The sequence below is a fragment of the Tamandua tetradactyla genome, chromosome 17, assembly GCF_023851605.1.
Source record: "Tamandua tetradactyla isolate mTamTet1 chromosome 17, mTamTet1.pri, whole genome shotgun sequence".
Classification (NCBI taxonomy): domain Eukaryota; kingdom Metazoa; phylum Chordata; class Mammalia; order Pilosa; family Myrmecophagidae; genus Tamandua; species Tamandua tetradactyla.
Genome location: NC_135343.1, coordinates 2,277,113 through 2,334,167, shown reverse-complemented (window position 1 = coordinate 2,334,167; position 57,055 = coordinate 2,277,113). Strand labels below are relative to the sequence as shown.

The 57,055-nt window shown below is 53.4% G+C and overlaps 2 protein-coding genes across 2 annotated transcripts; both read left to right on the top strand.

Annotated features, from left to right (window-relative positions):
• The first annotated feature begins 23,764 nt into the window (after positions 1-23,764).
• On the top strand, positions 23,765-44,468 carry ASTL (astacin like metalloendopeptidase). Its single transcript, XM_077134718.1, has 11 exons — positions 23,765-23,939; positions 33,567-33,853; positions 34,199-34,289; positions 34,861-34,983; positions 36,392-36,453; positions 37,460-37,550; positions 38,406-38,523; positions 38,988-39,169; positions 40,727-40,808; positions 41,469-41,608; positions 43,804-44,468. Exons 1-11 carry the CDS (start codon positions 23,765-23,767, stop codon positions 44,220-44,222), a joined length of 1,770 nt encoding a protein of 589 aa, XP_076990833.1. The 3' UTR covers positions 44,223-44,468.
• Positions 44,469-48,415: 3,947 nt separating this feature from the next.
• ADRA2B (adrenoceptor alpha 2B) lies at positions 48,416-49,768 on the top strand. Its single transcript, XM_077135071.1, has one exon. It carries the CDS (start codon positions 48,416-48,418, stop codon positions 49,766-49,768), a length of 1,353 nt encoding a protein of 450 aa, XP_076991186.1.
• The last annotated feature ends 7,287 nt before the right edge of the window (positions 49,769-57,055 follow it).

Sequence of the window (57,055 nt, the reverse complement as noted above, 5' to 3'; positions counted from 1 at the left end):
CAAGGAAAGGGCATTATGTGGTGGCACCAGCTCGGGTTTCTTGAGGACCCATGTGCTAGACAACTCAACGTCAACCTCAATGATGAAGACGCTGACGGACTGGACAGACATCCAGGTGCTGTGGGGAGGACAGGCAGACAGGGGCGCGTGCTGGCCAGCCTACCCGCGGCCTCGGACGTGGCATCAGGTCCCCCTCAGCCATCGCAGAGAACCTTCTCGACACAGTTCGCATTTTGTCTTTGTGCTCTTTTGTCTTTCAAAGTAATGATTATGTGATTAAAAAGGTAATGCGTCTATGCATTTACTCTGTTCATGAAAGTAGAAACTCTGAGAACCGAGAGAACGGTATGGGCCAGTTCATCTTCTTTCTGCTCTTAGGTCAGCATATACCATTTTTCTTTTCAGTTGTATGGAAGTATTTTATGCCAGTAATTTTTAAAGTTAGGTGGTTCTCTCAGGGGTTTGGTTGAGTTGGTCTTTACCTCTAGGCCTCCGAATAACACGGTTACATTGCCCCAACTGTATTTCTCACTGTGGGCTTTATATGGAAAGCCCTCTCTTCCTTGGCATCCCCTCTTCTGCCCCGGAGGTCTGAGGTCGCTTGCATCATTATTTTTGGCTTTCTGGCATTAATACTTTGGTTTTCATTTGCCTAGTCTTGTGTCCTTGTCACTGACTCAACCGCCTGCTGTGATCCCCCCGTGGATATTCCGAGGTAGCCTCCTCGGGGTGGGCTGGGCGGGAGGGGCCCCACTTGCTGCCCAGCTGCCCCCCACCCCACGTCCCTGTCCCCACCCACCTGCGATTCCTTCCACCCGTGCCTGAGTCCTCTGCACCCCACGTCTTCCTCCTGGTTTATTTCCTTATTGATTACCAAAGGAGAAAGGGCACGCAGCAGGTAAAATTTCTGAGACCCCCACCTGTTGGATAATCCAGCTGAGCCTAGAAATATCCATTGGAAGTGATTTTCCTTGGAATTTTGGTGACACCTGAGGACGTTCTAGTGGCCGGCCTCTGGGTCAGACCCCACGCCTGTGAAGTCTCTCTCTGCTCCAGGTGTCCCGAGCCTGGTTCTGTCCGGGTCATGTGCCAATTCACCTGCCATCCTGAGGAGCTTGCTTGAGTTATTTCACTTTCCCTCCTCTCCTTTAGCACTTCTGTTGTTCATGGGTTCAATCACCTGAACTTGTCCTCTCACTTTCTTACCTGTTTTCAACCCTTTGTGTTTTTGCTCTACTTTCTGAAAGATTCCTTCATCTTCATCTTCCAACCCTGGTATCAAGCGTTTTGTTTGTTTGTTTGTTTGTTTTTTGGCTTTTAGAAAGAGGAATTTAATAAAAAGAGTTCTAAGGTCAAGAATATGTCCCAATTAAAACAAGTCCATAGAAATGTCCAATCTAAGTCATCCAGAGAAAGATACCTTGGTTCAAGAAGGCCAGTGAAGTTCAGGGTTTCTCTCTCAAATTAGAAGGCATGTGGTGAACACAGTCAGGGTCTCTCTCTCATCTGGAAAGGCACGTGGCAAACACAGCATAATCTGCTAGCTTTCTGTCCTGCTTTTCTGCTTCATGAAGCTCCCCAGGAGGCATTTTCTGTCTTCATCTCCAAAGGTCACTGGCCGGTGGCTTTGCTTCTCTTGTCTGCACCATTCAGCTCTGTTAGAATCTCCTGCTTTCTCTCTTCTTGTTCTGTTTTATAGGATTTCAGTAAACGAATCAAGATCCACCCGAATGGGTGGAGACAAATCTCCATCTAATCCAGCTTAACAACCACTCTTGATTGAGTCACACATCTCCAGGGAGATGATCTAATTACAGTTTCAAACATACAGTGCTGAATAGGGATTAGAAGAAATGGCTGCCTTTACAAAATGGGATTAGGATTGAAACATGGTTTTTCTAGGGTATATCATCCTTCAAACCAGCACATGATCTTAATATTTTTTCTCTACTTTTCCTATTTTTAATAAGTTTTTATCTCTTAATGTTTGCCTTCTATCAGATTAATTTTATAAATTGTTCTGTTTTCCACATTTGTTAACTTGATAGATATACAACCTTTCATTATTATTTTGGTGGTTACCCTGGAGAATACAACTTGTATTCTCAATTTCCCAGAGTCTAATATAAATTGATCCTGTATCTCTTCCCAGAAAATGCAACTACCTTAGTACTCTTTTTTTTTTTTTTTTTTTACAAACAAACAAACAAAAAACTATATTTCAGGTGCAGCTTCATTCAGTGTTCCAACATAGTTACATTACACTTAGGTATTATTGTGCTGTCCATTTTTGAGTTTTTGTATCTAGTCCTGTTGCACAGTCTGTATGCCTTCAGCTCCAATTACCCATTATCTTACCCTGTTTCTAACTCCTGCTGGTCTCTGTTACCAATGATATATTCCAAGCTGATTCTCGAATGTCGGCTCACATCAGTGGGACCATACAGTATTTGTCCTTTAGTTTTTGGCTAGACTCACTCAGCATAATGTTCTCTAGGTCCATCCATGTTATTACATGCTTCATAAGTTTAGTCTGTCTTAAAGCTGCATAATATTCCATCGTAGGTATACGCCACAGTTTGTTTAGCCACTCGTCTGTTGATGGACATTTTGGCTGTTTCCATCTCTTTGCAATTGTAGATAGTGCTGCTATAAACACTGGTGTACAAATGTCCATCTGTGTCTTTGCCCTTAAGTCCTTTGAGTAGATACCTAGCAGTGGTATTGCTGGGTCGTAATCCATTCTGCCAGTCTATGTCTTTTGATTGGGAAATTCAGTCCATTAACTTTTAGTGTTATTACTGTTTGGATAATATTTTCCTCTACCATTTTGGCTTTTGTATTATATATATCATATCTGATTTTCCTTCTTTCTACACTTTACTCCATATCTCTCTCTTCTGTCTTTTCGTATCTGACTCTAGTGCTCCCTTTAGTATTTCTTGCAGAGCTGGTCTCTTGGTCACAAATTCTCTCAGTGACTTTTTGTCTATAAATGTTTTAATTTCTCCTTCATTTTTGAAGGACAATTTTGCTGGATATAGGAGTCTTGGTTGGCAGTTTTTCTCTTTTAGTAATTTAAATATATCATCCCACTGTCTTCTAGCTTCCATGGTTTCTGCTGAGAAATCTACACATAGTCTTATTGGGTTTCCCTTGTATGTGACGGATTGTTTTTCTCTTGCTGCTTTCAAGATCCTCTCTTTCTCTTTGACCTCTGACATTCTAACTAGTAAGTGTCTTGGAGAACGCCTATTTGGGTCTATTCTCTTTGGGGTGCGCTGCACTTCTTGGATCTGTAAATTTAGGTCTTTCATAAGAGTTTGGAAATTTTCAGTGATAATTTCTTCCATTAGTTTTTCTCCTCCTTTTCCCTTCTCTTCTCCTTCTGGGACACCCACAACACATATATTTGTGCGCTTCATATTGTCATTCAGTTCCCTGATCCCCTGCTCAAGTTTTTCCATTCTTTTCCCTATAGTTTCTGTTTCTTTTTGGAATTCAGATGTTCCATCCTCCAGTTCACTGATTGTAGCTTCTGTCTCTTTAGATCTACCATTGTAGGTATCCATTGTTTTTTCCAGCTTTTCTACTTTGTCCTTCACTCCCATAAGTTCTGTGATTTGTTTTTTCAGATTTTCTATTTCTTCTTTTTGTTCAGCCCATGTCTTCTTCATGTCCTCCCTCAATTTATTGATTTGGTTTTTGAAGAGTTTTTCCATTTCTGTTCGTATATTCAGCATTAGTTGTCTCAGCTCCTGTATCTCATTTGAACTATTGGTTTGTTCCTTTGACTGGGCCATATCTTCAATTTTCCGAGCGTCATCCATTATTTTCTGCTGGTGTCTGGGCATTTGATCAGATTTCCCTGGGTGTGGGACCCAGCTGGTTGAAAGGTTTTTCTGTGAAATCTCTGGGCTCTGTTTTTCTTTTCCTGCCCAGTAGGTGGCGCTCATGGTGCTCGTCTGTCTGCGGGTCCCGAATCTCACAGTCGGCCCGGGAAACTGCGCGCGTGGAGGGGGGTCGCCGGCCGCCGCGGCTTGGGGGAGTGCTGGTCCAAATTGCCCAGCTGGCCCGAGACACCAAGTGTGGCAGGATGGCCCCGCTATCCAACGTTCCCAGTCAGACCGGGAAGCCACGTGTGTGGAGGGGACCCCAGTCGCCAGCCACCCCGGCCGGGAAAACGCGCGCCCCTCGGGTATCTCACCGCAGCGGATTCTCCCTGCCCGTTCAGCCGTTCCAGAATGGGGTACGCTGTCTTTTTGGTCTCTGTCGTGGCTCCAGGAGCTGTTTCGTATTGTTTCTGTTTCTTTAGTTGCTTTTCTGGAGGAGGAATTAAGACCCGCGCGTCTTACTAAGCCGCCATCTTCTCCGGAAGACCTACCTTAGTACTCTTAATCTACATTTACCATTGCCTTACTTTGATACTATTAATGCCATGTATTTCAATCACACATTGACATATACAAAAAAAAATATGCATGGTTTTAAATGCGAAAGACATTATCATTGCCATCTCTATTAAAAAAGGCAATATCATTTAAATATAGCTACGGTTTATGTTTTGTGTTCCTCTTCATGAATCCCACATTTAAAAATTTTCTCAGGGGTCATTCTCCTTTTGCTTAAAGAATATTTCTAAGTATTTCCTTTAGCATGGATATTCTTATGAAACAGCATATGTTCTGTTTGTATAATATCTTTATTTCACCTTCATTTTCAAAATGTATATTTTTCAGGCTACAGAGTTTGTAGTTGCCAGTTATACCACATCAACACTATGAATGTTATTCCGTAGCCTTCTGCCTTCCTTGTGTACACTGAAAATTCACTTAATAGTTTCATTGTCCTCTTTTCAAGATTGCTTATTGGTTTTCTCTCCTTGCCTTGATGATTTTCTCTTTGATTTCCTGGGTGCTTACCAGACAGATGGGCAGTGCTCCCAGATACCTGCTTCCAGAAACTGTCTCAGATCCATCACCACTCCAGCAATGACAGGCGCCCCACCTGGGGAGGTTAGGAATGCAAGAGATGGGGGAGCGCCCTGCTGCTGGCACTGGATTCCATCTTTGGTTCGGTCTCCGCCTTATATCCTGGACAAGCCCCCAGAAATGTAGTGCAAAAGCCAGAACAAGGCCGCAGGCCCCCAGGAATGCTCTTGGGGTGAATGGCTTCAGTTCCTGTGCTGTAGCTGTGATTCTCCTTCACTGCACACACTGATCTTCCACACCTGATGCCATGTCTGTAGCTGAAGACTTACTCTGTGTTCCTCACATGGGGGACCATTTGTGGGCGACACCACCCACGGTAGTTATTCTTTGTCCCACAAAGAATCAGCGCAAGAAGAAAACACTTTGACACAAAGTCAGAAAGCAAGGAAGTCTCTGTCCCAAGAGACAGCCAGAGCCTCAAGTTTATTTTCTGCTAGCTATTTATTGGTATTGAGTTTTTGATTTCTGCTTTTTTTATTTTTAATATCCAAGAGATCTGTGCTGATTTGAAAGGATGTATGCCCCCTAGAAAAGCCATGTTTTAATCAAAATCCCATTTCATAAAAGTAGAATAATCCCTGTTTAATACTGTATGTTTGAAACTGTGATTGGATCGTCTCCCTGGATGGTGTGATTTAATCATGAGTGGTTGTTAAACTGGATTAGGTGACGACATGTCTCCACCCATTTGGGTGAGTCTCGATTGGTTTACTGGAGTCCTATAAAAGAGGACACATTTTGGAGAAAGGGAGATTCGGAGAGAGCAGAGAATGCTGCAGCACCACGAAGCAGAGTCCACCAGCCAGCGACCTTTGGAGATGAAGAAAGAAAACGCCTCCCAGGGAGCTTCATGAAACAGGAAGTCAGGAAAGAAAGTAGCAGATGACGCGGTGTTTGCCACGTGCCCTTCCAGCTGAGAGAGAAACTGTGACTGTGTTCGCCATGTGCCTTCTCACTAGAGAGAGAAACCCTGAACTTCATCAGCCTTCTTGAACCAAGGTATCTTTCCCTGGATGCCTTTGATTGAACATTTCTATTGACTTGTTTTAATTGGGACATTTTCTCAGCCTTGGAACTGCAGACTAGCAACTTATTAAATTCCCCATTTAAAACTGTTCTGTTTCTGGTATTTTGCATTCTGGCAGCTAGCAAACCAGAACAAGATCTTTTTTTTGTTTTCTGAGTGCTCCCTTCTTGCAATAAGTCTCGCCGTTTCCTAGGTGCGTATCTTCTCCTTCTCAGGACCTTAGTGGTTTTTGTTATGTTCTCTTCCCCTGCACGGTGGGTTTCCTCCATGTTGCTGTTTCCTGTTAAGTGGCCCTGCTATGTGAGTACCCCTCCCTGCCGGGCTGGGAGCCCCAAGAGGCCGGCTGGGTGCTCTGTGCACGGGGTGTCGCTGCTTGACTGTGGGAATGGGTCAGTGGGGGCCGCGGGCTTCACCCTCAGCCAGTCCTTCTCTCAGCCCTTTCCTCTTGTACTTGGTGCCCCACTTGCCCTGAGCCTTTTGGGGCTGCTTCTCTGTCGGGTGGATTGGCTCTCGGCTTTCCCCACTATGGGCTAGGAATTCAGTTGTTTTGTTTTGTCCTCCTAAGTTATTTACCATTTTGTCCATCTGCTTTCTTGTTTCCTTGTTTTTTTTTTTTTCTGTGTTCTTCTCCTTTTTCCTTGATCTTGTGTGTTTTTCCTTAAATTTGATTTCTTTTTCTGTTATTTTAAATGGAATTTCAGAAGGGAGCAAAAGCGAACGTGTATTTTCAATGTCATTTTATCTAGGGCCTCACATTTCTGTTTCTCTAGTAGTTTATTCTCCCATCTTTAGGGAACTGAAGTTCAGGAAACTGTGCATATTTAAAATGTGCAGTTGAATCATTTTTGACATGTGTTTACACTGTGACATCGTCATCACAGTCAAGATATTTCATTACCCACATCCTTGTGCCCTTTGAAATTCTCCCCTCCTTCCTCCCCACACAACCACTGATCTACTTTCTGTCATGTGGCTTATTTACTTTCTAGAATTTTATATAAATGAAATTGTACAATACATATTCTTTTTTTTAATGGCATCTTTCACTCGGCATAATGATACTGAGATTCGTCCATGTTGCATTTATTCCACCGAATGAGCTCACCACATTCACCTATTGAGCTCTTTCTAGTTTTCGACTGTTACGAATAGAGCAGATTTGAACATTTGTGTATAGTCTTTGTATAGACATAAGCTTTCGGTTTTTGTTTTTTTTTTTCAATTTTGCAGTTCACACACCACACAAATCAAGTACACAGTCACTGGCGCATGATATCATCACATTGTTGTGCATACAGCCCCATGAATCGACTTTAGAACATTTTCATTACTTCAGAACAGAAATAAAAATAAAAAAATAAAACCCCAAATCCTCCCCTACCCCATTTTCAGTCTTTTTATGTAAATACCTAAGAATGGAATGTCTGGGTCGTGTGGTGGTAGTATGTTTAAATATTTGTAAGTAACTGGTGAACTGTTTTCCAAAATGGTTGTCATTTTATATTTCTACTAGCAGTGTAGGAGAGTTCAATCGCTCTACCTCTGTGACAAACTTAGTTATGGCCAGTCTTGTTAATTTAGCCATTCTAATGGTTGTAGACAGTATCTCATTACGACTGTGATTTGCATTTCCCTAATGACTAAGGATGTTTAGCATCTTTTTTTGTGCTTCTGGCCATTCATAAATCTTTTGTGCAATGTCGTTTGGAATAGTTTCCCAAGTTGTATTGGGCTGTTTGTCTTTTTCTTATTACATTATAAAAATATTTATCTGTTTTCTCCTTTTAAAAAAATGGAGATAAAATTCACATACCAAAAAATTAACCCTAAATTTTAAAGTGTACAATTCGGTGGTTTTTAGTATACTCACAAAGTTGTGCAACCATCACTACTATCTAATTCTGGAACACTTTAATCCCGCCAGAAAGAATCCCCAGACCCACTGGCTGTCGCTCCCTATTCCGCTCTCCTCTGAGACCTTGTCAACCATGAATCTATTTTATAGATTTTTCTGTTCTGGGCCTTTGATGTCAGTGGGATCATACAATGTGTGGCCTTCTGACTGGCTTCTTTCACTGAGCATCATGTTCTCAAAGCTCATCCAAGTTGGAGCATGAATGAGTATTTCATTCCTTTTTTAAAAAAAACATTTTTTATTGTGAAATAGAGCATTTATACAAAAGCAACAATAAATTTCAAAGTACATTTTAACAAGTAGTTATACAGCAGATTTCAAAATTTGGTGTGGGTTACAGTTCCACTATTTCAGGAGATACCTTCCAGCTGCTTCAAGACACAGGAGACTAGAAAGAAATATTAGTATAATGATTCAGCAGTCATATTCATTTATTAAATCCTATCTTCTCTGTTATAATTCCTCCTTCTCCTTTGATCCTTCTCCCAATATTTAGGGCTATTTGGGCAATGACCATTCTAACTTCTTCATATTGAAAAGGGTTTTTGATATTATGGGGTCAGAGGATGTGACTGGTTGATGTTCTTGGAGAAGCTGGCCCCTGTGAGTTTCAGGTCTTATCTGGCCTAGAAACAATCTGGAGGTTTTAGGTTTCTGAAAATTAAACTTAGTGAGTGAGACTTTTATAGGGTCTCAGATAGAGTCCTCAGTGTTCATTAAGGTTTACAGGAATACTTAGCAAACCATGGCAATTAGCAATATCTAGAGGAAGCTTGTATAAGAATAGTCTCTCAACTCTATTTGAACTCTCTCAGCCACTGATTCCTTATTTTGTTACACTTCTTTCCCTGCTTTTGGTGAGGAAGGTGTTGTTGATCCCCTGATGTCAGGGGCAGGCTCATCCCTGGGAGTCATCTCCCACATTGTCAGGGAGGCTCACACCCCTGGATGGCATGTCCCACATATGGGGAGGGTAATGATTTCACTTTCAGAATTGGGCTTAGAGAAAGAAAGGCCACATCTGAGCAACAAAAGAGATTCTCTGAAAATAACTCTTAGGCGTAATTATAGATAGGCTTAGCTTCTCCTCTACAAAAATAAGTTTCAAAAGAGCAAGCCTCAAGATCAGGGGCTTGGGGTGGGCCACGGTGGCTCGGCAGGCAAGAATGCTCGCCTGCCATGCCAGAGGACCCGGGTTTGATTCCCGGTGCCTGCCCATGTTAAAAAAAAAAAAAAAAAAAGATCAGGGGCTTGGCCTGTTCACTTGGGAGATCCCAGTGTTTGAGAGAGTACCAGGGATTTCCCAGGTGGGAAGGTGTGCTGGTTTGAAAAGATGTATATACTCTAGAAAAGCCATGTTTTAATCTTAATCCCATTTTGTAAAAGGCAGCCATTTCTTCTAATCACTATTCAGTATGGTATGTTTGAAACCTTAATTAGATTCTCCCTGGAGATGTGACTCAATAAATAGTGGTTCTTAAGCTGGATTAGGTGGAGACGTGTCTCCACCCATTCTATGTGGGTCTTGATTAGTTTATCAGAATCCTATAAAAGAGGAAATATTTTGGATGAAGCTGGAGATTCAGAGACAGCAGGAGCAGAACAACATAGCCGTGAGAAGCAGAGTCCACCAGCAGGCAACCTTTAGAGATAAAGAAGGAAAATACTTCCTGTAGAGCTTCATGATACAGGAAGCCAGGAGAGAAGGCTAGCAGATGATGCCGTGTTCACCGTGTGCCTTTCCAGATGAGAGAGGAACCCTGACCGTGTTCACCATGTGCCTTCTCACTTGAGAGAGAAACCCTGAACTTCATCGGCCTTCTTGAACCAAGGTGTCTTTCCCTGGATGCCTTTGATTGGACATTTCTGTGGACTTGTTCTAATTAGGACATTTTCTCGGCCTTAGAACTGTAAAGTAGCAACTTATTAAAATCCCCCTTTTTATAAGCCATTCTGTTTCTGGCATATTGCATTCCAGCAGCTAGCAAACAAGAACACATTATAAATGTTACATCTTTATACAATCATCTTCAAGAATCAAGGCTACTAGAAACCAGCTCAGCAGTTTCAGGTACTTCCTCCAGCCATTCTAATACACCATTGTGTCAGTTAGATTCACTTGGCCAGGTGAGCATACCTAGTCTTGTTGTTGCGGACATAAGCCAACCGTACGTGAACCTCCTCTGTTGCCAATTACATCTGCAGTCAGCTAGGAGGCGTGTCTGCTGCAATGAGTGATGTTTGACTTAATTGGCTGGTGCTTAAATGAGAGATTGCAAGGTAGCACTGCTAGCAGCTCGGCATTCCTCATCTCAGCACTTGCAGCTCAGCCCAGGCCTTTGGAGAAGTCACCCCGGAGAAAGTTGTTGGAACCCAGGGGCCTGGAGAGAAGACCAGCAGAGACCATCCTGTGCCTTCCACGTAAGAAAAGAGCCTCAGTGGAAAGTTAGCTGCCTTTCCTCTGAAGAACCAACAAAATAAATCCCCTTTTATTAAAAGCCAATCCGTCTCTGGTGTGTTGCATTCCGGCAGCTAGCAAACTAGAACAACCATACACTAAAAAGGGATATCTATATAATGCATAAGAATAACCTCCAGTATAACCTCTTGACTCTGAAATCTCTCAGCTGCTGAAACTTTGCAAATACTCCCCAAGGGTACTTTGCAAATCCTTTTTAATTCACTGCCCAAATTACCTTGGGATATAACAGGCATCACACTAACCTGGACAAACTAACATCTCATGCTGTATTCAAGAGTCCATGTACTTATGGTGTTCAACTAAGCTGACCAAACAAGTTAAATTAGGAAATGTACTACCCAATGTATAAATTTTGCACTCAGTAAACATTTCTCCCTTTAGTCTCGCACAGAAGTTGAAGTTTTTAAAAAATGGACAATGTCATCCTTTACCCTGAATTCTGATATGCCTTTGTCCTGTCCAGATCAGCTCTACTGAAATTCTACTAGAAGCCTTATTTCTTCCTACTGCTGCATAATATTCCATTGTATATATATATACCACATTTTGTTTATCCACTCGTCTGCTGATGGATGCTTTGATTGTTTCCATCTTTTGGAAACTGAATAATTCCATTATGAATATTTGTGTACAAATGTCTGTTCATGTCACTGCTCTGAACTCTTCTGGGTATATTCTCAGAAGTGGCGTTTCCCGGTCATAAGGCAAAGTGATATTAAGTTTCCTGAGGAACTACCAAACTGTCTTCCACAGTGGCTGCACCATTTTACATTCTCCCCAGCAGTGAGTAAGTGTTCCAGTTTCTCCACATCCTCTCCAACACTGGTGGTTTCCTGTTTGTTTAACCATTCTTATAGGTGTGAGAAGATAGCTCATTGTGGTTTTGATTTGCATTTCCCTTATAGCTAATGAAGATGAACATCTTTTCATCTTGTTTGTATTTTGCATATCCTCTTCGGAAAAATGTCTATTTATATCTTTTGCCCATTTTATAACTGAGTTGTTCTTTTGTTGTTGAGTTATATGATTTCTTTATATATACTAGCTAGCAAACCCTTATCAGATATATGGTTTCCAAAGCTTTCTTCCATTGCATTGGCCGCCTCTTCACCTTTTTGACGAAGTCTTTTGAGGCACAGAAGCTTTCGATTTTGAAGAGTTCCATTTATCTATTTTTTCTTTTGTTACTTGTACTTTGGATGTAAAGTTTAAGAAGCTCCTACAACTAGGTCTTGAAGATGTTTCCCTATATTTTTTTCTAGAAGTTTTATGGTACTGGCTCTTATATTTAAGTCTTTAATAATACTCTGGGTTAATTTTTGTACAGCATGTGAAGCAGGAGTCCTCTTTCTTTCCTTTGGTAACGGATGTGCAGCTCTCCCAGCCCCATCTATTGAAAAGACTATTCTGTTCCAGATCAGCGAATTTGGGGACCTTGTCAAAGGTCAGTTGACCATAGATATGGGGTCTATTTCTGAACTCTCAATTCAGAAAACTCTGAATTCATCAATCAATATGTCTATCTTTGTGCCAATACCATGCTCTTTTGACCATTGTGGCTTTATAATAAGCTTTAAGATTAGGAAGTGTAAGTCCTCCCACTTCATTCTTTTTTGTACATTTTTGGCTAGTCAGGACCCCGTTCCCTTCCAAATAAATTTGATAACTAGCTTTCCAAGTCTGCAAAGTAGGTTATTGGAATTTTGATTGGTGTTGCATTGAATTTGTAGATCAATTTGGGTAGAATTGCCATTTTAACAGAGTTTAGTCTTCTGATATATAAACACAGAATGCCTTTCCACCTATTTAGATCTTTTTAAATTTCCTTTAGCAATGTTTTGTAGTTTTCTATGTATAGGTCCTTTACATTCCGGATGTGCCGGTTTGAAGCTATTATGTACCCCAGAAACGCTACATTTTAATCCCGATCCAATTTTGTGACAGCAGCTGTTTCTTTTAATCTTAACTCAATACCATGGGGTAGAAACTTTTGATTAGATTTTCTCCATGGAGATGTGACACACCCAATTGTATAGGTGACCTTTTGATTAGATGGAGATGTGACTCAACCCATTCCAGGCAGGTCTTGATTAGTTTACTGGAGTCCTTTAAAAGAGGAAACATTTTGGGGAGAGCAGAGCTGACAGATGCCAGCACCTGGAGAACAGAGACACGGATGTTTGGAGATGCTTGGAGCCCCGCAGATATCGCCATGAGATGTTAAGCAAGCCAGAACCTGGAGAGAGCCAAGGGAAGCAAAGAGAGAAAAGCCAGCCCCAAAGAAGCAAAGTGAGGAACCCCTAAAGGAACAAAGGTTAAAAGCTATACAGCCCAGAAGCAAGGGACCAGCAGACGCCAGCCACGTGCCTTCCCAGCTGGCAGAGGTGTTCCTGACCCATCCGCCTTCCTTGAAGGCCTTAGTTTAGACAATTTTATAGGCTTAAAACTGTAAACTCATAACCTATTCAATCCTCTTTATAAAAGACATTCCAATTCTGGTATATTGCATTTGGCAGCTTACAAACTAAAACTCCTGGTTAAGTTTATTCCTAGAAGGTTGATTTTTTAAGTTGCTATTGTGAATGGAACTTTTTTCTTAATTGTCTCCTCAGTTAGGTTATTACTGGTATACAGAAATATTACTGATTTTTACACATTAATCTTGTATCCCACCACTTTGCTGGTGTATTAGCTCATGTAGCTTTGTTGTAGATTTCTCAAGATTTTCTAAATATAGGATCATGTCGTCTGCAAATAATGAAAGTTTTATTACTTCCTTTCCAATATGGATGCCTTTTATTTCTTTTTCTTGTCTAATTGCTCTAGCTAGAATTTTTAGCACAATGTTGAATAACGGTGACAGGGCATTCTTGTCTTGTTACAGTTTTAAGGGGGAAGGCTTTCAGTCTCTCCCCATTGAAAATGATGCTGGTCTGTGGGTGTTTCATATATACCCTTTATCATACTGAGGAAATTTCCTTTGATTCCTGCCTTTTGAAGGGTTTTCATCAGAAGAGGATGCTAAATTTTGTCGAATGCTGTTTTAGTATCAATTGAGATGACCATGTGATTTTTTTTCCTTTTTCATTTGTTAACGTGCTGTATTGCACTGATTGATTTTCTTGTGTTGAACCACCCTAGTATGCCTGGAATAAACCCCACTTGGTCGTGGTACATAATTATTTTAATGTGCTGTTGGATTCTGATTTGTAAGTATTTTGTTGAGAATTTTTACATCTATATTCATTAGGGAGATTGGCCTGTAGTTTTCCTTTCTTAGAGTATCTTTATCCAGTTTTGGTATTAGAGTGATGTTACTTTCAAAAAATGACTTGGGCAATATTCCTTTTTCTTCAATTTTGGGGGAAGAGTTTGAGCAGAATTGGTGTTAGTTCTTTTTGGAATGTTTGGTAAAATTCCCCTGTGCAGCCATCTGGCTCTGAACTTTTCTTCAAAGGAAGATTTTTGATGACTGATTGAATCTCTTTACTTGTAATTGGTTTGGTACGGTCTATTTCTTCTCGAGTCAGTGTAGGTTGTTCATGTGTTGCTAGGAATTTGTCCATTTCATCTAAATTGTCTAGTTTGTAGGCTGTAGTTGCTCATAGTATCCATTTCTGTTTTTTTTATTTCTTTGGTCCATGGTAATGACCCCCCCATTTCTGATTTTATTTATTTACATCCTCTTTCTTTGTTATTTGTCACTCTAGCTAAAGGTCTATCAATTTTATTGATTTTCTGAAAGGACCATCTCTTGGTTTTATTGATTCTTTCTATTGTTTTTTTGTTCTCTGATTTATTTAGTTCTCCTTTAATCTTTATTATTTATCTTCTATTTGCTTTGGGATTAGTTCTGCCCCTGCTCCAACCTGCCCATTACAGCCCACTCCAGGTACAATCACAACTGGGCAAACTAACCCCATCCCTTCAATCTGAATTTCTCTGCTTTTTCATCCAGGACCTTCCTATTTAGTGTAGAAGACCCTCTCTGGTCACTCATACCCTGGAACGGCTGTCTCAGCCATTTTTCTATCACTTCTCTAATTGATCCATGAGACAGGGGTGAAGTCAGCCTGTCCTATTTCACCTTCTTCCTGGAAGTCTTATCATGGTCACGGGGCAGCTGGCAAGCAGGGACCCAGGGCTCATTGGCACCTGTCACCTCCCCCTGGCAGCTCTCCAGAATTTCTTCATTCCTTTTTATGGCATAATAAGATACCTTGGCATGGCTATACCATATTTTGGTTGCCCATTCATCAGGTGATGGGTTGTTTGGGTTGTTTCCACTTTTGTGCTGCTACAAACATTCATGGACAAGATTTTGTGTGAACGTTTTTTCAATTATCTTAGGAATATGGTAATTTTATGTTTAACTTTTTCAGGGCTTCCCAAACTGTCTTCCAAAACAGCTGCACCATTTTACATTTCCACCAGCAATGTGTGAGGGTTCCAGTTTCTCCACAACCACTCGAACAATTGATATTGTCTTTTTTATTCTAGACACCTAGTAGGTGTGACGTGATATCTTATGGTGATTTTGCATAGCTTATTTTTATTTGCATTTTCCTAATGACTAACGATGTTGAGCATCCTTTCAAGTGCTTATTGGCCATTTGCATATCTCCTTTGGAAGAATGTCTGTTTAAATTCTTTGCCCATTTAAAAATTAGAGTGTCTTTTTATTGTTCAGTTGTGCGTATAGTTTGGATTCAAGCCGTGTGTCTATACGTATATACACATAGACACACTGTCTGTGGCTTGCCTTTTTTTAAATGGTGTCTTTCGGAGAGCAAAAATTTTAACTTTAATACGATTTAGCAACTTTTTTCTTTCATGTTTTATGCTTTTTGTGTTCTGTCTGAGAAACTTTCATCTAAGCCAAGTGTGCTGGTTTGGAGGAATTATGTGCCCTAAAAAAGCCATGCTTAATCCTGAGCCGTCTCACGGAGGCGGCCATTTCTTTTACTCCCTATTCAGTACTGTAGGTCAGACACTTGATTATATTGCCTCCAATGTGACACACCCAGTGGGTATTAACCTTGGATTAGAGGGAGATGTGACTCCACCCATCCCAGGTGGGTCTTGATTAGTTTACTGGAGTCCTTTAAGAGAGGAAGCATTTTGGAGAAAGCTTCGGAACCACATGAGAGAACGAGACCCACATAAGCCCATGGCCGCCAGAGAGCTTTGGAGATGAAGAAGGAAAACGCCCCTGGGGGAGCTTCATGAAACAAGAAGCCTGGAGAGGAAGCTAGCAGACATCACCATGTTCGCCATGTGCCTTTCCAGTTGAGAGAGAAACCATGAATGTCATTCGCCTTCTTAAACCAAGGTATCTTCCCTGGATGCCTTAGATTGGACATTTCTATAGCTTAGCTTTATCCCTTCTCTCTTTTTTTTTTTTTTTAATTAACAGAAAAAAAGAAATTAACCCAACATTTAGAGATCATACCATTCTACACATGCAATCATTAATTCTTAACATCATCACATATATAGCTTAGCTTTAATTTGGACATTTTCATAGCCTAGAACTGTAAACATGCAACTTGATAAATTCCCCTTTTTAAAAGCTGTTCCGTTTCTGGTATATCGCATTCCAGTAGCTTGCAAACTAAGACACCGCCCTGCGTGGCATGCCTTGGCTCGTGACGGTTACTCAATCTCTGCCTCTGTCACGTGGCCATCTGCCGGTGTCTCTATCTCCCTGTGTCCAAACGTCCTCTCCCTAAAGGGACACCAGTCCTACTGGATTCAGGCCAACCCTAATCCATTTGTCTTCATCAAAACTAAGAACATTTTCAGAGATCCTGTTTACAAAGAAGTTCACATTCCCAGGACCCCTGGGTTTGAACATGGCTTTTTGGGGGGGACAGAATTCCAGCCACACCCTCGGGCTGCCCACCCCCAGGCTCTCTCAGAGGGGCCGTCAGTGAAGCCACTGCCCCTGCCAGCAGGAGCCCGTGGGGTGGCCGCAGCCCCTGTGGCGTCAGTGGCCTGGTTCAGGACACGGGACACCACCCCACTCATGACACAGTCCCTCCAGGCCCAGGGATCCCGGCCACCCGCTGACCTTTGTCCCTCCCTCCCCAGGGCACCGGTTGGCGTGGGGTCAGAAGAAGGAGGGAGGAAAATGCTCGGCCATCGTGGGGTGGGTGCTGTGGGGACAGGGGAGATGGGAACCCCAAAGGCAGGAGGGAATTGATGTTCATACACAGGCAGGATCATTTGTTACAGTTGGGTGTCATAGTGAGTCCCAAACTAACACAGCAGTGTCTGCCTGGAACGGCACAAAACGCAAAACCAACCCCCCAGAGAAACCTCTGAGCCTGGCACCCGCTCCTGCGTCCTCTCACATAGGGTGGCGGGCAGGCCCTGCCCACATGGCCCTCCAGCCAGGCGCCCAAGCCCCACGCCCTCTGCCATGGGTCCCGCTGTCAGCCCCGCCCAGCCTGGGGCAGGGCGAGGGGGTCCTTGAGGTGGCAGAGGAGGAAGGAGATGTCCCCCACCGTGACTCGGCCCCACGGGGGGACCCTCAGTCAGAGCCGAAGTGGGGGTGCGATGTGAGCTGGCATGTCTCTTCTCTGGGCCTTGGTCTCCCCCTGTTTATTGGGGTTGGGGGTTGCCCCAGTTTGGGAGTAGGGGAAGAGGACAAAGGGGGGCCCTCGGCCTCATAGGCCTGTGCTCCAGAGCAGGACAAGGGGGCTCCAAGGGGAGTGGCATTGAGGGTGGCACCTTTGCAACAGAGACCACTGGTCCCGGCCAGAGCGCACGGCAGGACCCAGGGCTTGTGCTGTTAGAGCAGACCAGGAAGAGGGGAGGGGGTTCAGGGCCCCCAAGTCTGCTGAGCAGATTCTCACCCCTGAATTAGGGCTTGGGACAGGCTGGCCTCCTTCTTCTCACCCCTTCCCACGGAGCTGAAGAGCCCAGCTACCAGCCAGGCCAGGGGTGCCGCCTCCTGCTCAGCAAAGCTGGGCCTGACGCCCCTTGGCCGCCACTGCCACCAGCCCCGCATCAGCACTGCTGTGGCCCCGCGTCCCCCGCTCTGCTGTGGCTTCGTCACAGTGGCCTTCAGAGGCCCCAGGATAAGGAAGGAGGGAGAGCAGGTGTCCAGTGCCCAGGACGGGGCTCAGCCTCCCGGCCCAGGACCAGCATGGGAGAGCAGCTGGGCTGATGTGTGCTCCATTTACAGGTGGGACAGGAAGGCCTGAGAGGCGATGTGGCCCCCAGGGAACTGGGGCTTCATCCTGAGGGTCAACCCTGCACCCCTCTCCCCCGTGGGTCCCCCATGCAGACTCCAAGCTCCACCACATAGTGGAACCACCTGCACTTCCTGCCCTGACACACCAGACCAGAGCCCCCACCCCATCGAGAGGAGTCCAGAGTTTATGAGTGAGGTCTGGGGGTCCACAAGGAAGGTCTGGGTGCAGGCCTGTGGGCAGCTGAAGGGCGTCCCAGGGGGCACTGAGGGGCTAGGTCAGGAGCTCCCACACGCTAGAGGGGGCCGCTCAAGATGCCGCCCCCACTGCCTCGGAGCTCTCCTACCAACATTTCTTGCCCCCCCCCCCCAGTCCCCCCACACACCTAATGCTCACCTCATCCAGCATCTGGCCTGGTGGCCGGGGTGGGGGTGGCCAGAGGGAGGGAAATGGCACCGCCCCTTTCCCACCCCTCGGACCTGCTCCCACCCCAGGCCTGGCCCCTGCTGATGGGGAGGGCCGGGGACCCCAAGGGCGGCTGCACAGTGCTGGGGCTGGAGGTGGGTGGGGAGGGGGGCAGGCTCTGTGAGCTCTTGGTGGGGCTCCCGGGGGCCCGCAGAACAGAGCTGCATCACAGAGCTCCCCCTCAGAGCTGGCTTGTGCTGTGGGGGAAGAAGCCTTCCCGGAGCAAGCTGTCCCCCCAAAGACCCCAGGACCCTCCTCATCTGACCCGCCCCAGTGTCCGGGGTGCTGGGGCCCAGGGAATTGTGTTCTGGTCTAGCCTGGCCCCAACCTGCAGAAAGACTGAGGGCTAGTCTCGTCTGGCAAGGAGGCCTTTCCTCAGCCCAGGCCTCTAAGCTGGTGAGAAAAAGCACATCTCCAACCCAGGTGGCCCTTGGTGGCCCCAGGCAGAAACCACAGGGCCTGCAGTCCTGTCAATCTTTGTTGTAACAAGTCCCCTGAGGGGGAGCCGGGACCTGGGAAGGAAAGGGAGGAGGGAAAGGGAGGCCGGAGAGGAAGGCCAGAGAGGAAGCAGGGGAGGGAGCTCTGAGACTTGGCAGGTGGGTGTGAGAAAGCTGGGTTCCCATGGGCCCAGGAAGCTTGGAGCAGGCAAGGGGATGGCGGCCATTCGGCCCACCCATGACAGCTGCCCCCGGGCTCCCCGCCCCACCCCCCACCCCCCCACACCCGCCTTCCTCCTCCACAGCCTTTCCTGGGCTCCAGGGGCCGACCCAGCCTGCGCCCCACGTGGGGCTGCGGGGACCAGCCCTTTCCCACGCTGCCCTGGTGGGGGGGTGCTGCTCCTACAGGCTGGGGCCATCGAGGATGGAGGCCCTGCCCAGGGCAGGGCCGCGGTGGGGTTGGAGGACGTTTGCAGGCGCAGAGCCGGGCGGGCCCTGGAGAGCGCTCCTGCGCTACCGCTGCGGCCCCTTGGCTGCTGGAGTACGGCGTGGGGCTGGACCTGGGTGGCTGCACAAGACTGGCGCTGGGGCCATCGCCAAGACGCCCCCGGCCGGGTCCCCTACTTTACCCAGCCCGGACTCCCCAGCCAGCCTTTCGCGGCTCATCCGGGCTCCCCGGGCGGGAGGCTGTGACGGCTCCCAGGCCTGCTGTCCTCAGTGCGCCCAGAGTGCCCCTCCTGGGGTTGTCCCAGCTGGGCGGAAGCGGGTGTCCCCACCCCAGGGCTCCTGTCTGTGGCAAGGACAGTTGAGGCCTGGGCTCTTGGTTACTACTGCCCCTTCTGCAGAGGGTCAGACCTCCACCTGTGGCCCAGAGCCTTTATGAGTGTGAGCACAGACGTGTGTGCATTGGCACACCTGGGGGCGGGGGGGGGGGTTGGGGGCACAGTGTCTCGGCCCCTGCACACCTGTGCACATGTCTGCTGTGTCCCGGGTCCTTCCCTGGGCAGGTGGCCGTGGCGTCCGGGCCGGCTGGGGATGCATCTGCCCTGGCCCTGCCCAAGCGCACTTGGTGGGCTGAGGGGTTCCACGCGGCTCCCCTACCACGTGGAGACCTTGTCCTTTCTGTCTCTGGGCAGCCGCCACTCCCCCGCAGGCCCAGCGGTAACCCTTCCAGGGCCTCTTGCACTGAGTGAGCCGCGGGGAGAAGAGGGGCGGGGAGGAGAGGGCGGGGAGAAGAGGGGCGGGGCCTCTGCGCCTGCTCCCTGGAGGCTCCGTGGGGAGGGGTGGCCTCAGCTCTGGGGGCAGCGCTCCCTCTGCGCGCCCCTCTGTATCTGACTGTCCCCCACCCCAGGCAGGCTCGGTGGGGAGCAGCGGGGGCTGAGGGCTGGGGCATGGCCCCATTATGCAGAGCCGCTGAAGTTCCAGACCCGGGGCTGTCATTGAGGGACCGCCCCCACCCCCAGGTGGCTGCCCCAGGCCTGGAAGAAGTCAGGACCGCAGGGCTCCCCTCTGACCCCACAGTCCCCCGGCCCGGGTGTGGATGCTGCGGCCTGGGGAAGTGCAGCCCGTTGTGGGAGGTCAACATCAATAAATCAGGCCCTAGCAAGAAGAAGGTATCTGGAGTCACAAGATCCAGGGCAGAAAGTTCCCAAGAGTTAAAAATTGGGCAATAATCACTGTTAAGAAACTTAAAGAAAGGGATGTATCGTGCAGGAGCTAACTGCATTTTCCTGCTTCTGTAGATAAGCTTGCTTGCTTACAGCTGCAAACCAAGATGTGGCTCTAAAAAGATAATTCTCCTTTCCTGCTTCTGTGGATAAGCTTGTGGTTTTTGCCTTTATAAGCCCCCCTTGAGGACCTCTCGGGGCTGCTCTCTGAATCTTCCTTCTTGGGGGTTTCTGAGGCAGTCACTGGCCGGCTAATAAAGACTCCAGATTGGCTTGCAGATTGTTTTTGAATTGTGTGGTTTCTCTTTTGGTGCACCCCACAACACCGTGTCCTCTGGGGACGTGTGCAGGGTGCAAGCGTGTGCCCGTGCCGGCACGGGAGGTTGTTTGTGTCCCCAGGGCGGTCAAGCCTCCTGCCCGTCCCCGCTTCCGCCAGCCTGGAGGGTGGCCCGGGAGCAGCACTGTATAAAGACCTTGGGGCTGTGTCCAGAAAACATTGTTTTGGACAAAACCCAGCAGAACCCCAGGCATCTGGGGTCAGCACGATGCGGGGAGGCCCCCAAAGTTGTTTCTTGATGTGCCCTCATCTGCCTTCTCTGACTGGGCGTGGGGGGGCCCCAAGCCCCGGTGTCCGCCCCGGGCTTCTGTCCCCCTGCAGGGCGGGCTCTCCGTGGGTCCCAACCTCATCCCGGGGCTGCCGGTCTGGGGGTACCCTCAGCTCGGAGCCAGGCCCCCTGCCCTGGGACCCCACTTCGCCCTCAGAGCATGTGTCTGTGCATGGGGCCTATGGGCAGCTCTTCTACAGGCGTGTGTCTGTGCCTGTGCAGTCCTATGGGTGTGTGTCCCGTGTGTGTCTCTGAGTCACATGTGTGGGTGTTCCTGTGTTTGTATCTGTGGCAAGTGTAGGTGTTACTGTGTGTGTTTGTGTCACATGTGTGTGTTCCTGTGTCACATGTGTGTGTCACATGTGGCTGCTCCTGTGTGTGTCTGTGTCACGTGTGGGTGTTCCTGTGTGTCTCTGTGTCACGTGTGGGTGTTCTGTCTGTGTCACATGTGGGTGTTCCTGTGTGTGTCACACATGTGTGTGTGTTCCTGTGTCATGTGTGGGTGTTCCTGTGTGTGTATCTGTGTGTCACCAAGACACCCGTGGGAGCCTGTGTGCCTGCATGCCTGCGCGTGTGTGCACGTGTGCCAGGCCAGGCCTCCACTTCCTCACAGAGGGCGGCCCAGCCCGCCACCGCTGCCCCACGTCCTCTGAGTGCCCGTCCATGCTGGTCCCGGGGCAGCCCCTGTTCCCAGGCTCCTCCTGTCCCCAGAAGGCGTGCCCCTGGAGTGGGGTGCCAAGGACACGTCACCACGATGGGTTTAGTGTCTCTTCCCCCCCACCCGACCTGCTCTCGGCCAGCACAGGGTGAGGGTGTTTGGGAGGCCCGAGACATGCTGCCACTAAGAAGCAAGGAGTGCTTCCCAGGCCACCAGGAAGGAAATGAGTGCTCCCCAAACCACCAGGAAGCAGAGGGTGCTCCCCGGGCCACCAGGAAGCAGAGGGTACTCTGCAGGCCACCAGGAAGCAGAGGGTGCTCCCCGGGCCACCAGGAAGCAGAGGGTGCTCTGCAGGCCACCAGGAAGCAGAAGGTGCTCCCCGGGCCACCAGGAAGCAGAGGGTGCTCCCCAGACCACGAATTGCGGACTGTGACCCGCCTGAGCGTGGGCTGGGCTGAGGTCCCAGGGCTGGTTGTGCAGGAGCCCCCGTGCTCCCCGATAGTCCCAGCTGCTTGGAGTGCATACAGCCACCTCCATTGTGTCCTTTCACACTCAGCTCAGGGCGTATCCCTGCTGGATGCCGTCCTGAGCACGTGGCATGGTGCACTTGACGAGGTGACGTAGTTCCGTGGTGGGGCTTGGTTTTTTATTAAAACTTTTTTATGGTATAGTGTAACGTATATACAGAGTGAAGAAATAAAAAAGCAATAGTTTTCAAAGCACTCTTCAACACGTAGTTACAGGACAGATCCCAGAGTTTGTCATGGGCTACCATACGATCCTCTCAGATTTTTCCTTCTAGCTGCTCCAGAATATAGGAGACTAGAGGGCTTAAATGCTTTTTTATCATCACAATCGATTTTTTTTCCTTCTCCTTTTTTTGTGAACAATAACATATAAACAAAAAGCTATAAATTTCCAAGCACAGCACCACAATTAGTTGTATAACGTATTTCAGAGTTTGACATGGGTTACAATTTCACAATTTTAGGTTTTTACTTCTAGCTGCACTTAAATACTGGAGACTAAAAGAGATATCAATTTAATGATTCAGCATTCATATTCATTTGCTCAGTCCTATCTTCTTTGTATAATTCCAGCATCAACTTTGATCTTTCCATACCTCTCTTTAGGGTTGTTTGGGCTATGGCAATTCCAAATTTTTTATATTGGAAGAGTCTGTCACTAATATGGGATAGGGAGATGGAACTATCTGATGTTCTGGAGAGGCTGGGCTAGGTTTCAGGACTTATCTGGACCAGGGACCCATCTGGAGGTTGTAGGTTTCTGGAAAGTTACTCTAGTGCCTGGAACCCTTGTGGAATCTTATATATTGCCCTAGGTGTTCTTTAGGATTGGCTGGAATGGTCCTGGTTGGGGGCTGGCAGGTTATGATAGGTAGCAAGGTCTACCTGAAGCTTGTGTAAGAGCAACCTCCAGAGTAGCCTCTTGAATCTATTTGATCTCTCTCTGCCACTGATGCTTTATTAATTACACTTCTTTTCCCCCATTTGGTCAGGATGGAATTGTTGATCCCATGGTGCCAGGGAGATTTTCACCCCATGTCCCACGTAGGGGGAGGGCAATGATTTCATTTGCAGAGTTGGGCTTAGAGAGAATGAGGCCACATCTGAGCAACAACAGAGGTCCTCCAGAAGTAACTCTTAGGCATGCCTATAGGTACCCTCAGCTTCTACGCTACCTACATAAGCTTCACAAGAGTAAGCCTCATGATCGAGGGCTTGGCCTATTGATTTGGGTGCCCCTAAAGTTTGACACAGTGTCAGGGGATTCCCTGATGGTAAGGTTTAATAGCTCCATATTCCTTCTCCCCTCCCTCAGGGGACTTTGCCAATACTTTTTGATTATCTGCTTAATATACTCTAAGATGTTTCCAGGCATTACAATGATCTATACAGGATTAAAGGACCTCTTTCTTTTTCTGTGCTCCCTGTGTTTCAGTTGTTCAAATGAGCTATACAGATAGGTTGAATTAGATTATGCACTACAGAAAATTTCAGTTCCAGATCAAACAAAATTTTCTTCCACTGGTTTCAAAGAATATGCGTGGTTCTAAAATATAGACACTGTCTTCCTTACCCCTATGTTCTGAATTACTTTAACCCCAACCTGTTCAGCTTTGTTCCTATCTCTAAATATCAAGCTATATATATAAAACAGCCTCTCAGAATCCAGAACAGCAATCACCACACCAAACTCGATTTGTCTGCCCTGGGGCTGGCTTTGCTCCACCCAGCTGAGTGTCAGTCTCCTTGTTTATAAAAAGGCTTTAGCATTAGCCCTTCCTCCAAGCGTGGATGACACAAGCCAGCCCCTGGTACACAGCAGATGCCCAGGAGATGAGGGTACCTGATGGGCCCCGGGGAAAAGGTTTCCAGGTGTGTGCAGGCATGCAGGTGTGTGCAGGCGTGCAGGTGTGTGGGTGTGTGGACGTGCAGGTATGTGCAGGCGTGCAGGTGTGTGGACGTGCAGGTATGTGCAGGCGTGCGTGTGTGCAGGCGTGCAGGTGTGTGGGTATGCTGGTGTGTGGACGTGCAGGTGTGTGCAGGTGTGCAGGTGTGTGGGTGTACAGATGTGTGGGTGTGCAGGTGTGTGGACATGCAGGTGTGTGCAGGTGTGTGGGTGTGCAGGTGTGTGGACGTGCAGGTGTGTGCAGGTGTGTGGGTGTGCAGGTGTGTGGACATGCAGGTGTGTGCAGGTGTGCAGGTGTGTGGACGTGCAGGTGTGTGGGTGTGCAGGTGTGTGGACGTGCAGGTGTGTAGGTGTGCAGGTGTGTGGATGTGCAGGTGTGTGCAGGTGTGCAGGTGTGTGGGTGCATCACGACCAGGCAAGCCATGCAAGGCCCGGGCCTCGCTCCCCGAGGCCAGATGAAGGATGACCCCCTCCCAGGCCACCGCGGCCCTCGTGCCCTCTGCTCTCCATGAAGACCGAGCAGAGCTGGGTGCCCTGAGGGGCTTCTGTGTGGATTGCCCACTCAGCGTGGAGGGGGGCAACTGGGGTCCTGGGCCATGAGCACCCCCATGCCTAATAGGCCTGTGGTTGAGGCCCCTGCCACCTGCCCCACACCTACCCCATCCCCCTAGCCTCACCCACCCCACCCATTCACTCCTACCCTTGTTTTTTTGTAGCTTATCTTCCAAACAGACAACTTTCTTAAGCATCTTGAGCTTCCCCAAGGTAAGAGCCACCTCATTTTTAATTTTATTTATTTATTTATTTTTAAATACAAAAAAAAAAACACCAAATAAATGCAAGCATTCCTATTTTGATCATTCCATTCTACATATATAATCAGTAATTCACAATATCATCACAGTTGCATGTTCATCCTCATGATCATTTCTTGGAACATTTGCGTCACTTCAGAAAAAGAAATAAAAAGACAATAGAAAAATAAAACGAAAACAGAAAAAAAATTCATACATACCATACCCTTTACCCCTCTTTTGCATTGATCACTAGCATCTCCAACTAAATTTATTTTAACATTTGTTCCCCCTATTATTTTTTTATTTTTTATTTTTATTAATTAAAAAAATTAACAAGCAAAACATTAAGATATCATTCATTCTACATATACAGTCAGTAATTCTTAATATCATCACATAGTTGCATATTCATCATTTCTTAGAACATTTGCATCGATTTAGAAAAAGAAATAAAAAGACAGCAGAAAAAGAAATAAAACAATAATAGAGAAAAAAAGATTGTACATACCATACCCCTTACCCCGCGCTTTCATTTACCACTAGCATTTCAAACTAAATGTATTTTAACATTTGTTCCCCCCTATTATTTATTTTTATTCCATATGTTCTACTCATCTGCTGACAAGGTACATAAAAGGAGCATCAGACACAAGGTTTTCACAATCACACAGTCACATTGTGAAAGCTATATCATTATCCAATCATCTTCAAGAAATATGGCTACTGGAACACAACTCTACATTTTCAGGCAGTTCCCTCCAGCCTCTCCATTACGTCTTAACTAACAAGGTGATATCTACTTAATGCGTAAGAATAACCTCCAGGATAACCTCTCAACTCTGTTTGGAATCTCTCAGTCATTGACACTTTGTCTCATTTCACTCTTCCCTCTTTTGGTCGAGATGGTTTTCTCAATCCCTTGATGCTGAGTCTCAGCTCATTCCAGGATTTCTGTCCCATGTTGCCAGGAAGGTCCACACTCCAGGGAGTCATGCCCCACGTAGACAGGGGGAGGGTGGCGAGTTTGCTTGTTGGTTGGCTGGAGAGAGAGGCCACAACTGAGCAACAAGAGAGGTTCTCTTGGGGGTGACTCTTAGGCCTTATTTTAAGTAGGCATGACCCATTCTTTGTGGGGTTAAGGTTCATATGAACAACCCCCAAGATTGGGGGCTCAGCCTACTGCTTTGGTTGTCCGCACTGCTTGTGAGAATATCAGGAATTCAACTTGGGGAAGTTGAATTTTCCTCCTTTCTCACCATTCCCCGAAGGGGACTTTGCAATACTTTTTTTTTTTAATTAAAGAAAAAAAAGAAATTAACACAAGATTTAGAAATCATTCCATTCTACATATGCAATCAGTAATTCTTAACATCATCACATAGATGCAGGATCATCATTTCTTAGTACATTTGCATCGATTTAGGAAAAGAACTAGCAAAACAACAGAAAAAGATATAGAATGTTAATATAGAGAAAAAAATAAAAATAATAATAATAGTAAAAAAAGGAAAAAGAAAAAAGACACAAACAAACAAACAAACAGACAAACAACAAAAAAACCTATACCTCAGATGCAGCTTCATTCAGTGTTTTAACATGATTACTTTACAATTAGATATTATTGTGCTGTCCATTTTTGAGTTTTTGTATCTAGTCCTGTTGCACAGTCTGTATCCCTTCAGCTCCAATTACCCATTATCTTACCCTGTTTCTAACTCCTGCTGGTCTCTGTTACCAATGACATATTCCAAGTTTATTCTCGAATGTTGGTTCACATCAGTGGGACCATACAGTATTTGTCCTTTAGTTTTTGGCTAGACTCACTCAGCATAATATTCTCTAGGTCCATCCATGTTATTACATGCTTCATAAGTTTATTCTGTCTTAAAGCTGCATAATATTCCATCGTATGTATATACCACAGTTTGTTTAGCCACTCGTCTGTTGATGGACATTTTGGCTGGTCCCATCTCTTTGCAATTGTAAATAATGCTGCTATAAACATTGGTGTGCAAATGTCTGTTTGTGTCTTTGCCCTTAAGTCCTTTGAGTAGAAACCTAGCAATGGTATTGCTGGGTCGTATGGCAATTCTATATTCAGCTTTTTGAGGAACCACCAAACTGCCTTCCACAGTGGTTGCACCATTTGACATTCCCACCAACAGTGGATAAGTGTGCCTCTTTCACCGCATCCTCTCCAGCACTTGTCATTTTCTGTTTTGTTGATAATGGCCATTCTGGTGGGTGTGAGATGATATCTCATTGTGGTTTTGATTTGCATTTCTCTAATGGCCAGGGACATCGAGCATCTCTTCATGTGCCTTTTGGCCATTTGTATTTCCTCTTCTGAGAGGTGTCTGTTCAAGTCTTTTTCCCATTTTGTAATTGGGTTGGCTGTCTTTTTGTTGTTGAGTTGGACAATCTCTTTATAAATTCTGGATACTAGACCTTTATCTGATATGTCGTTTCCAAATATTGTCTCCCATTGTGTAGGCTGTCTTTCTACTTTCTTGATGAAGTTCTTTGATGCACAAAAGTGTTTAATTTTGAGGAGCTCCCATTTATTTCTTTCTTTCTTCAGTGCTCTTGCTTTAGGTTTAAGGTCCATAAAACCGCCTCCAATTGTAAGTTTCATAAGATATCTCCATACATTTTCCTCTAACTGTTTTATGGTCTTAGACCTAATGTTTAGATCTTTGATCCATTTTGAGTTAACTTTTGTATAGGGTGTGAGATACGGGTCTTCTTTCATTCTTTTGCATATGGATATCCAGTTCTCTAGGCACCATTTATTGAAGAGACTGTTCTGTCCCAGGTGAGTTGGCTTGACTGCCTTATCAAAGATCAAATGTCCATAGATGAGAGGGTCTATATCTGAGCACTCTATTCGATTCCATTGGTCAATATATCTATCTTTATGCCAATACCATGCTGTTTTGACCACTGTGGCTTCATAATATGCCTTAAAGTCTGGCAGCGTGAGACCTCCAGCTTCATTTTTTTCCCTCAAGATACTTTTAGCAATTCGGGGCACCCTGCCCTTCCAGATAAATTTGCTTATTGGTTTCTCTATTTCTGAAAAATAAGTTGTTGGGATTTTGATTGGTATTGCATTGAATCTGTAGATCAATTTAGGTAGGATTGACATCTTAACTATATTTAGTCTTCCAATTCATGAACACGGTATGCCCTTCCATCTATTTAGGTCTTCTGTGATTTCTTTTAACAGTTTTTTGTAGTTTTCTTTGTATAGGTTTTTTTGTCTCTTTAGTTAAATTTATTCCTAGGTATTTTATTCTTTTAGTTGCAATTGTAAATGGGATTCGTTTCTTGATTTCCCCCTCAGCTTGTTCATTACTAGTGTATAGAAATGCTACAGATTTTTGAATGTTGATCTTGTAACCTGCTACTTTGCTGTACTCATTAATTAGCTCTAGTAGTTTTGTTGTGGATTTTTCCGGATTTTCGATGTATCGTATCATATCGTCTGCAAACAGTGATAATTTTACTTCTTCCTTTCCAATTTTGATGCCTTGTATTTCTTTTTCTTGTCTAATTGCTCTGGCTAGAACCTCCAACACGATGTTGAATAATAGTGGTGATAATGGACATCCTTGTCTTGTTCCTGATCTTAGGGGGAAAGTTTTCAATTTTTCCCCATTGAGGATGATATTAGCTGTGGGTTTTTCATATATTCCCTCTATCATTTTAAGGAAGTTCCCTTGTATTCCTATCTTTTGAAGTGTTTTCAGCAGGAAAGGATGTTGAATCTTGTCAAATACCTTCTCTGCATCAATTGAGATGATCATGTGATTTTTCTGCTTTGATTTGTTGATATGGTGTATTACATTAATTGATTTTCTTATGTTGAACCATCCTTGCATACCTGGGATGAATCCTACTTGGTCATGATGTATAATTCTTTTAATGTGTTGTTGGATTCGATTTGCTAGAATTTAGTTGAGGATTTTTGCATCTATATTCATTAGAGAGATTGGTCTGTAGTTTTCTTTTTTTGTAATATCTTTGCCTGGTTTTGGTATGAGGGTGATGTTGGCTTCATAGAATGAATTAGGTAGCTTTCCCTCCACTTCGATTTTTTTGAAGAGTTTGAGGAGAGTTGGTACTAATTCTTTCTGGAATGTTTGATAGAATTCACATGTGAAGCCGTCTGGTCCTGGACTTTTCTTTTTGGGAAGCTTTTGAATGACTGATTCCATTTCTTTACTTGTGATTGGTTTGTTGAGGTCATCTATTTCTTCTTGAGTCAAAGTTGGTTGTTCATGTCTTTCCAGAAACCCGTCCATTTCATCTAAACTGTTGTATTTATTAGCGTAAAGTTGTTCATAGTATCCTGTTATTACCTCCTTTATTTCTGTGAGGTCAGTGGTTATGTCTCCTCTTCCATTTCTGATCTTATTTATTTGCATCCTCTCTCTTCTTCTTTTTGTCAATCTTGCTAAGGGCCCATCAATCTTATTGATTTTCTCATAGAACCAACTTCTGGTCTTATTGATTTTCTCTATTGTTTTCATGTTTTCAATTTCATTTATTTCTGCTCTAATCTTTGTTATTTCTTTCCTTTTGCTTGCTTTGGGATTAGTTTGCTGTTCTTTCTCCAGTTCTTCCAAGTGGACAGTTAATTCCTGCATTTTTGCCTTTTCTTCTTTTCTGATATAGGCATTTAGGGCAATAAATTTCTCTCTTAGCACTGCCTTTGCTGCGTCCCATAGGTTTTGATATGTTGTGTTTTCGTTTTCATTCGCCTCGAGGTATTTACTAATTTCTCTTGCAATTTCTTCTTTGACCCACTCGTTGTTTAAGAGTGTGTTGTTGAGCCTCCATGTATTTGTGAATTTTCTGGCACTCCACCTATGATTGAGTTCCAACTTCATTCCTTTATGATCCGAGAAAGTGTTGTGTATGATTTCAATCTTTTTAAATTTGTTAAGACTTGCTTTGTGATCCAGCATGTGGTCTGTCTTTGAGAATGATCCATGAGCACTTGAGAAAAATGTGTATCCTGCTGTTGTGGGATGTAATGTCCTATAAATGTCTGTTAAGTCTAGCTCATTTATAGTAATATTCAGATTCTCTATTTCTTTATTGATCCTCTGTCTAGATGTTCTGTCCATTGATGAGAGTGGTGAATTGAAGTCTCCAACTATTATGGTATATGTGTCTATTTCCCTTTTCAGTGTTTGCAGTGTATTCCTCACGTATTTTGGAGCATTCTGGTTCGGTGCACAAATATTTATGATTGTTATGTCTTCTTGTTTAATTGTTCCTTTTATTAGTAGATAGTGTCCTTCTTTGTCTCTTTTAACTGTTTTACATTTGAAGTCTAATTTGTTGGATATTAGTATAGCTACTCCTGCTCTTTTCTGGTTGTTATTTGCATGAAATATCTTTTCCCAACCTTTCACTTTCAACCTATGTTTATCTTTGGGTCTAAGATGTGTTTCCTGTAGACAGCATATAGAAGGATCCTGTTTTTTAATCCATTCTGCCAGTCTATGTCTTTTGATTGGGGAATTCAGTCCATTAACATTTAGCGTTATTACTGTTTGGATAATATTTTCCTCTACCATTTTGCCTTTTGTGTTATATATATCATATCTGATTTTTCTTCTTTCTACACTCTTCTCCATACCTCTCTCTTCTGTCTTTTCGTATCTGACTCTAGCGCTCCCTTTAGTATTTCTTGCAGAGCTGGTCTCTTGGTCACAAATTCTCTCAGTGACTTTTTGTCTATAAATGTTTTAATTTCTCCCTCATTTTTGAAGGACAATTTTGCTGGATATAGAATTCTTGGTTGGCAGTTTTTCTCTTTTAGTAATTTAAATATATCATCCCACTGTCTTCTAGCTTCCATGGTTTCTGCTGAGAAATCTACACATAGTCTTATTGGGTTTCCCTTGTATGTGATGGATTGTTTTTCTCTTGCTGCTTTCATGATCCTCTCTTTCTCTTTGACCTCTGACATTCTAACTAGTAAGTGTCTTGGAGAACGCCTATTTGGGTCTATTCTCTTTGGGGTGCGCTGCACCTCTTGGATCTGTAATTTTAGGTCTTTCATAAGAGTTGGGAAATTTTCAGTGATAATTTCTTCCATTAGTTTTTCTCCTCCTTTTCCCTTCTCTTCTCCTTCTGGGACACCCACAACACGTATATTTGTGCGCTTCATATTGTCCTTCAGTTCCCTGATCCCCTGTTCAAATTTTTCCATTCTTTTCCCTATAGTTTCTGTTTCTTTTTGGAATTCAGATGTTCCATCCTCCAATTCACTAATTCTAGCTTCTGTCTCATTAAATCTAACATTGTAGGTATCCATTGTTTTTTCCATCTTTTCTACTTTGTCCTTCACTCCCATAAGTTCTGTGATTTGTTTTTTCAGTTTTTCTATTTCTTCTTTTTGTTCAGCCCATGTCTTCTTCATGTCCTCCCTCAATGTATCAATTTGGTTTTTGAAGAGGTTTTCCATTTCTGTTTGTATATTCAGCATTAGTTGTCTCAGCTCCTGTATCTCATTTGAACTATTGGTTTGTTCCTTTGACTGGGCCATATCTTCAATTTTCTGAGCATGATCCGTTATCTTCTGCTGATGTCTGGGCATTTAATCAGATATCCCTGGGTGTGAGACCCAGCAGGTTGAAAGATTTTTCTGTGAAATCTCTGGGCTCTGTTTTTCTTATCCTGCCCAGTAGGTGGCGCTCATGGCGCTCATCTGTCTGCGGGTCCCACCAGTAAAAGATGCTGTGGCTCCTTTAACTTTGGAAAACTCTCGCTGTAGGGGGGGGTCGCCAGCCGAAGCGGCTTGCAGGGGTGCCAATCCAAATCTCCCAGCCGGCCCAGGCATCCGCGCGCGGGGAGGGTTGCCGGCCTCCGCGGCTTGGGGGAGCGCCTGTCCGAATTTCCCAGCCGGCCCGGGGCGCCAAGCGTGGCGGGGGGGCGCCAGCCACCGCGGCTTGGGGGAGTGCCTATCCACCGTTCCCAGCCGGACCGGGAAGCCACGTGTTTGGAAGGGAACCTGGTCGCCATTCTCCGCGGCTTGGGGATTTCCGATCCAATTCTCTCAGTTGGTCCGGGGGGCCGTGCGTGGGGGGGGGGCGCCAGCCGCCGCGGCTTGAGAGGACCGCCTGTCCAATTCTCACAGCCGGCCTGGGAAGGAGGGAGGGAGGGACTCCGGCCGCCTGCCGCCCCGGCCCAGGGAAGCACGTGCCCCTCGGCGATCTCACCGGAGCGGGTTTTCCCAGCCAGCCAGCCACTCCAAAATGGGGTACGCTGTCCTCTTGCTCTCTGTCGTGGCTCCAGGAGCTGCCCTGTATCGCCTCTACCTCCCTAGTAGCTGTTCTGGAGGAGGAACTAAGACCCGCACGTCTTACTAAGCCGCCATCTTCTCCGGAAGTCCTGCAATACTTTTTTATTCACTGTTCAAATCACTCTGGGATTTATCGGGGCATCACTCTGGACAAACTAACAAAATCTCATGCCCTACTCAAGGTTTCATGTACTTATGGTGTTCAATTAAGCTATCTACATAAGTTATATTAGGAAATGCACTAGTCAAAATAAAAATTTAGTACCAAATAAATATTTTTTGCTTTAGTCTCACATGTAAGTTAAAATTTTAAAATATTAATTACTGTTTTCAACACCTGCAGTAATGACATTCCTTTGTTCTTCCTCATGCAAAAACATTTTTAAAATTTGTACATTTAGTCATTATCATGATACATTCTAGGCATTCCTTGATTATACCATCTCAGTCTTTATTGTCTTTCTTTCTGATTTCATTTGTGCCCCCAGCCCTCCTCCCTCTATCATTCTGACAGTCAGCTTCATTCAGTGTTTTAACATAATTGTCTTACAGTTAGGTAGTATTGTGCTGTCCATTCTGAGTTTTTACATTCAGTCCTGTTGCACAATCTGTATCCCTTCAGCTCCAGTTACCCAGTATCTTACCCTATATCTATCTCCTTATGATCTCTGTTACCAATGAAATTCTCCCAGTTTATTCATTAATGTCAGTTCACATCAGTGGGACCATACAGTGTTTGTCCTTTTGTTTCTGGCTAATCTCATTCAGCATAATGTTCTCTAGGTCCATCCATGTTATTACATGCTTCATAACTTTATTCTGTCTTAAAGCTGCATAATATTCCACCGTATGTATATACCACAGCTTGTTTAGCCACTCGTCTGTTGATGGACATTTTGGCTGTTTCCTTTCTTTGCAATTGTAAATAATGCTGCTATAAACATTGGTATGTAATGTCTGTCTGTGTCCTTGCCCTCATGTCCTCTGAGTAGATACCTAGCAATGGTATTGCCAGGTCATATGGCAATTCTATACTTAGCTTCCTGAGGAACAGCCAAACTGCCTTCCACAGTGGTTGTACCATTTGACATTCCCACCAACATGGGATAAGTGTGCCTCTTTCACTACATCCTCTCCAGCACTTGTTGTTTTCTGTTTTATTGTTAATGGCCATTCTGGTGGGTATGAGATGGTATCTCATTGTGGTTTTGATTTGCATTTCCTTAATAGCCAGGGAAGTTGAGCAGCTTTTAAGTGCAAATAGGCTTTATTTTTAAGGGCAGTTTTAGGTTTACAGAAAATCTGAGCCGACAGCGGAGAGCCCCTCTACTCGCCTCCACCACAGGCACCCTGGCTGGCACCAGCGGTTACAGCTGCCCATGTGGACACGTTGTTATCTGAGTCCCAGCATCACAGGGTGCTCTGGGGGGACAGTCCTGTGGGTTCTGACAACTGCATGAGCTGCGGCCACCAGCACCACCCCAACCAGAGCACTCAGCTCCCCAAACCCCCGTGCCCACCTGCCCACCCAGCGCCTGGCCCAGCCGTCTCTGTTCTTGCCTCTCCCAGCGGGCCCTGGAATGGGGCGTCCCGCTCGCCGCCTCTCTGGCCTGGGCGGCTGCCGGACCCTTTCGCACGTCCCCCTCCTGCTGGAAACCCCACACCAGGCACAGAGGGGCCCTCGCCGGACAGCAGCTGTGACCCAGGCCCAGGCTTCCCTCACGGTCTGCTGGCGCGTGTGGGGTGTCCCCAAATCCCGCCCGACGCTGCAAGCCCCAGGTCTCCAGGATGCAAGCCCAGGTGAGGCCAGTTATGGAACGTTCCCTGAGCTGCGCACCTGTGGCTGTGAGGTCTCTGTATGCATAGGAAACCAAAACTTTAGAAAGTGCCGTACCCGCTCCCTCCTTCTGAGGTTAGAGCTGAAGGGCGAGTTGGGAGGGGTGTCTCCCCAGGCTGGGGGAGGGACGTGCCCCCCAGCCCTGGGCACTCAGCACGCATGGAGGCCTCTAGCCATGTTTCTCTCGTGGGGGTGGGGCGGGGACCTATGGGTGGGGGGTCAGGGCCATAGGTGGGAGGAGGGGTGGGGGACCTACAGGTGGGAGGAGCGGGGCTGCAGGTGGCGGCTGTTGGGCGGGCACAGGTGGGGCTGCCGAGCTGCTCTTTAAGGGCCTGGCACTGCATGAGCCCGTCTGTCCTGCCAGCGGGTTGGTTCCTTGCTGTTGGGGAGCCGGGCCGCTGTGGGAAGCATGGGGGGCGTTTGGCCTTGGGTGCTGGCTCTGCTCTTCCTGCCAGGTAAGCTGCCGCTTTCCCCTCCCTGCCTTGGCCACAACCTCCAGAGCACCCTGGGGAGGCCGAGAGAGGCAGCTGGAGCTACTGGGGTGCTAGTTGACCTCAGAGACTCAGACGGTGAAGGTCAGCTCCCGGGGGCTGGGGAGAGGGGGCTCCCAAAGCCCGAGTAGCGGGCTCTCCAGACGCCCTCGCTCTGTGTGTGGGAACCACAGGTCCTGGCCCCAGCCCAGGGCCAGGGCTTGACCAGGCCAAGCCCATTCCCCAGAGGCGGGGGCTGCGCAGGGTCTGAGGCCAGTCCTGCCCCCTGCCCTGGGTGCTGGAGCCCGTCCCCTGAGCCCTCCTTCCTGTCCCCACGGTGCTGCGGGCCCTTCCGAGCCAGGTGCCGGTCCTGCCTGGGAGCACCTTCTTTGCGGTCGGTCTCCAGGCCGGGTGTTGGCTCTGAGAGGTGCGGCCTGTAGCCCTGAGGACTGCTTGCTGGTGGCTTGCCCGCGGTGCCCCCTGCCCCCGCACCTCACGTCCCATTACCCTGACTTGTGTGTGGGCCTCGCAAGCACGCACCTGGCGTCTGGGCCAGGCTCACTCCTAGGAGCACCTGCAGCCTCCAGCTGCCCCGGACGTGACAGCAACTTCCCGGAAGAGCTCAGCGCCAAGGGCACCCAGCGGGCCTGGGACGTGGACATCCCTGCGATCAACCGAGGTGAGGGCCCTGCGCCTTCTCTGGTGGGAGAGGCACAGGCAGCGACACACACGTGCAGAGAGGTGGGGGCCGGGACGCGCGTCCTCGGAGGGCTCATCGGGGTGGCCTCTGGTGTCCAGTACCTTCTCTGTTGTGTTTCCTACTTTATAAAATGGGGGAACTGGAGGTTGTAAAATGGCCTGCTGGAAGCACGGGTCTGACGTCTGACGACATGTCAGCCCTCCACGCAGGGTGGTCTGTGGGTGTGAGTGTGTGTGCACACACGTGTGTGCAGGGGGGCGTGCCTCCCAGGTGGTCTTGGCTGAGGAGTGAGCGTGTGTGAGCGTCCTGGGGCCGAGCAGGGACGATGGAGCTGGGGCCGCCCGGGCTGAGCGTCTGGGGACCAGGGCGTGGACCTGCCCCTGGGGCGGGTGGGGGGGCCGCCGCGCCATCTGCCCACGGATCTTTCTCGGCCCCTTCTTCTCGGGACCCCCCTTCTTTCCGAGCCCTGGCACCCGGCCAGGCATTGCCACTCGGCCAGGTTGTACCACCCTCCGGCTGCTGCAAAGTGTCTGGAGGTCGGTGGCCCAGCCTGGGTTTTGCAGGGACGCTGTGGAGAAAGCTCTGCCTGGACTGCAGGTGGCCCCACAGCTGTCCCGCTAGCGGGCCGCTGCCCTTCCCCCTCCCCGGCCACTTTGTGTCGGCCACTCAGTCTCGCCGTTGTGCCGGTCCCCAGAGAACTGCTGGTGACCAGCAGGAGCTGGGCCCCCTCCACAGCACAGCCTCAAGGTGGGGCAGTGGCGTCTCCCTGGCCTGCCCCTCCTGGGGCTTCTCAATCACCTACTTGGGGGTCCCTGCCTGGAGCTCCCTGGAACCCAGCCTAAGGCACCTCTTCTGCACGGGCCACTGTTCCATGCCCTGCCGCTGTGGAGTGGAGACCCTGCACAGAGGCTGCGGGAACGCGTGACAGGACCGCTGGCCTCGGGGGGTGGGGTGGGGCAGTGGGGGTCCCCTGGAGGGCTGAGCCCTTCGCAATGAGGGCACCTCAGGGTGCTGGGAACCCCCAGGGAGAGGAAACGGAGGGAGAGCGAGGCCTCCCCTCTAAGGTGATGTGAGCTGGGACCTGAGCCACTCACCTGTCACTTGCCCTCACGGGGTCCTGAATAAAGCCCAGCCAGGCAGGGGTTGGGGGGACACGAGGAGGGACAGGAGAGCCCAGGAGAGGGGCTGGGCCTGGTGGGTTGGGGCCTGCGGGTGGGGTAGGGTGGGTGCCAGGACAGGAAGGGGTGAATCCACGAGGCCCAGAGGGGCTGTGCCACCTGCCTGAGGCCACACAGCCGGGAGGCTCTAGCTCCAGTGTTGGAGGAGGGGCAGGCGCTTTGGGTCGTGGGACAGTGGCTGAGGCCCCCTGGGCCTGTCCCCTCTCCAGGGCTCATCCCAGAGGAGACCCCAGAAGGCAGCTTCCTCCTGGAAGGAGACATCATCCGGCCGGTGAGCGTGCCTGGTGGGGGTAGCCTCCTGGGCCTTGTGGGGCCCCGGCACCCAGGAACCCATCTGTGGTGCTCATAGCTGGATGGACACCTCTGGTTTTAAAAAGTCTGGAGATACTGGGAGGTATAGCTGAAGCGGTCAGTCTGGGAGGGCTTCCTCAAGGAGGGGGTTTGAGCCCTGGAGACCCACATGGTACTCTGCCCGGGGCGTGGTCCTCAGAACATACAGGGATGAAGAGGCGCTGCGCCCAGCTTGGCACAGTGGCTTTGGGGCTGTAGGGTGGGGGCGGGTGTCCCCGGGGCTGTGATGGCCCAGGGAGGGCACACAGGGAGGCCTGCAGGGACCCCACCTCGGCTGAGGGGCTCCGTCACCAGGGGAAGAGGCCGGATGGGAGCTGGGGTGGTGTGCCAGCAGAGGGGGAATGGATGGCAGAGGGTTCCGAGAGGCCCAGGGGGAGGGAGGGTGGCTGGGCTGGACCCCGGCGGAACAGGCAGGGGGCAGACAGAGCAGGGGGAGCCCCGGTTCCCCGTTATCCAGTGAGCACCTGCACCGACCACGGGACAAACCACAGTCCTGGTGGCCATAGGGGGTCGTGGGGGGCGTGTAGGTGGGGGTCCTGGGGCTTTGCTTGGTGGGAGGAGAGAGGGAGGAGCTGCTAGGTCCAGGGGTGCCCATGCCCCCAGGTGGGACCCTGTTGCCCTCAGGAGCTGCTGGAGTTTGGGGCGGGGGTCTGCCAGCTAGAGCGCCCAAACAAGGTGCTCCGTGGGCAGGAGCTGCCTCGCCCACCCCCTCAGGGACGGGTGGTTCTTAGACTTCTGCGTGGGGGAATAAATTGTGAGTCCTGTGCTATCCCAGGCCAAAGGATTGTTTTGGGCCTCGGAGTTAGCATGGCCGGCCCCAGCCGTGCCCCGCGCCTTGTCAAGTGTCCCCCCCAATCCGCTTCCCACCCCCTCGGGCTCCCACGGCCTGAGGTGCGGGGCCGGTCCGGGCTCCCCTCTCTCCCCAGAGTCCCTTCCGGCTGTTGTCAGCTGCCAGCAGCAGGTGGCCCAAGAGTGGGGGCCTTGTGGAGGTTCCCTTCCTGCTCTCCAGCAAGTACGGTGAGTGGGCAGGGGCTGCTCAGCCCGCCTCCTGGGACCCCCACGGCCTCAGCCGGCCACGGCCCCTCGTCCTGACGCAGCCCCTCGTCCTGACGCAGCCCCTCGTCCTGACGCAGCCCCTCGTCCTGACGCAGCCCTGGCTTCTGCCTGGGCTCCGCTTTTCCCACTTCCTCTGCCGTCAGCACCCCACACGCACACCGCACCCCCCACCACACACAGCACCGCCACACAGCACCCTTCACCCCAGCACCCCCACCAGCACCCCCCACCACACACAGCACCGCCACACAGCACCCCCCACTACACACAGCACCGCCACCCAGCACCCCCACCCTCAGTGAGTCCCCCTTCAGCACCCCCTAACCAGCCCCGTGGCCCTCTCAGCTCCTCTACCTCAGCCCCTTTGTCCCCAACCTGAAGGGAGAAGTCCTGGAAGGGCTGAGGGGAGGGCACCTGTAGGGGCTCGCCAGGCCCCATCAGTGTCCCTGCTGCTACGACAGGGGCCACCCAGCAGTGCCCTGGGCAGCAGGTCTTGTTGCCTGGTGGTCCTGGGGCTGGAAAGCCGCTTCCCCGGGTTGGAAGCCCCCACCGGGTTGTGGGGCTCTGTGGGGTGCCCCCTCCTTTCCCCCGGGGCTCTCCACTTCGGCCGTTCCCTGGGCCGTGTGAGCTGACCTTTCCTGGGCTCACTCCCCAGGGTGGGAGAGGACGAGGGCGCATCAACCGGGGGCAGGATTCAGGCCCCCCGGGCCCAGCCGGGGTGACTGTGCACCCAGCCTTGTCCCCCAGCATTCTTCGCTCCCTGCTTTGGGGGTTATGAGTTTGAAGCCCTGCTCAGCAGGGGGCTCTCTTCCCCAGATGAGCTCAGCCGCAGGGTCATCCTGGCGGCGTTTGCCGAGTTCGAGCACTCCACATGCGTCAGGTTCGTCCCCTACGAGGGCCAGAGGGACTTCATTTCCATCGTCCCCATGTCTGGGTGAGTGCTCTGCGCAGCCAGCCTGGCGCCACGGGCATCTAGGAGGCTGGGAGCCTATTTCTGAGTCCACAGTGTCCCTGTCCACCCTGGGGGGGCCTGGGCCTGCCAGCGCTGGGGCAGAGGCAGGGGGCCCTGGGCGCTGGGTGCTCTTTCACAGTCCCTATCTCCGGGGGGCTTCCTGACCCCAAAGCTTGATCCCAGGGTGCCCAAGCCACATCTCTCTGGGCAAGTCCCCTGCCTTCAGGGCCTCTTCCCCGTCGCCCTCAGACGGGCGGGGCGCGCTCCTCCCTGCAGCCCAGGCTGGGAACGGCCCACGCAGCCCGTTTCAGGAAGGCCAGGGGGTAGCAGAGCTGCATCCTGCCAGCCGGGCCTCTGGTTGGGGTCCCCGCCTGCTGGTCACCCATCCCGAGACCTGGGGTTCCGGGCAGGGCCCAGCACCCACCCAGGCTCTCTCAAACCCGCAGGTGCTTCTCCGGTGTGGGGCGCAGCGGAGGGCTGCAGGTGGTGTCCCTGGCGCCCGCGTGTCTCCGGACGGGCCCGGGCATCGCGCTGCACGAGCTCATGCACGTGCTGGGCTTCTGGCACGAGCACGCGCGCGCCGACCGCGACCGCTACATCCGCGTGGACTGGAGAGAGATTCTCCCAGGTCAGCCTGCAGGGGCCAAGGCTGGGGGGGCCGCGTGGAGCCCCCCGGAAGAGGCTGGGCTTCCTCCCTGCTCTTGCCCGCTCTCTGCCCCCCCAACCCACACCTGCCCGGCGCCACGGGGGGGTGGCGTGGGGGCTGCGCCTCAGCCGGGGGTTCCGAGGCCAGCAGGGCGCTGGACCCACCACACTCCTGTGCTAGTGCCAGACAGAGGGGCCGCGGTCCCTGCTGTAGGGCTCGGGGTGTCGGCCGCGGGCAGAGGGAGCCCCAGGGGACCCAGGTGGCCGCCGTGGGAATTGGGGGCAACCGGGGGTGTGGCCCGCCGTAGGGTGAGGGGCCGCAGCTGAGAGCTGTGGTGGAAGCCCACCCTCCTGGGCCCCTCAGCCTGATGAGAAGAGGAGGGACAGTGCCTCCTCGGGAGGGGACAGAGGAGGTGGGGGGCGCGGAGTTTGGTCTGGGGGTACAGGTGGGGGCCACTTCCAAGGGGAGTCCAGCTGGGGGAGGGACGGGTGGCTCGTGTACCCTGCAAATCGAGAAGGCGAGCCTCTCAAGGGCTCGGGAGACACCTGTGAAAACTTGCCATATCACAGCCAGGGAAAAACTCACATTTGAAAAAGGCAAGTTCATTGCAAGCATTCTGATCACAATGCAATGAAAGTAGAAACTAATAAACCAAAGCCCAAAACTTCTTCTACGTGCAAGTTTAAAAATAAAAACAACCCAAATCACAGAAACTTTCTTTTAGCTCTCAGGTCAGAGAAGAAATACAAATTGAAATTGCAGGAATTCTAAAAAAAGAAAACGGCCATGGAGCCATTCTATCCGGTTCACAGCTAAAGCAGTCCTGAGGGAAAACATGCAGATTTAAATACTTCTATTAGTACAAAGAAAGAACAAATAACTTGGATTTAAATGCTTAGTTTAGGAAAAAATAAAACAAAGCAGAAGGAAGGAATTAAGGTACACCCAGAAATAAATGAGTTAGAAAACAAGCCGTACTAATAAACTTAAAAGCTGTGTTTCTAAAAAAATATTTTCTTAACTGAACATGGCTAAAATACTGGTTATGCTACTGGAAAAGAAGTCCTTTTGCTTAAGGGTGGAGGGAAACTGGAGTATGTTTGTGTTTTAATGTGTGGAGGACAGATGCTGCTGTGTCCGCGCACTGATCACAGTCATGAAGGGGTAGGGGGGGCCCCGGGGGGAGAATGGGCGGGAAACTTGCACCTTCTATCCTTTAATATTTTATTTTGATTTTTGAACCAACTGAACAGGTTGCCTATTCAGAATTTTCTCTAATGATTTAAGGGTTTTAAAGGGAAGAAATAAGGACTGTAGGAGCAGATGATTTCAGGCAAATGAGAGGATGTAAAGGGGGTGTGGGGCGGTGGCTGGGCCTTGGGGGGTGGGGGGGCTACGGGTGCGGCACGGAGTGCTGGGGGGAGGCAGGGCTGCTGTGGAAGGGCCCAGAGGAGTGCTCGGGCACCTGGCCCTCAGCGTGGGTGGCACTCCTGGGGTCTTGGGGTGCCCCGCCCCCACCTCCGAGCTATTCTTCCCCAGGTTTCGAGATCAACTTCATCAAATCTCGCAGCAGCAACATGCTGGCGCCCTATGACTACGCCTCGGTGCTGCACTACGGGAGGTGAGCCGGCCCCCTGCTCGGTGCCGCACCCCTGCCCCTGCCCACGCCCCCCTGCTCGGCGCCGTGCCCTGCCCTCCGGCCCTGCCTCTGCCCCTCCCGCCCCTGCCCACGCCCCCCTGCTCGGCGCCGCGCCCCTGCCCCTGCCCACGCCCCCCTGCTCAGCGCCGCGCCCCGCCCTCCGGCCCTGCCTCTGCCTCTGCCCCAACCCCGCCCCTGCCCACGCCCCCCTGCTCGGCGCCGCGCCCCGCCCCGCCCTCCGGCCCTGCCTCTGCCCTCCGGCCCTGCCTCTGCCCCCCCCCGGCCCTGCCCACGCCCCCCTGCTCGGCGCCGCGCCCCGCACCCCCACCCCTGCCCACACCCCCCTGCTCGGCGCTGTGCCCCGCCCTCCGGCCCTGCCTCTGCCCCCCAGCCCCTGCCTCTGCCCTCCGCCCCCCGCCCCTGCCCACGCCCCCCTGCTCGGCGCCGCGCCCCGCCCACCGGCCCTGCCTCTGCCCTCCGGCCCTGCCTCTGCCCCCCATCCCCTGCCTCTGCCCCTCCCGCCCCTGCCCACGCCCCCCTGCTCGGCGCCCCGCCCCCCGCCCCTCGCCCCTGCGCCCGCCCTCCGAACCCTCCTTGCCCGGAACCCCCAGCTCCTGCCGACCCCCCTCTCTTCTGTCCCAGGCTCGCCTTCAGCCGGCGCGGGGCCCCCACCATCGTGCCACTGCGGGACCCCCGCGCCCACCTCGGGCAGCGGCGGAACCTGAGCGCCTCGGACGTCACCCGCGTACTCCGGCTCTACGCCTGCGGCTCCCCGCCGGGAGGTGAGTGGGTGGGCGCCGGGCAGGGGTCCACGCTGGGCGGGGGGTGGTGGAGAGGTGCGGGGTGGGACCCGGGAGGGCAGCCCCGAGCTGGGAGAAGGCCGCCACGCGCCCCCACGCGCCCCCACGCGCCCGCCCTTTAAAAAGGCCTGTCCAGGTCCCTTTCCGAGCACAGCTTAATGGTGTTTCACACGATCAGCTGTGCAAACACCAGTTTTAGAATAAGGTCATCACTCCCCAAAGAAACCCCTCCCCCCACTAGCAGTTACCGCCCCCCCTTTCCCCCCACACCCACCCACCCCTTTCTGTCCCTACACATTTCCCTGTTGTGGACAGGCTTCACGGGACCAGAAAAATGCAGCATGTGGCCTTCTGTGGCTCCTTTCACTCAGCCTCCCGTTTCAAGATTCATGGTGTTGTCACCTGGGTCAGGCTTTCACTCCGCTTTATGGCCAAATTACCCACTTTGTGGATATACCACCTTTTATTTATCTAGTCATCAGTTGAGGGAAATCTGGGTTGTTTCCATTTTTGAATTATTATGAATAATGTCGCTGTGAACATGTGTGTACAAGTCTTTGTGTGAACATATGTTTTTGGTTCTCTTGAGTATATACTTAGGAGTGGGATTGCTGGATCATATGGAAACTCTATATTTAACTTTTCGCCTTAGTGGGGGAGGAGAGGTGTTGGGTTGTGGTTTGGACCCTCTGTTTCCCTCATGGCTAATCCTTTCACGTGCTTTTAGCTGGTTCTATCTCTTCTCTGAGCAACATCTGTTCAAATACTTTGTCCATTTTTCAAGTGGGTTGTTTTTTAATTGTTGAGTTGTAAGAGTTCTTTATATATTCTGGTTAGAAGTCCCTTGTCAGCTACAGTCAACTCTTGTCCTTCCAGGTAGCAAATTCTGTAGAGTTGTTGCAAACACTGAACTAGAGAACAGGAACGGTGGCTCCTGGGGAGACGCAGGGTGAGGTTTTGTGAGCCTCTGTCACCATGTTTTCACCAACCGATCAATCCATAACCTTGTTTTAGGTAGTTTCTGTTTTAAAGACACCTTACCTTATTGAACAAATAGCATGGGTTCATTCATACTGACCTCATTCCTGAACAAAGCTTCTCCAACACATGTCTTCTCTGCAAGGCACATCACAGCCTTCGCCCACTTAGGAACACTGGACATTTCAGCTCTCCACTTGGGCCATTTTAAACAGCAAAATCAACAACAAAAGGCATAAAAGTAGAGAAAACATGGCATTAAATACCCCACAGAAAGGATGCTTGTTTACACCCTGAGACTGACGCGAGAGACTGAGCGGAAGGTTGCTCCACCTCAGCGCACATGCGCGTGTTGGCTGACTCACACTTCTCACCGCTCAGGGCATATCCATGAGGGTCTGCGAACACGCCACGAGTGTTGGCTTCGGGCCTCTAAATACGTCTTAGCGAGTTGGCAGATTCACAAATACAGAACCTGTGAATAACTGTCAACTGGACGTGATCTGCTGATATGTCCTCTCATCTTGTCGTTGTCTCTTCACTTGATTGATTCATTTTCTTTTCATTCTTGGTGTCCTTTCGACAGAAGCTTTTGATTTCAATGAACTCTAACTTGTCTATTTTTGCTTTGGTTGCTTGTGCAGCTGGGTGCCAGATCTAAGCAGGCTTTGCCTGGAAGATGTGTCCCGCGTCTTTTAAGGTGTTGTAGGTCTAGATTACATCAGGTCTGTGACGCGGTCTGAGTTCCTTGCTGCAGGTGGTGCAGGGAGGGCCTCGCCGCCTTCTTTTGCACGTGACAGCCATTTGTTCCAGCACCGTTTGTTGGAGAACCTGTCCTGTCCTCTGCACATATGCATATTTTAACTGTATCAAACATTACATGCCTTTTTTTTTTAACAAGAAGTCGGGGGGGGGGGGGGGCTGTGGCAGCACTGTGGGTGTCCTTGGCCTGAGCTCTGTCCTGAGGAGGAGGCAGCGACTGTATCAAAGGAAATTTGTATCAAGATGGCAGAGGCAGACTGTGGGGGGAGACCCCCCAGAGCGCTAGGGGAGCAGCTGCCATGGTGGGATCTGGGTTCCCTCCCGTGGGGAGCAGACCTGTGGGTGTGGCAGATTGGGATGCCCAGGGGCTAGGGGAGGACGGTCCCGGAAGCCCCGAGGAGCCTGGGGCCTGGCACAGGGGTTACCCTTTCCTGCAGGCTGCACCCCAGATCCCGGGAGTATGGCGCATCCCCTTCTCCTCTGGGATTCTGGGCCATGGCTGCATCTCCTTCCTGCTCCAGGGCCCCCGAGCCATGCCCCTGCCTCTGGGCTGCACCTGCAGAGACTGCTGAAGGCGTTGGCGGAACCCAGGGCACCCCACCCCGGCGGCTCCTGGCCTGGAGGCCAGCGTGTCGCGGCAGCCGCAGGAGAGAGCCCAGCTGGGCGGGGGCCTGCAGTGCTGAAGTCCGGGAGAGAGGCTCCTGCACGGCTGCCCCAGGCCCCAAGTTCAAGGCTGAAGGCACGTGTTCCTGGAACTACTCTGGTGCAGTCCTGGCCGGCTCGAGCCCCCACTGTGCCCCAGACCCCCACTGTGCCCCAAGCCCTGGAAGCAGGGGGCCAGCTAGCACCTGTCTAGGCTGCTTTGGGAGACCCTGTGGCTTCTGTTCTCAGGAGCCACCAGGTGCCCCCCTGGCCCCACAGGGTGCCCCGTCTTCCAGGTCCAGTCTGGCCTCTCTCTTGGAGGCACATTTTAGACCTCAGGGGGGCATCCCCAGGGGCTTGAGCCAGTAGCCCCGCTCCCCCTCCCCCCAGCACCTGGTCTCCCCCCACCCCAGGATGCTCCAGGGCCAGTCTCCAGGGGGCGCCCGTGAGCAGGCCTGAGCCAGACGTCCCTGTCCTCGGGCCTGCTGGGGTGGGAGGGTGCGGGGCCTCAGTGTTTGGGAAAAGAGAAATAAAAGGTGCTCCATACACCGAGCATTTATTAGTGCTGGGCTGACCCCATCGCACTCATAACCTTTGACCCTCACGACGGCCCTGGGAGTAGGCAGCCAGGGGGGCCGACCCATTTCCCAGAGGGGGAAACCAAGTTAGGGGCTTGCCACAGCTGCGTGGTGGGGGGCAGTGCTGGGGAGGTGTTGGGGCCATGTGGCTCTCTGCCCTCGGTCTTTGGGTTCAGGCTTGAGTTCTGAGCCTGAACAGGGTCCCCTCTGGGAAGGGGTCTGTGGGAAACGATGTCCCTCTTACCCTGAGATGAGGAGTCTGAGTGGGTCTGGGTTGAGGAGGGGCCATGGCTGTGCTCCTAGCAGGTGAGCGCCCCAGCGGGGTCTTTGCAGGTCGGGGAGCACGTGTGGTACCTCATTCACCCGAGCCTGGCACCCAGCCACCCTGGGCAGGGAAGAACGTGCCTTAGAAACAGCCGTAGGATTTGCCTTTTGTCTTGGAATCTGGGTTCTCCAGAGGATGTGGGGGGAATGGCAGGTGGCTCAAGGGGGGCTGCCCTAGTCATGGGGAGCCCCTGGCCTCCCCCAGGAAGCCACTGCAAAGGGACCCCCACGCACACAGGCCAGGCTGGGTCATGGGCTTGGGAATATCCATGTTGACAAAGCAGGGTCTCTGCTTCCAGGGGTGGGGAGGGGGACAGACCTTCAAAGGGCAAGTAAGCCATCCAGGATGGACAAGTGGCAGGGAAGGGGGGGTGTCACAGATTGCCAGGCGGGAAGGGGCCCTGGGAGGGGCTTCAGCTGGGGCCAGGGAGGTGGGCGTGGCAGGCCCGGGGTGGGGGTGGGGGTGCCTTGAAGGTGACAGGGAGCAGAGGCGTGAGACAGGCTCCAAGTTGTTTTAAGTCACATGGGGTTCCCTGCGGGAAGGGAAGGAGCTGCAGTCACCTGGCAAGAAGGCTGGGGGAGGGGGAGGGGCCGCGGGACCGTGTCCTGCAGGAGAGGCCGCCCGCACTGGGTGGGATAGAGGAGGTGCCGGCAGGAGTCCCTGGGACGTGGGCGCAGCAGCCCATCCGCCACGCCAGGGGAACCAAGGTGCCCACTGTCTAGGGGACGCCATGTGGGGGGTTCAGGAGCAGGCGGGCAGGGGATGCCTCAGCATCCAGATAGGAGCCTGGAGCTGGGCGAACCCCCTCCCCCAGGACCCACCCAGATGCAAAATAGGGCCCCGGGGGGGGGGGGGGGCTCAGGCTTTCCCAGCCTCGGCACTGTGGGCGCCACCCCGGAGCTGCCTGGCCCGTGCGCTGGGGGGTGTCTAGCAGCATCTTGGGTCTCTGTGCACTGGAGGCCAGGGGCATCCCAACCCTAGCCGGGGTGGTCCCCGAAATCTCCAGTTGCCAAGAGCGTAATGGGGGACAAAACCAGCCCTGGCGAGAGCCAGAGGATCTGAAACTGTAAGGAGCTGGGAAGGAGGTTCAGGGGGCGTGTCCGCCAGGAAGGAACTTGGCTGGAGGCAGGGGGTGCACCAAGCCCCCTGCCGTCCCAGTGCGGTGCAGTGGGTGATCAGTGGCCTGGCGCCTGGGAACTGGGGGGCGGGGGGCCCCTCTGCCCCAGGTGGTGACCGGGGCATGAGCTTGAGGAGCAGCTGGGGCCCACCACAAAGGACAAGGAGGGCATTTCCCACTTTGGGGGGCATGGGGGCCCTTGCGGGCGCCGCTGCCCAAGGCTGGCTATGTGGCTGGGGAATGAGCTCCAGGGTGGGGGCGAGGGGACGGGAGGCAGTGGATGTGCCTGGCGCAGGGCAGCTGGGACAGGAGTGCCCCGAGGTTTGCAAAAGGTCTGAGTTGGTTGCAGCAGAAAAGCCCAGGGCCTGCCCCCAGCCTGGGTGTGCTCACAGGTGGCAAAGGGCTGTCCCTTCCGATCCCACCAGGAAGGCGGAGATGAGCTGTAGTGGCCACTGGGATGGCTTCATCCTTGGCGACCAGGGATCCTGGTCCCGCCCGGTGAGCAGGCAGGTCTCGTCCGTAAGACCTGCCCCTGGAGGGGTCAGTGCGGCCCGGAGAGGTGAGGGAGGCTAGCTGCTTCCGACTCTCCGGGTTGTCGCTCCTGGCTGGCTGCACTTGGCACCTGGGTGGGGTCAGGGAGAAGCCACATGGCTGGGTGCTCTGAAGTGGGCAGGGTGACACAGCTCAAGGGCTCCTGGGGGGGCAGGGGTGAGGGTCTGGTGCGAGGCTGGGCTGGAGCGAGGCTGGGCCCTTGGAAGAAAGAGTGGTTCTCTCAGAGGCGCGGGATGCTTATTTACATGGGCACCGCCTGCCACACAGGCTTGGGTGGCACACCTGAGGCCGGGCATCAGGGACTTGGAAACTGAGAAGCAGCCTTGGGGCTGGCCGGCGGCCATGGCCTGTGCCCAGAGCCTGGGAGTGGGCACGTGGGAGGGAGGGGGAAGGGCGAAGGGGGCTGGGAGGGGCTCAGGGGGAGATGGGGAAAGAAGGTTAGTCTGAAATGTCTTTTTACCCCAACGCCTCTTTCCAGTGCTACCCAAGAGAACTGTGCTGTGTGTGAGTGTGTGGATGTGGGCATGTGTGTGCACGAGTGTGTGAGTGTGTGCACGTGTGTGTGCTCTGTGTGTGGATGTGGGCATGTGTGTGCTGTGTGTGTGTGGATGTGGGCATGTGTGTGCACGTGTGTGTGTGTGCACGTGGGCATACAGTCGGGAGGGCCTGGGGCAGGGACGGGTCAGCCCTGGCCTCCAGGGGCCTCTGCTTTTCCTGGCTGCTTTTTTCTGAGCTGTGTCCAAAAGGGCCACCCTTCACCCATCACCCTTCACCCCTCGCCTCTCACCCCTCACCCCTACAGGGTTCAGTGCTGCATGCCAGGAAGGGCCGCCTCTTCCTAGTGGTTCAGAGGCTGTAATTCCCCCACGCCCCAAACCCAAGCCGGTTTTCCTCTTACTTCCTGTGCCCTGAGGGGAGGAAACTGAGGCAGCAGCGGACCCCAGGTTCCGCGCCTTCTCAGCGTCCCCAGGACCGGTGGGGGGGGGGGGGGGCGGGGGGGCGGGACAGACTCGGCAACAGGCTCCCGCCTCCTCACCTCGCTTCCACTGCGGGCGCCAGGAAGAGGCGTGAGGTTCTCGGGATTCCCGCGGCCCCAAACACTCACCCACCGTCTTCTGGGGGCTCTTCGGCGCGGGAAGGGAGACCCGGGAGCCCTTCCTGAACCCGGGCGCTCCGGCCGCGTCCCAGCCCCGCGCGCACCGGCGCTTCCACGTCTGCTCGCGCCCCCCCCCCCCCGGGCCCTGAAGCCCCCGGACGCCGAGGACCCCCACACCTCCGGCGGCGCGGCGGCGGGCATCAGGGGCGGCAGAGGTGCCGGGTCGCCTGCCCGGGGCGCCGGGGCTGTGTCGGGTCTACCCGCCCGCCGGCGCGCCGCCTCCCTCCCCCCTCAGTCCTGCTCCCGCCCCCAGTCTCCACCCCCCCGGCCCCGTCCGCGCGCTCCCCTCCCCTCCCCTCCCCTCCCCTCCCCGGGCGCGGCTCCGGGCTCCAGCGAACGAGCCGAGCTGAGCGGCCTCTGCGCGTCCCCCAGGAGCGGGCGGCGCTGCCCCGGCCCGGTCCGCGCCCCCCGGAGCGCTCTGCAGCCGCGCCGCCCAGGGCGCACAGCGGTCCCCGGACCCGGCCGCTGCGGACGGGGACCGCGGCGGAACAAGTTGGCAAACTTCGGGGCGGCCGGCAGGGACGCTGGGCGCCGCGGGAAGAGGGTGGAGGAGGGCGGTGACCAGAGCCGGGCGTCCCCCGACCCCCTCGGTCCCGGCCATGGGGCCGCAGCGCCTGCCAGGCCGCCCCGGGGCCGCGCCCCTCCGCTAGCCGCTGCCCGGCCGCGCTCCCGCCGCGCCATGGACCACCAGGAGCCCTTCTCCGTGCAGGCCACGGCGGCCATCGCGGCCGTCACCACCTTCCTCATCCTCTTCACCATCTTTGGCAACGCCCTGGTCATCCTGGCCGTGCTGACCAGCCGCTCGCTGCGCGCCCCGCAGAACTTGTTCCTCGTGTCGCTGGCGGCCGCCGACATCCTGGTGGCCGCGCTCATCATCCCCTTCTCGCTGGCCAACGAGCTGCTGGGCTACTGGTACTTCCGGCGCACCTGGTGCGAGCTGTACCTGGCGCTCGACGTTCTCTTCTGCACCTCGTCCATCGTGCACCTGTGCGCCATCAGCCTGGACCGCTACTGGGCCGTCAGCCGCGCGCTCGAGTACAACTCCAAGCGCACCCCGCGCCGCGTCAAGCGCGTCATCCTGCTCGTATGGCTCATCGCCGCCGCCATCTCGCTGCCGCCTCTCGTCTACAAGGGTGACCCGGGCCCCCAGCCCCGCGGGCGCCCCCAGTGCAGGCTCAACCAGGAGGCCTGGTACGTGCTGGCCTCCAGCGTCGGCTCCTTCTTCGCGCCCTGCCTCATCATGACCCTCGTCTACCTGCGCATCTACCTGATCGCCAAGCGCAGCCACCGCCGGAGCCCCAGGGCCAAGGGCGCCCCGGGGCAGGGGGAGGCCCAGCAGCCCCGCCCCCCACCCGCGGGGGCTCCGGCCTCAGCCACGCCGCCCCCCCTGGGCTCCCCGGGGACCACCGCCCGAGAGGCCATCGGGCACCCCGAGGCTCCTGGGGAGAATGAGGAAGGGGGCATCCCAGCAGACCCTGCGGGCCAGGCCTTGCCACCCGGCTGGCCTGCCCTTCCGGACTCAGGCCAGAGCCCTGGGGACGGCGCCCTTGGGGCCGCTGCAGAGGAGGACGAGGAGGGGGAGGACGGAGAGGGGGAAGGGGAGGAGGGGGTGCCTGAGGTCCTTCCGACCGCCCCTGCCTCGGCCGGCAGCCCCCCCGTGCCGCGGCCCCAGGCCTCCCGGGTGCTGGCCACCCTCCACGGCCAGGTGCTCCTGGGCAGGGCCGCGGGTGCCGCGGGCGGGCAGTGGTGGCGGCGGCGGGCGCAGCTGACGCGGGAGAGGCGTTTCACCTTCGTGCTGGCCGTGGTCATGGGCGCCTTTGTCCTCTGCTGGTTCCCCTTCTTCTTCAGCTACAGCCTGGGCGCCATCTGCCCGCAGCGCTGCCGCCTGCCGCACGGCCTCTTCCAGTTCTTCTTCTGGATCGGCTACTGCAACAGCTCGCTCAACCCCGTCATCTACACGGTCTTCAACCAGGACTTCCGCCGCGCCTTCCGCAGGATCCTCTGCCGCCAGTGGGCCCAGACGGCCTGGTGAGCCGGGCTGCCCGCTGCCCGCGGGGGGCCGGTGTCTGGCGTGCCCTGGCCGCCCTGCGTCCTGGCCCGCGCGTGTGCCCACTCGCCACCGTGCAGGCCCCGTCCTGGCACTCCCCCCCCCCCCGCCCCGGGAGGGTCGCAGGCAGAAATGACCTCGCAGGGGCCCAAGTGCAGCCTCCCCACCACTGCCCGGGCCGTATGCGGGGTTCTCCTCCCCAGCCCGGGTGCAGGCCAGGCTAGAAATGAGGACCCCGTCCCAGGACCCCGGTGTCCTCCGAGCCCACAGGGGAGCTCCCTGCCTCCTGGGCCCCGACTCCCTGGCAGGTCTCCTGCTCGTGATGTTTTTGCTTCTTTCTTTCTTTCCCCCCAGTGAGCAGGGTGTTGGCCTGGCCTCCCACTTCTCCTAGGAGGGCCTTTTGCTGAGGAGGGGCAGGTGGTGACTGTCCAGCACCCCCCCCACCAGATGCCCACGGGCCCCATCAGGCCAGGTGCGGGGCTGGGGCTGTGCTGTCTCCGGACCCTTCTCCCCTGCCCACAGATTTGGAGCCCCTTTAAAGGCCGGGACCAGGGCTCGGTTTCCACCCGCGGCATCACCCTGGGAGGTGGGTGGGCACGCAGCAGTGGGGCGGTCGGAGGCCCCATGGGAGCTGCCCCGCCGCTGGCTTTCGCCCCCTTCGGAAGCCGGGCACAATAGCTGCCGCCTACTTGCTGGGGAGATGGAAGGCTTTGTAGAAAGCTTTGAGCTCTGTGGGGGGACGCCAGAGAACCAGAAAATGTGATTATCCGGAGATATGAAAGCCTCCTTTCTGTGTGTGCCCACCGCCTGCCTTCCTGCAGACTTCTGATCCGGGCCTGGGGCGTGCGGATTCCACCCCCGAGCTGGGACCCAGCGGCCAGCACAGGCCCCTGTCAGCTCAGGGATCTCTTCTGGGAATGTGTCTCGTTCTGCAAAGGTTTCGATGTCCGGCTGTGTGACAGCTTCTTGACATTTCCCCTGCTGCCCTGAGAGGGTTTCAGTGGCTTGGGGCTCCCGGTGGGAAAGAGGCTTTTGTCATCAGGCAGGCAGACATCTCCCCAAGAGAGCTAAAAATATGCACACGGGGGATTGGTCTGGGACGAGTGGCCTTGGCTGGGTGGTGGATCCCACAGGCAGGGTGCAGGGGCAGGAGCAGGTGAGGGGCTGTGGGGTCCTTGTGACAAGGACCCCAGGTGGGTGCCAGCTGACCGGCTCGGACCCGACCGCATGGCCCCACCTGCTGGGGGGCTCCGGGGCGGCTCCCTGCCATCTCTACCCCCCACTGCAGACCCTGGCGAGTGGGCATCTTGGCTTGTGGGACTGGAGTGGGACAGCTGTCCACTCCAAGGGCTGACCAGCTCTGGAGGGGTGAGGGAATGTTCTGGGATGAAGAGAACAAAAGGGACCCAAGGGAGCTCCCCCAGGAGGCAGGCGTCCAGCTGCTGCCTTGGTGCCAGTCGCGAGGCCAGGCCATCACCTTGGGTGGGGTGGGGCTGCCTGGTGATGTCTGCTGGCCATCCTGTGTGTGCCTCCCTGGGACTACCGGGACCCCTGGCATTGATGCCTGTGGCCTGCTGGTGGCATGCAGGTGTTTTTACAAAGTCTGACCTATTTTATCAATAAAGGATATTTTGTAATAAGCAAATTCTGTCCTCGTCACCCAGGCTGCCGGGAGGTGGTCACTGTCCTGCTCCCTGCACAATGGATGCGGTGTGGCCCCATGAACTGGGCTCCCTCTGGCTGGGATCCTCTTCCATCCCGGCCAGTGGGGGTGATGGTGGAGGGCTTCCCAGGGGAGGTGGCCTTGGGCTGGGTGCTGAGGGAGCAGCAGGAGTGTGCCAAGACCACACGGGCTCCCCGGGGGCAGCGCCCACAGAGGGGCATCGTGGCTGGCCAGTTTCTGACACGTGGCAAGAGGCAGCCCAAGACCAGCCCTGCCAGGGGTGGGCAGAGCGCGGGGGGTGCAGAGGGGTGGAGGAGCCACCCTCTGGGCTGGGTGGCGGCCCCCTGCAATCGGCTCTAAGCTGCTGTCCTCCATGAGGGGCGGGAGCGCCTGAACTCAGTGATGGAAGGACAGCAGGACAGAAGGACGTCGGAGCTGGAAGCCCAGCAGGCATCACTCTGACCTGTCTCCTCTGCATCCCCCAAGCTTCCTGGCCTACCCAGCTGTCTCTCCATGCGGCCGGGCTAGGCCATGTGGGCCCTGGTCCGAGAGCAGGGTCCTGACAGAGGCCTGGCCGGTGCCAGACCCCAAGGACAGTGAGGCCGGCGAAGGAGGCCAGGGTCCGATGGCGGGAGCCCCTATGAGGCCACATGCTGCCTCCACGCTCTCTGGGGGCCACGGCTTCTGCAGGGGCAGCTGGCGGGGACCCCACAGCACAGAGGCTTCACAGAGGCCCCCAGCTCCTAGTCGGGGGTCAGGGGCTGCCCGTGGCTGTGGTTTCCCAGGCCAGCGCTCTCCTGGCGTGTCGCTGATGACCGCACAGTGTTACACCTCGAGACTGAGTGTCAGCCCAATGCATTTAGGGAAAACCGAGGATCAGGGATGTATCATGACTTCCCAAGGGTCACTGGGCCCAGGCTCTCCCCACTGGATCACACTACCTCCCATGGCGTAGGGATCTGCGGGGGCTAGCCCAGGGGATAGAAGAAGAGGCCTTGGGGGCGAGCAGCAGAAGGCTTCCCTGGCCGAGCTGGACCATTCACAGCCCGTTCTCTCTCTAATCCTCAGCCTTGTTGGGCGTGCTCATTTTACAGAAGAGGAAACAGTGGTCACAAACTACCATGGAACCATGAAATTCAGGTGCAGAGGCAGGTGGCTCCATCTCTGGCTCCAGCTCCCATTGGAGATTTGGGGGCTGCATCTGGCTGGATTTGGCGGCAATAGTGCCATGATCGATTGTTCATGTCTGTGTTGCATGCTTCCCAGTCCTGACCACTCTGTCCAGTCCCTGAATTTCATTATAGAGGAGACCAAGGCCCAGAGAGGGGAGGGGCTCGCCCCAGACCCCCACCAGCTGCAGGGTGGTGGTCACCAATGCTGTGCCCACCGTGCCACACCTTCCACCCAAGGAATCTTAACCAAACTCAAGGACCCGCAGGCACACATGCTCAGGAAACACTTGCTGACAGCCCACCCTGTGCCAGGGCCGGTGTTGCTTTAAGGATTCAGGGTCAGATGAGGAAACTGAGGCTCAGAGTCCCCAGGACTTGCCCGGGGCCGTCCAGCGACCAGGTGGTGCAGCTGGGACTGGACCCCAGGGCCCCTGCCGCCCACCCCTGACCTCCACGTGAGCAGAAGCTGAGCACCTCAGAGGGCTGGAGAGCCAACGAGGCAGCTGGGAGTGCAGACGGGGGCCATGTCCCCTCCTCCCAGGAGCAAACCACAGACACCTCGGAGGGTGTCGGACGGCGAGCAGGGAGGCCTGGGAGCTCAGCAGGTGAGCGTGAGCTCTCCTGGTTGGCCCACTTGCCTTCGGAGACCCCTGACTGTGGGGCACTGGAGGTGCCGACAGAGAAGACAGTTAAAGAGGCGGTGAAGGGGGGGAGGGTCTTCTCAGGAAGACCTGACCAGCTGACCTGCTCAGAGAGGGTGGAGTCCCTGCCCAGCCCCGCCCAGCCCCGCCCCGCCTCGGGATCCTGGCTGAGAAGTCCTGGGCGGCGGGAATCTTCCTTGGAGCATCTTTGGCCCCCACCCATGCAGGAGGCTCCCCGTGGCGCCAGGTGGAGTCGAGCCCTGCCCACTGTCCCGTCCTCTGCATGACTCTACTCAGGGAAGGGGTGCTGGGAGGGGCTTGAGGCCCAGGGACCACCAGCCGGCAGATGGGGAGGAGGCACCTGTCCCCTGGGCTTCCGCTTAGAGACCCAGATCTGGGGGGCAGGGGTGGGGGCGGGCACTGACGTCCCAGGGGAGGGGCACAGGGCGACCAGAGCCCCTGTCCTGCCCCTGCCTGCTCCTGGTGGGCCCCAGCCCCCTCGACGTCCTGGCTGCCCACAAGGGCCTTGTGCTGTGGCCCCCAGACACCCGCCCTGCTCAGCACTGGGGACGGCCTGGCGTGCATCGGGCCTCTCGGAGTGGGTTGGGGTCTGCAGGGCGCTGGCCAGGGCAGCGGTGAGCAGCTCCCATCACCAGGGGTGGCTCCAGCCCCGTGCCCGGGGCATCCACGGAGATGAGTGTTTAATGCGCCCACTTCCCAGGTGGGGAAACTGAGTCCGTGGAGGCTGATGACTTCCAGGGCTCACCCAGAGCTGGAGCTCGGACCCAGACGATGGAATCTCCTCTGTCCTGAGCTCTTTCTGGGGAGCAGGCCCCCTCGGTGCCCCTGGGCCAGCAAAGCCCCTGCCCATGTGAGCGCAGCGGGCCCCTGCAGACCCCCGGCCAGGCCCCTGCTGCTGGCACGGCTAGGGCGGGCCCCAGGGGAGGCCCCCCACCGGCAGGCTGCGCTGGGCAGGGCCGGGCAGGCGCGGCTAAAATTAGGTGCTGGGATGTTGCAGCTCCCACATCCGTCCTTCCTTCCTTCCGTCCATCCGTCCTCTGGGGAAGGCATCGTCAGAGACTGGAGCTGGAGGGAGGCTGCATGTCAGCTTATGCCCGCCCCTGGGCTCCGGTCCTGAGCTCCTCACACCCTCCCCAGCCCCTGGCCAGAGCTGCTGCCCTTGACTCGTGGCCACTGTCAATTAGGAGGGACTTCAGAGGGCCAGACACCCCCTCTGTCAGCACCTGCCTCCAGGCCCTGGGATCTGGCTTTCCCTCCCCTCCCTGCCTCCTTCCCCCCCCCCTCGTCCTCCTCCCTCCCCTCCCCCTCCTCCTCACCTCTCCTCCCTCGGCTGCTCTCTCTCCTCTTCCCTTTCCCTCCCCCTTCCCTCCCTTCCCCTTCCCTCCCCTCCTCTCTCTCCCCCTTCCCTCCCCTCCTTCCCTCCCCCTTCCCTCCCCTCTTCTCTCTCCCCCTTCCCTCCCCTCCTCTCCCTCCCTCCTTCCCTCCCCTCCCTCCCTCCCCCCTTCCCTCCCCTCCTCTCTCTTCTCTTCTTCCCTTTCCCTCTGCATGGCCCTTCCCATTTCCCAGGCCTCAGGGGCCCTCTCCTCTCTCTGAGCCCCTCCGGCCTCCTGCTGCCTCCCCCTGGGGAGGGACCTGCAGTTCTGTGGGCCGTGGAGGCTGCCAGGGGACCGGAACAGCCTGGAGCCCAGCGAGGAGCCTCCCTCCCTGGGAGTCAGGGCTATTTCTGGCGCAGCTGCAGCCCTCTGGGCCCCTGACTCTCAGGCGGCGGGAGGGTGCAAGGGTCCCGGCCTGCGCCTTCGCTGGGGAGGGGCAGGCCCTGGTCTTCCTCCCTCAGAGGACCCCTACCTCCCCTGGGGACCCGGGGCTGCTTCAGGAGGCAAAGGCTGCAGTGGGCACCCAGGTGTCCCTACACCCCGATTCCCAGCCCAGCCCAGCTGCAGCTGGAAGAGGGAGCGTGAGAGGCGGCCTGAGCCCACAGCCCGCAGTCCCTGGACGCTGGTGGGGGGAGGGCAGAGGCTGTAGACCCCACAGGCCCCTGCGTACTCCTTGTCCGAGGCTGCATTGACCAGCTGTCCCAGTGCAAGTCCGGTGTACCACGTCCCTCCACCCACTGCTGGGGCAGGGCGGTGGCCTGGTGACCGGAGTTGGGGGGGTGGTACAGGCTGAGCGACCTGGAGCACACCCCTTCACCTCTCCGGGCTTCAGATTCCTCCGTGTCGGATGGAGGAGTTGGACTCGGGCGTGAGCCCTGGGCAGGGCGCATGGGGAAACTGAGTCGGTGTCTCCTGCCCCTTCCCCCCATCGCCCCTGCCTTTTCCTGCCTGTCTGTCCGGGTGGAGCTCCAGGGCTAGCCCAGACCCCATTCCACGCCCTCCCACTACACCCTCTCCGCAGACCCCACCATGCATCAGCTCCCCTCCCCGCCTGCCCAGGCCCCCTCTGCGCCCCCTGCCCACCAACATGGCCCCGTCCACCCCAGCCCCAGGCCACCCCCTCAGTCACCTCCCTGTCCTGCCCCCAATGCCTGCGCCCCAGGGAAACCCAGAAGGGCTGGTAGCCTGGGAGATGGGGCTGAGCGGTGCATGATGAGGGGCCAGGGAATGGCTGGGGCCAGGAGCGTGGGGAGGGGGCCACAGGGAAGGAGGGGGTCTTCCGTGTGGGGCAGGCAGGGGAGGCGTTCCTGGGGAACAGTGCTCCCGGGGTCAGGGCCGAGAGTGGCCCAGGGGAGAAGGTGGCTCCTGAACACAGAGCCCGCTTGTGCCCTGCTGCCCTGAGGCCAGCCCTGGAGGATGGGGCCTGTCTCCAGTGCCCCCCGTGCCACCTGACCCCGGGCAGAGCCTGGTGCAGGGGTATCTGCCGGGCTAGTTTCCCCAGCAAGTGGGGCAGGACTGTCATGAGCAGCTCCCTTGGAGCCCCCCGGGCCCTGGGAACGTGCCTCTGGCTTGGTGTTTTCTTGATTTGTTTTGTTTTTCCGTGTTTCCCGAGAAGCTCTGTTGGAAGATTCTATCTTGACCCCAGCTGGGTGAGCGGCTCGGGGCGTGGAAGAGTGGCCAGGCTGGACAGGGAGAGGATGGGCGGAGAGACGGCCAGGCAGTCTCTGCTGGAGGCAGCTTGGAGGAGCACTGCCCGTGGAGCAGTTCCAGGCTGTGTGGCCTCAGGCCATCACTAAACCTCTCTGAGCCCCGATGTCATCATCTTTCAAAGGGGATGACATGAAAGGGGATGGCGACAACAGCAGCTTTAAGGCTGGCAATGTGTGTTGAGGGTAGAGATGACATACGAAATGTGTGAGTGTGCAGAGCTGGCCCCGGCGCATGGCTGAGCAAGGGGGTAACTCCTCCGGAGCCCTTCCCTGCGAGGAATGAGGGCGGGCTCTGTGCCCCAAGGCTCACCCTGGCCCCAAATGGGTCTATCTGGCACTGCAGAGAGGGGAGGGCTCTTGGACCAATGTGTCCCACATGCCACACCTGTCCCCAGGGCCAAGGAGCATCCCAGCTGATCCTCGGGGGCTGTGGGGAAGGCAAGGGCTGCCCTTCCCTGAGGAGGAGGAGGGATGTAGGGCTCCTGGGGGCTGCTCAGGGGCACTCAGAGCAGGGCGAGGGTGGCAAAGGGCCATTTGTGCTGCCCGTGGGTGGACCTGGTCCTTTTGGGGTACAGGAGGGGACACCCCTACAGGGCACTGCAGCCGCTGTCCCCACCCCGGGGCCCTCCCCACAACATGAGGCCACCGTGCGCGCCCCAGGCCCCCTCCACGGCCCTCGCAGCCCGCCTCCCA

Excerpts from the sequence above, each read along its gene's own strand:
- ASTL (XM_077134718.1), top strand. The coding sequence starts at position 23,765 with ATGACACAAGCCAGCCCCTGGTACACAGCAGATGCCCAGGAGATGAGG. Across the intron at positions 39,170-40,726 it reads CTGGAGAGAGATTCTCCCAG|GTTTCGAGATCAACTTCATC; the intron begins GTCAGCCTGCAG and ends ATTCTTCCCCAG. Across the intron at positions 41,609-43,803 it reads CTGCGGCTCCCCGCCGGGAG|GCTGCACCCCAGATCCCGGG; the intron begins GTGAGTGGGTGG and ends CCTTTCCTGCAG.
- ADRA2B (XM_077135071.1), top strand. The coding sequence starts at position 48,416 with ATGGACCACCAGGAGCCCTTCTCCGTGCAGGCCACGGCGGCCATCGCG.